Source organism: Convolutriloba macropyga, chromosome 5 (genome assembly GCF_964194025.1).
Source record: "Convolutriloba macropyga chromosome 5, txConMacr16.3, whole genome shotgun sequence".
In the NCBI taxonomy this organism is placed as follows: Eukaryota; Metazoa; Xenacoelomorpha; order Acoela; family Convolutidae; genus Convolutriloba; species Convolutriloba macropyga.
Genome location: NC_134472.1, coordinates 61,420,017 through 61,492,105, shown reverse-complemented (window position 1 = coordinate 61,492,105; position 72,089 = coordinate 61,420,017). Strand labels below are relative to the sequence as shown.

The 72,089-nt window shown below is 35.2% G+C and overlaps 1 protein-coding gene across 1 annotated transcript; it reads left to right on the top strand.

Annotated features, from left to right (window-relative positions):
* The first annotated feature begins 28,976 nt into the window (after positions 1 to 28,976).
* Positions 28,977 to 64,656, top strand: LOC142340453 (uncharacterized). The gene is made up of 3 exons (XM_075391026.1): positions 28,977 to 29,072; positions 39,296 to 39,522; positions 64,296 to 64,656. Exons 1-3 carry the CDS (start codon positions 28,980 to 28,982, stop codon positions 64,654 to 64,656), a joined length of 681 nt encoding a protein of 226 aa, XP_075247141.1. The 5' UTR covers positions 28,977 to 28,979.
* Positions 64,657 to 72,089: the final 7,433 nt, after the last annotated feature.

Sequence of the window (72,089 nt, the reverse complement as noted above, 5' to 3'; positions counted from 1 at the left end):
GTATGACAAGATAGGTGAAAGAAGTGAGCAAGATCTTCCGGTCCCCCGAACCTAACTGAGTTGACCAGAATACCGCAGAGACAGCGGTAGGACACAAAGAAACACGCAATGAGCTCAATGACAAAGATACACAAAGACTGTTGCTCCAAAGGAGAAAGAGAACCAAGACCTCTAAGGGGAGCTGGTAATATTGTTTACAGAGAACATGTGATCTTTCAGATAACAGACATAATGCCAGGATTCCCATTGAGAACTTTAGGCTAACATCTTCACGAATTTTGTTTTCGTGACAAAGATTGAAGCATTCCACAATTTGAAGTTTTGCGTTCAAAGCTTGGTTAAATCCTGGTTCCTTTAGGTACAACAAGGACATTGGAAACCCTTCGGTTGTCGGCACATAAACGCCCTGAGTTCACATTGAAATCCCTAACGATTCTGAATATGCAGGGATTGATTGAATAGCACTGGTCCTTTTCACCGTTGGTTACAGCGTTCATAAATTATATATCATAACACCTCACAAGATTGGCCGAGCTCTGAAGTATCATCATTCCCTACCGATGAACTAGTCAGATTCTTTATTGATGACGTCGGTGTTAATTGAAATGTCACTCTTGGTGATGGTTCGAGAGACACTCTGACGCCGTCGGTTATTTTAAAATTGTGGATTTGCGGACCCAATACAGAGGCAGAATTGTGCAACTGCTTTGCAGGGTGATTGAAGGCAACAAGTGATTTTGAATGAGAATTGTTGAGAATGCGGGAGGTTTTTGCGGAATCTAATTGAGTTGGAATATTTGCTGTTAAATTAGTGTTTGAGGCTGTTGGTTTTAGTTGTTTACTGAACCAAGAATATGAGGTATACGTGTCAGTTGAATACAGGCTTGTAATTGGGCTGTGAATGCGGGAAACAGTTTTTGCTAAAAATTGTTTGTCATATTTTTTAGTCACGGCTGCTTTTTGATGCAGTTGGCGTGAAATGTATGCAACCAAGTCGTTTTTTGCGAAAGGAATAAGATCTATGTGAAAGTAAAATGGTAAAAATCTGTCGATCCAACGAGTCAATCTGCTAATAAAGGATTTATCTGAACAATTTTTTTTTCATATTTTATAAAAGTGCTATATGATCAGTGATAAGAAGGAATGATTTTCCAAAAAGGTAGTATTTAAAATATTGGACTGACCAAACTACTCTTAGTAAGTCCAACTCACTGACACTAAAACGTTCTTCAGTAGAGTTAATGAAGTGTAACGTGGTTGCAATTTTTTTGCAGTCATCTACCGTTCGCTGCTCTAAAGCAGCTACGTGTTTCTAAATTGAGATTATAAGGTGCATTTTCTGTTGATTTAATTTTTTTAAAAAAAAAATTTCAAAGTGAATATCAGGTTCCGATGTCAAAATAAATTTGTTGCCTTTTAGGTAATGTTCTAGATGGATGACAATGAGAGGCAAAACTACACTTAATAATATTTATTTGATGTACAGATTTTATGAAGGAACGTAATTTCATCAGATTAGTTGGTGAACTGAGTGAAGAAAATTTCTGCTGTTTTCCCTTCGAGGGATGAAAAAAGATTGACTAAAACGATACCCCACTAATTCTATTTCTGTCGTGCCAAAATGGAATTTCGCCAGGCTGATCCTAAGATTTTTGACATCTAATTTTTATAAAAAATCGAACACTAGATGCGTACGATCTTCGGCTTCGAGATCCACGGCTCGCAATCAAATTATTATCCAGAAAACAATGCGTATTTCTCAATCTGAATAACGTACAATCTATCGCTTTGTGATAATCGGTAGGAATCTTGATGTAATTGTTAATGAAGTCACGCATGTTTAGAATTGAAATTTGAAAAATAAGCGAATAGTGATGAGTCAAGTTGTTTTAAATATGTGTGATGGAACATTCAGCATTTGATTTTATAAGCTTTCGTTTAAAACTTTGGAGCCAAGGGCAAAATTGACTGATTGATCTCGTTTGACATTTACGGCAATAAGTGAAAATATATTTTGATCCGAAAAACTGTTTTTTTTTCAATATGTCCGTTTGAAAGTTGTTTATGAATTTCGGCGTTGATTTTTGATTGCCGACTAATTGGCACAGTTTGTACTTTCTGGTGAGCAAGAGTAAAAAATTGTGAATTTTCAGCTGCACTACAAGTTCTTGGACTTGCCAATACGAGCAAAATGCGGGGAAATCGTCGTAAACCTGTCTTTTGTGCGGTCAATCATGTTGTTTAAGAAGTACGGTTTTGTTTACGTTCGATTGCTGAATTGAAAGTCCTAGTTGAGTAAACAAATCTCTCCCTATATGTTTACGCCCGTCTCTGACAACAATAACATCAACTGGATTCACTGCACAATCGTTAATCGTAATTGAAGACTTCATTTTGCACAATTTTGCTATTGGTGTGTTTGAACACGTTCGTAATTCTCGAGCATTTGCGCCGCAAGTGCAAAAGAAGAATTCGTCCCTTACAAATACATGGCCAGCTAAATTTTCATTATGATTGTACATATGCTACCCAAATCCTTATATTAATTTATTCGTTGGTTCCCATTCATTATTTTTGGTTAAAGGATTCAGTTGATTCACTGGAGTTTGTATCTACACAGTAACCACCAGGAGAGGAATAACAAGAATCAAATTCAGGGTTTTAGTTATCATGATATTCACTGACATTGTTGTCTTCAGTGGGTGTTGTTTCTTCCGATTCCACATTGTTAATTCGTTTATTTGGTCCTTTATTGGTATAAGGGTGTTGAGATTTAGATGGTCTACACATTTTTGCAAAATGGTTCTATAATGCACAATTAAACTGTTCTTTTCTAGGGTCGGACACGCTTTTTATGCTCGAAAATACAAACCTTGACCACACTTTTGGCTTGTTTGTTTCAATTTGCGATTGTCAATTGACTTAACATTGAAATTACGTGTATTCGCTGCGAACGTATGAGTCAAAAAAATTTATTGAATACGCTTTCCGTATGAGTAATAAAGGAAGACATTTTTATTTGCCATTCCAATCCCACATCATTATTGAAGGCCAATTTCATTGCATTCCTTGGTTTCACTGTCTGTCAAAGTAGTTGTCGTTCACTTTCTTCATCTGACATTTTAGCAAAAAAACATCTCTAACTAACGAATCTTTTTTATTACCAAAATCATTTATCCGCAATCTATATTAGATTTCCAAAATCTTTTCTACAGATACACTTTTTTGTTGTTTCCTCATTAGGAACTGGTAGCGGTTGAAAGTTTTGTTTTGCTGTCGTGTAAAAACGAAATTCATGGCCGTCCATAAAAATTTTGTTTTCATTTTGTCTACATTACCTCTATGATTTTTGCTGTTAATCAAGGGGCGCCCTAGCACTCCCAGACTGAGAAATGAAAGTTAAGCTGCTTTCTGGTCTGCCAATTTTCATAGCATGTCTCTACATAGAATTCTTTGCGCGGTTGCTTTCGCACATATAATCCTCCACACTACCTTCAGTTGGGCATTAAGAAGCTGTCGTGCACGTTCAGCATGAGAATTTGAGTGTTTTTTTTCTTCTTCGTAAATGGATTCCGGTAGCCACGTAGCTGTAATGGGTAGTGGTTGTCGTAGTAAAAGCTCAACGTCAATTCCTTCTTTGGCCAAAATTGCCATTTTTAGATGTATTTGCCATCTTTTCCATCCACAGTTATTTTTTCCTAATATGATTTTATGCCAAGGGGTGATTTTCCTGAATCGCGCAATGCCGGTTGCACCATATGGTGACCGGAGAGGAATAACAAGAATCAAATTCAGGGTTTTAGTTATCATGATATTCACTGACATTGTTGTCTTCAGTGGGTGTTGTTTCTTCCGATTCCACAGTGTTAATTCGTTTATTTGGTCCTTTATTGGTATAAGGGTGTTGAGATTTAGATGGTCTACACATTTTTGCAAAATGGTTCTATAATGCACAATTAAACTGTGCTTTTCTAGGGTCGGACACGCTTTTTATGCTCGAAAATAAAAACCTTGACCACACTTTTGGCTTGTTTAATTCAATTTGCGATTGTCAATTGACTTAACATTGAAATTACGTGTTTTCGCTGCAAACGTATGAGTCAAAAAAATTTATTGAATTTGCTTTGCGTATGAGTAATAAAGGAAGACATTTTTATTTGCCATTCCAACCCCACATCATTATTGAAGGCCAATTTCATTGCATTCCTTGGTTTCGCTGTCTGTCAAAGTAGTTGTCGTTCACTTTCTTCATCTGACATTTTAGCAAAAAACATCTCTAACTAACGAATCTTTTTTATTACCAAAATCATTTATCCGCAATCTATTTTAGATTTCCAAAATCTTTTCTACAGATACACTTTTTTGTTGTTTCCTCATTAGGAACTGGTAGCGGTTGAAAGTTTTGTTTTGCTGTCGTGTAAAAACGAAATTCATGGCCGTCCATAAAAATTTTGTTTTCATTTTGTCTACATTACCTCTATGATTTTTGCTGTTAACCAAGGGGCGCCCTAGCACTCCCAGGCTGAGAAATGAAAGTTAAGCTGCTTTCTGGTCTGCCACTTTTCATAGCATGTCTCTACATAGAATTCTTTGCGCGGTTGCTTTCGCACATATAGTCCTCCACACTACCTTCAGTTGGGCATTAAGAAGCTGTCGTGCACGTTCAGCATGAGCATTTGAGTGTTTTTTTCTTCTTCGTAAATGGGTTTCGGTAGTCACGTAGCTGTAATGGGTAGTGGTTGTCGTAGTAAAAGCTCAACGTCAATTCCTTCTTTGGCCAAAATTGCCAATTTTAGATGTATTTGCCATCTTTCCCATCCAAAGTTATTTTTTCCTAATATGATTTTTTGCCAAGGGGTGATTTTCCTGAATCGCGCAATGCCGGTTGCACCATATGGTGACCGCGAGAGCGAACATTGTTTTCACAGTGCAAATGTACTAAAATTTTGGAGTGTTGAAACGCGGTGCCGATTCAAGCTTGAAAATAACTTGATCTAGTATTGATGTTTCTGATCTACTGAAAACAGGACTGCTTAGCAACATTGTTTTGCGCGATTTATCACGAAGAAACAAAAGAAAAGAGTGTTTGTCTGATGAGTAATCAGGCTTGAACGAATAAACAAAATTTTTTTACAGAAAGCGGGAAAGTAATTAGTTATGGTCAAAGGGTGTATTCGCTGGGCGAATGCAATAGTACTAAATTTACTAGTGCTCAGGTCAAGGTCAGAGGACAATTGAACTAAATTAAATTTATATATTTGGTTGGCATTGTTAATTGGCATTGTTTAAAAGACATCAATGGTGATTAAAGATGGTAATAAATACGAAGTCTATTAACGAAGCGAATTTTTGTAGTGCTAATTAGAACGACGTGATATTTCCCCAGTAAGTTATGCAACAGTTGTTATGGCTACGACAGTTGACTAAATTCAATTGCTCCTTAATTTGCAGTGGTAGAGGTGTAGTTTTTACGTGAGTGGTATCGACAACAAGAACAAATAATATGCCCTAAAATGCACTGAAGTTGGGATCAATTTTAACATTTTGAATTTTGAATCTTTTAGAGGATTATCGGAGAGAGTTCGCAAGAAATTTAAGTGAATCGACATATGTTTTGTTGTAACCAAGGTTTCCAGAACTCGGAGTTCTCTGTAATTTTCAGTCAACTATCAGAGTCAGTATACTGCTGTACTCGGTTATTCTAGCAAGATAATTGCAAAAGGTGCCTAATCATAGGTATCTGATTTAAGTCGAACATGTTTTCGATCTCATAGCTTGCCGCACAGCTGTAATAGAAAAAAAAATGCCTAACCACAAACAGACAGAGTACTCGATTGTTGCTGAGCTCTTACCTGATAACGAGGGAGACAGAACTTCAGTTGCTAGGGCAACCCAAAGAAATAACTGAACAATATCTTTTTCTACAGTTAGAATCATTTTTCCTTATCTGAGAAAACAGAGGAGAGCGAACAAAAATTGAAAAAGGCTCTGGTTCTCCACGTGAGTTACGTAAAGAAACGGACTACCGATATAAGACGTTTTAACCTTCCAACTTGCTGAAATATTGAGTTGATGACAACAGCTATAATAACCGAGTTCATTGGCAATTTAGTTTTCCTGAGTAGAAAAAACTCAAATCTTACTCTATTTTTGTCAAATAGGTACTAACAAGAATAAGAAAATGATTTAACATAATCATATGAAAACGCAACATTTTTGAAGAAACCGTCAAGCTTTCCTTCGGCGGTCCCTCGAATATCACCACCGATTCAATCTCTTTCTTGATAAGTGGTTGAGCAACTACCTTACGTTTTTTGAGATAAGACAAAAGAGATTAAGTGTTTCAAAATCAGCATTGTCAACAAAAGTAGAGCTCAAGGAATCAATTTTCTCTTAAGATTCAGTTTTGACTTTTCAACTCATTGTCAAGATGGATTGAATTTCAGTAAAAGGACATGATAGAATGAATGTGACAATAGGGATGCATAGATGAAATCAAGTGCTTTATTTAAACCCTGTTGAAAAAAATAGAACAAAGTCGTATTCTGTTGGCACTAATTAGTATTGAGAATGTTGACAAGTAGTTCCAGTGAAAGTCTTTCGGAATTAAGTTTCGGAACAGAGTTTTTCGGAACTAGGGCATCCAAGGGGTGAAAATAAGGATAAAGACATTGGAAGACAATTGTTTATATGAAAGATTTTGGGATACTTTTACAGTTTGACAGCAGAAAAGATTACCAGGAATCTATTGGTTTTCAGTTAACCAGATTTCAAATCAGTGTTTGAGAGTTATTAATTTTGGCTTGCAAACAGAACTTTGAATTTGTCGCCACAAAATGTCTCTAGTATAAACCTGGTTGACTCAAAAGAACAAACGCAGAGTAATGAATCCACATAAAAATAGGTAGAAAAAAAAACAATAATTTTAGTTATGCGTATTAATTTGGACAACTTCTTCTTCAGCGGAATGGAGTCAACAACAATGCCACACAAAGCAAGAAAGCGGTGTTAGAAAATTCTGTTCACAATTTTTTTCACGTTGTTCCTCTCTGTTTCAATATGGATGGAGTGAGAGTATAGATTTTTAACTTTGAGAACAGAAAAACATTTGCAAGAACCTCAACATGAGAGCTAGAAATCAGGAAATATTTGTTTTACTTGCATTGCAGAGCTCTCGAGCTCCAGCAGCGTAAGACAAGATAGGTGAAAGAAGTGACCAAGACCTTCGGACCGAACTCAACTGACTTGACCAGAATACCACAGAGACAGCGGTAGGACACATAGAAACACGCAATGAGCTCAATGACAAAGATCCACAAGACAGTTGCTCTAAAGGAGAGAGAGAACCAAGACCTCTAAGAGGAGCTTGTAAGATTGTTAAAAGAAAAGATGGGATCTTTCAGATCAGACATGCTGCCAGGATTCCCATAGTGAAATTTAAGCTGACAACGTCACCTATTTTGTTTTTGTGACAACAATTGAAGCAGTCGTCAATTTGAAGGTTTTCGTTCATAGCTTAGGTAACCCAAACAATCAGTGATGACAAGATTCATGGTCGAATACAAACAGTTGACTTTTCAACTGCTGAGACTAATAGTTTCAGTGATGCATCACAGCTGGAAAAGGACAAACTTGTGACGAGACGAACGACACGAAAAAGAAAATGACATATTTTTTAAAAATAAAAGTCGGGAATCATCATAGTGAGTCTGAGGGCAACTATATGGAACCCAATTCAGTGTACAAAACCAAGAAACGTAATGAATTGGAACAATGGCACCGGGCAAAGAAAGACACGCCAGGATATTCCAGCAGATGTCGGATTGGATAGTTTTGAGACTACGCAAATACGGAGAAGGAAATCTGAGCCAAGGAACTTCATACTGAGACAGAGCTTAACTTGAAGCAGGAACGACAATATTTTGTTCTGAAGACGGAAAAAGTAGACATCTTTTCATCTTGCCTTTCTTGTACGACATCATATTGGCATCGAAAAGCACAACAATGATATCTGACAGAAACAACGAGATGCTATCTTTCCAATTGACAACAGAGAGATATTTCACTGCTTTGGGGCATTGAGAGGTACGAACGGATGGACAGGTATCAGTCAACAAGCGCGCTATGTGGAGACAAAGTTTGAGAGAAGGTTGTTTACGTCCATGTACTTAAATCTTGAAGAAATCCAGAAACTTGAATTAAAATTTTTCGAGACACAACGCAGAAAAAGAAGTAGAAATGAGAAAAAATAGAAAATTGATTGGCTCAATTTTTCTCATCTGAAACTACAGACGATACTAGAATTCACATTCAAAATGAAACGTTTTCTAGACACTTGAATGCAACCAAAATCAACACGCTTAGTCTGGAAAACTACTTCTACGCAATCTCCAAAGATCGAAAGGCTTACAACTTCTTTAGGCTGAAGGGGCTATTTCTTCCATAGTGATGGAAATTAATGCAGAGTGAATTACAGGAGTAAACAACAGGAGTTATTCCTTTTAGGTTAAACAAAGTGGCACAGCACCTAGCTGGAATTAAAGAAGGAGGCCACATTTGCTCTTCATCAGGAGTAAATTACCAAGGAATGACGGCAGAAGGTCATAAAAACTAAAATTTAAACAATTTTTGAGGATATTTGTATTCAACAGAAACACACAGTAGTAATTGGCGAAGCCAACCAGAGTTGTGCCTTGCTTAAGCAAAATTTTGCGAAAGAATGAAAGACTTCTTTTCACATGGTTCACACTGACAAAATTGCAGCAGATATTATTACAAAACAATGACTCCTCTTGAATGAGTCTTTGACAACAGTTATGATGGGAGCAGACTGCAAGAATCAGCACAAGTATGAACGGGTGTGTTCGAAATCGAAATCAAACTTTTTAGTTGAAAGATATCTTAAGGTGAGATTTGTCGAAATAGTTCCTTGTGCAATTGATTCAAAGTAACAAAAGTATTATAGTGAAGCAAGCAAACTTTAGAAAAAAAATTATATGTTGTTTTTGCGCTCTGATCTAGTTAAAAATTGTTAGTCATCTGATGTTGACAAAAACTACGCTAATTGACACTTCTTAAATCAAATACCGACAATACCGACAAAAATGACGGTAATCGACATTTCCTACACAAAATAACAGACGAAATTGTCAAAAATTGACAAAAAGTGACGCTTCTTGTGTCGATTTTGTCGCATTTTTCAACTCGGGGACCCAGCAAAAGTGGTTATTTCTGTAGCTCTTAAAAAAGCAGTTTCTTCATACTATTCAGTGTTTTGACATTATAACTCTCTGCTATTTTAGATTGAGCTTGAGTAGACTGTATTGACAATTGACGAGAGGCGAATTTATATTGCGTACGTCTCAGAGAGATTGAATTATATTGTGAAAGATGTGATACAAGAAAAGATTCATTGCTTACCAATTTCTATTTGTATTCTCTGATTAAGGGCTAAATAAATTTGATATGCAAAAACATCTTCCAACCAACGTTTTCTTAAATAATAGTGGGTAAAACGTTGGTAGGATCTCATATAATCGGTAATTTTGGTTTAGCAGGTAAGTATTTGGCTTTAGGATCTGGATGGGTTAAATTAAGCCCTTAAGCCCCCAACTTTAGCTCGTTAACGATCAGAAACAAGCTCGTTATTGACCAGACTTTAGGAAAATTTTAGCCAGGCCTCATACCGTGGAGACAGACTTTATTAGGTTGCTCGACTATGTAATCAAAACGCACTTCACCTCCAGTGCCTTTTTTATTGTCTGATCATTAACGCGTACCCTCAACCTGGGTTAACAAATGTTATAACACAAACACCAAAAGTCCAAATCATTTGTATAAAGTGTAAAATACAGAAAAATCAGTCTAGAGTGTCTGTGAATAGTACCCATATGACATTCCATCCCTCATATGTCTGAATAATTAACAATTTGGCTTACACTTTGCTTACTTTTTCAACGAACTCGTCCATTTCCAGTTTTCCTTTCTCATTCTTTGCTATCTTCTCATTGTCCAGTGCAGACAGTCAAATATTTGAAGAATATAGTCCTTTCTCGATGTTCATTGGCGCAATACGAGCTTTGACAGATTTTTGAAGAAGTTAATTACCTCGCAATTTTTTTTTGTTTTTTTTTAGTCTAAGAGGTAGAGTTGATTTCTTAAAACAGACAACGTTTTTGTAACGGCCAAACATGAGCAGAAATTTTAAAAATCAGTTGGAGTATAAACTAGAGCAAAAACTGAACCGTATGATAGTGATTTTTTGTTCAATTGCTTTCACTTCGATACCTTTACGTGGAAACTTGTACCAATCTGGTTAAAACCAGTTTAATCAGCCCTGTGTTCAGAATTGGAATCAAGAGCAACTTCAGATTTGTAATTACTCAATGAGACGTAAATATCACAATTTTTGCGATGATTAATTCAGTTTCGTTTTAAAATTCGTCAACAGAAGTATTTTTGAACATCATTGCACATTTGTTTTTGCAAAACTAGACTTAGACATGCAAATTCGTAATGCTGAAGAAGCACAAAAGTTGAGACGAAAATTGAAATCTAATTTTTTTTCAAATCTCCGAAATTACAAAATCTGTGTTCTTCCACAAAACTAGGTTTTTAAAAAGTTGAGGCGCCAAGCAATCAACCTCTCCCATGATTATGATAAAGAAAATTAAGTACCAAGATTTATTTAACAACTGCGGTGGCAGCAGAGCCTTTAGAAAATCAATAGCTGCCTTCAACAATAGCTTAGCTATCTTGCCTGAGAGTCTAAACAAAAGTGGTCTCATTGGTGAATATCAGATTATCTCTTTGTATTTTCTACACTGAACAGGCTATACCAATTTATTATTCTATATTTTATCATCCTCTTTTATTTCATGGAAGTTTTATACATATGTGATTTAGCTATAATTGCGCTGATTATTCAGTGCAGTAACGGGGAAGTAGAGCCATTAAAAAACAATTTGAAATCATTTCTACCGAAAAACTTCTGGAAATAGGGAAATAGTGTCTACTCTGCGTTGAAAATTGCGCTATCTTTTTTTCTAAAATGGAGAATGATATTATGCCTTGACGATAACGTTTCAGCGCTTCAAAAAATGACATACAAAATTTATAATAAATTTCACAGTCTACTTGCTTCCACAAAGATAGTATTGGCTTGTTTTCTAAAACCAACAGAAGTTGTGATTAAATGGCAATCTCTAACTCTCATTTGTTGCCAGTTCATTCAAAAGATCTCCTCCTCTTTGAAAACCAAAATTTTGAAAAACCAAAAATCAAAAATATTTCACTCAAATTAAATTAATGAAAATCAGCATTCTGTTTTACTTAACGGGATATTCGAAAACAATAATTTCATTGAGTCCGTATTTTTGCTAGATTTTGAAACTTATAACAGTTTATGCTTGAAAATGCTTGGTGTTATTTTCTTTTAAAATCATTATACCTGCTTTCCAGCGAAAACTGGAAAAAAGAACGGTATTGTATGTTGTCTCAAAGTTAGACTGTTAGACAAAAAATTAATCTTAGTCAAACTTTGTTTCCGTATCTCTAGTTTATCACAGACAAAATCTTAGTGTGTTTATATAAACGTGGAATATTGATTAATTGCCGACGCTAATTCATTTTTGAAACAACATATTCCTATTCTAATAAAAGTAATAAAATATTTAAAAATTTCCAAGAAAATATAGATTTATCCAAAAAAATCTTTCTTCCAAGATTGCAAAGAAAAATGTTTTCGTAGAAATTATGAGGGAAACAAAATTGTGAGACGAAAAACTTTCACTAACTAAATCTCCTAATGGATTAATGCTATGATAAAAAAAAATGTTTTTTGTTTTTTTCTCTCTTATTTTGAAAATTCCAGAAAGGATGCTCTTATTTTTGTCCAAAAATCACCGAACATTCTGAAGTAGTGAAAACATTTTATATAAATTTCCAATATGATTGCTTTTTCAAATTTAGTTAGAAGATATGCTTAGAAAATCTTTTTCAATCAACATTTTTCTGTCATGTTATGTCACATCTGTCAAGTCATGTAATTTTTAAACCAAGCAATAACTATAAAAACTTTTCTGCTCAAATCAATTAAAAATGCTGCCTCTTCACAAAATAATGAAAGAAAGTCTAAATTAACCCGGTCAATTTCGCGCTTTTTTTACCCTCAGAAAAGCAAAATAAATTATTTTTACTTGAACTTTTTACCCTCTATGCGCAAAATAAGTTTTTAAAAAAAGACATTGGCATAGAGTTGTCTATCAGTTATTTATCAGCATTCTTTGACTTCAAGATTTAAATTCAGCTTCCGAACAAAACAACTTGATTCAGAAAATTTCAATTTAGGTTTTTCTCCCACTTAAAGCCATGTAATTGAACATCCATCCAAAAGCAATTGTTGCATTTTGAACATGTCCCTAGAGTCGAAAATGCAACAAATAGCAGGGAGCTTTTGATTGAAAGAATTGTGTTCTGATAAACTAAGTTTTTCCGAAATGCAGAATGGAAATATCTATTACTTTATAAAATTAGAACATAATGAAAGCTTGTTTTCAACACCGAATATGAGCAAATAGATTCATTGTGCAGCAATTGTTTCTGTTCTTATATATTTATCATTTTATATTCATATATATCATTTATATATATATATATATATATATATATATATATATGAAGGTATATATATATATATATATATATATATATATATATATATATATATGAAGGTATATATATACACACACATATATCTATATATATATATATATATATATATATATATATACATAAATATATATATATATATATATATATATATATATATAGTTATATATATATATATATATATATATATAGATATAAATATAAATGATATATATGAATATAAAATGATAAATATATAAGACCAGAGACAATTGCTGCACAATGAATCTATTTGCTCATATTCGGTGATAAAACAAGCTTTTAGTATGTGGAAAAGTGAAATAGACTTTTGAAATGTGACTCATTGAGTTGTCGATCTGTTTATATTGTAACCATAATTATGTTAACAAATTGGTTGTTTTTTTAAATACATTTTATTCAGTTAGTCTGGTCGATTTCATAATATATAGCAAATGGAATATGTAGTAAACAACATCGAGTACATTTTTCAGCTAGCTATCGAACTACTATATCCTTGATTGTCACATTAGAGAGCAAAAAATATAGAACTTATGTTGTTAATTTCGAATCATATTAAAACGAAACAACGTAGCTGAATTTAATTGGAGATGCAAACATTTATTTCAATGAATTTTAGAGACCAGCAATTAAAACTGTGAAATCGAAGCACGGGTAATTAAAATTCTAAAATTAATAAAAACCAACAGTTATCTCCCTGTTTCTACAGTATGAAGGTTACAAAGAAATCGCTCTTTAATTTTTTCCAAGGGTAGATATTCAGAAAACTTTTGTTCTCACACAACCTTTTGTTAGGAAGTTTTATTTAATGGGAAGAATTAAAGTTTTCATAGCTCCTCAATCAAGTTCTTTAAGCTACTTCACATTAAGGCCTCTGATTTGAATGATTAGAAGCTGCTGTTTGCAATAATTAATACCATTTTCAAGCTTTTGAGGTTCAGCGAGTTACAAGTCTTAAAAATCTAAAATTTTAGGTGCCTGAAAATATTCATCAAGCAAGATTTTACAGGTAAGTTTTGTTTTAAATTGCGCCAGAAATGTTTTTTTATTGAACTATGGGTGTCATTCAAACCTATTAATGGCTCAAAGTTGTATACATTGATCACGTCAAGGCCTGAAGGGCCCTTAAAACAAAAGTTCAAAATTAACTGCTTAAAAAAATGTTACATTCTCAAAAATATTCTTAAAAAAATGTTACAGCTACATTCTCAAAACATTAGACATCTTATAACAACGATGCAAAATGACACATAATAATTGACGCAATAGTTGGCAAGGTTATAAACCATATATACCATTACCTGTTTTTGCAAAGTACAAACAAAACCAATGATAGTTCACTTAGTCAACAAATTTTGCTACTTGCTCATCAATCGCAATTACAAGCTAAACAAGACGAGCCTCAAGTTTTTCGGCTTTTTTTGTGCGATTACAATGTTTCCACAGCCTAACTTGCTCATAATTGGTCTTTTTGTACCATCGAAAACTGTCAAATAATTTTTCACGGATTTGTGAAAATACAAGGAGCCTCGTTAATGTGCGTTCGCACATGATGTTCCCAGCCGAGCTCATTAACATTTTTGACTTAATTGTCAAGCAAATGAGATAATCAAAAAAAGATGTTAGAGTTTAAAGAAATCGTTACACAACCAAACTTCTAAATGAATTATAAAATAATGCGCTTCATTAAAACGCTCTCGAGATCCGCCATTAAAAAGATTACGAGAAAAAAAACAAAAAATACAAAAACACAACATATTTTTCGGTAACAACTCAATATCTAAGTTTAAAAGAACTTAGTAAAACCAAATATCTTCAAATGTCTCAAATACCAGTAGTTTTTAACGAAAAATTCTAAATAAATTTACTACAACGTCACTAAAAAAACCAAAAGAACCTGTTTTTGCTTAGAGAACCATAGAAGCGGACTAAAGGTGCAGAGTAACTTAAAAACTTTAAACAGATTGCGAAAACACAAATTATTTAGGTAATTAAACAATTAGCTGAAATTTAAGTTTTTCTTTATTTCAATGGCTAATTATAATAATTCAGTTAAAATGATACAGAAAATATAAATTTGCTCACCTGGGCCTCATTTGAAAATCATTGGGATATGTTAATACGAGAATTTGCTGAAAAGAACACAAAAAGAAACACAAACATTGACCACTCACAAAACATTTATGGAAACGCAAATTGTCCAAAAAACAAAACAACACTTACGAATTATATCAATAAACACGTTAAATTTTGCATTACATGGAAAAAGATCTGACCTTTAAATGATGAGAATACTTTTTAAGTAGACAAAAACAACAGAAACTGAAAATTAAAAAAAAATGAAAAAATTTGAGAATAAGTATGAGAAAATTTAAGTCCTTTATTTTAGCACTGACTGCTTTAAATATATCGATTCAATAATCAATAGAAGATTATGAGAACTCTCAGTAATTAGCAAAAATTGGTGTCTACCTAAATAATGAGAAAACAGGTAAAAACAGCAAATACAAAAAATGTCTCGATGGGAAAGCCATGATATTTGTCATAAATCACCAATAAAATATCACAATAAGTCGAATGAATATAAAAACGACAACAAAAACAGTCGTAAACGGAAACTCAAGAGCAAGAAGAAAGTGTCGAAGCCATTGAAACCATAATTTTTCTCTGAAAAATTTATCGATGATTAATTGAATTCCTCTTTTAAGCCAATGAGAAATGACAATTTAAGGATAACATGATAAGATTTCAAACAAACCAAAATTATGAATAAAATTTTTGAAAAATAAAAAAAAATCATATAAGCTGGTGGCATCGATGTCATAAAACCAATAGTTAGAAAAAATAAAACCAGTAATCAATTTAATTTGGGATGCAGTGGAAAAGAAAGTGTTCCTGTTAATATTGGAACTGACTAACAAGTACACAGAAATGGGTTTAAGATCGGTTAATGCATAAAATTTTTTTTAAAAGTGATTATGAAGTCTTAACGACCATTTGCTGTCCACTCAAATCGATGGATAGGTTTAGTTGATTTTCACAAGGGAGATTATTGCAAATTTAGTCAACGAGACTGCATAAGACTACAAAATTTTTAAATTCACCAAGAGGAAACCAAAATATCGTTAAAATTTGCAAAAACTCAGATTTGAAGCTTTAGCGATTACTTCAAAAATATTACTTTTTTATTGGGCATCATCATATGAGTGTAAACAAGAATTGTAATTAACGAGAACTTGATATGAGAAGCGACCAGTCTCTAAGTGACATGAGAATAAATTTTGATAAGGTTTTTAGGAAAAATCTCTCAATTAGAATTCGATTTTTTAACAGTAAAATTTCGTAGGAGACAATAACTAGAGTTCTTATTGCCTCTCGTCTATTAGGAACATAAAATATTTCTTAGTTTTTTTGTTGAAATAATATTTAAATCATTATATTTGTTCTTAAAATTCCTCATACTTATGTAAAATCAACGCTTAACAACGCGAAGTTTTTGAATACTAAACGCTTTGCAAACGCCCTAATTATGCAAGAACAACGCAGTGGTTATTTATAATCTTCAGCAACTGAGATAGTACTGTATCTGTATTATTAGTTATTATCTTGAATAGTTAATTGCATTTTTGTGTTTACCAAATTGAAATTAATTAAAAATCTTTTAGCAAACTTTAAGTTTGTCTGGAAACATTTAAGATTAAGATTTTGGCACTGCTGATTATAATACTTACTGATATATGACAGTATAAAACTAGAAAGTAAATTTTTGTGTGTGAAATTATTTCGCTATGCCAGACAAAAATAACCATAACACCGCCCGCATGCAAAAATTTTCAATTGAGTTTGCTGTTAAAATAAAATAATGAAAACCAGGATGATAAAACTCACTGACAAAACTTTAAACTCAAGCAATGGTAATTGACATTCATCGTGCTTTGCATTGAGTGGAGAAGGGAACAGAACATTGTGAAAGTCAAAAAATGATCCATACATTCTCCGTTCACAGCGACCATTGAAAGAAACCTCTTCAGCTTTTCTCAATCAACCACAGTCTCAACAACGCTTGCCTTATTAACTTAGTTTTCTAAATGTCAAAAGATGATCAAAGATCAGAATGCAATTGTTTTTTTCATCTGTTCAAATATTTTTAATTCAGAAATGGAATTTTTGATAAAATCAGAAAACAACAAGGAACAGTCATAGTCAGTAAATGGTTGCCCGAGCAGTTTTTTTTGAAAATGCAACACATTCCACCATATATTAAAATATAAAATTGATAAGGTTTTTAGGAAAAATCTCTCAATTAGAATTCGATTTTTTAACAGTAAAATTTCGTAGGAGACAATAAGTAGACTTCTTATTGCCTCTCGTCTATTAGGAACATAAAATATTTCTTAGTTTTTTTGTTTAAATAATATTTAAATCATTATATTTGTTCTTAAAATTCCTCATATTTATGTAAAATCAACGCTTAACAACGCGAAGTTTTTAAATACTATACGCTTTGCAAACGCCTTAATTATGCAAGAACAACGCAGTGGTTTTTTATAATCTTCAGCAACTGAGATAGTACTGTATCTGTATTATTAGTTATTATCTTGAATAGTTAATTGCATTTTTGTGTTTACCAAATTGAAATTAATTAATAATCTTTTAGCAAACTTTAAGTTTGTCTGGAAACATTTAAGATTAAGATTTTGGCACTGCTGATTATAATACTTACTGATATATGACAGTATTAAATTAGAAAGTAAATTTTTGTGTGTAAAATTATTTCGCTATGCCAGACAAAAATAACCATAACACCACCCGCATGCAAAAGTTTTCAATTGAGGTTGCTGTTAAAATAAAATAATGAAAACCAGGATGATAAAACTCACTGACAAAACTTTAAACTCAAGCAATGGTAATTGACATTCATTGTGCTTTGCATTTAGTGGAGAAGAGAACAGAACATTGTGAAAGTCAAAAAACGATCCACACATTCTCCGTTCACAGCGACCATTGAGAGAAACCTCTTCAGCTTTTCTCAATCAACCACAGTCTCAACAACGCTTGCATTATTAACTTAGTTTTCTAAATGTCAAAAGATGATTAAAGATCAGAATGCAAATGTTTCTTTTCTTCTGATCAAATATTTTTAATTCAAGAATTGAATTTTTAATAAAATCAAAAAACAACAAGGAACAGTCATAGTCAGTAAATGGTTGCCCGAGCAGTTTTTTTTGAAAACGCAACACATTCCACCATGTTTTAAAATATAAAATTGATAATGTTTTTAGGAAAAATCTCTCAATTAGAATTCAATTTTTTAACAGTAAATCTTCGTAGGAGACAATAACTAGACTTCTTATTGCCTCTCGTCTATTAGGAACACAAAATATTTCTTAGTTTTTTTGTTTAAATAATATTTAAATCATTATATTTGTTCTTAAAATTCCTCATATTTATGTAAAATCAACGCTTAACAACGCGAAGTTTTTGGATACTATACGCTTTGCAAACGCCTTAATTATGCAAGAACAACGCAGTGGTTATTTATAATCTTCAGCAACTGAGATAGTACTGTATCTGTATTATTAGTTATTAACTTGAATAGTTAATTGCATTTTTGTGTTTACCAAATTGAAATTAATTAAAAATCTTTTTGCAAACTTTAAGTTTGTCTGGAAACATTTAAGATTAAGATTTTGGCACTGCTGATTATAATACTTACTGATATATGACAGTATAAAATTAGAAAGTAAATTTTTGTGTGTAAAATTATTTTGCTATGCCAGACAAAAATAACCATAACACCGCCCGCATGCAAAAGTTTTCAATTGAGGTTGCTGTTAAAATAAAATAATGAAAACCAGGATGATAAAACTCACTGACAAAACTTTAAACTCAAGCAATGGTAATTGACATTCATTGTGCTTTGCTTTGAGTGGAGAAGAGAACAGAACATTGTGAAAGTCAAAAAACGATCCATACCTTCTCCGTTCACAGCGACCATTGAAAGAACCTCTTCAGCTTTTCTCAATCAACCACAGTCTCAACAACGCTTGCATTTTTAACTTAGTTTTCTAAATGTCAAAAGATGATTAAAGATCAGAATGCAAATGGTTTTTTTTCCTCTGTTCAAATTTTTTTTATTCAGAATTTGAATTTTTGATAAAATCAAAAAACAACAAGGAACAGTCATAGTCAGTAAATGGTTGCCCGAGCAGTTGTTTTTGAAAACGCAAGACATTCCACCATGTATTAAAATATAAAATTGATAAGATTTTAGGAAAAATCTTTCAATTAGAATTCGATTTTTTAACAGTAAAATTTCGTAGGAGACAATAACTAGACTTCTTATTGCCTCTCGTCTATTAGGAACATAAAATATTTCTTAGTTTTTTTGTTTAAATAATTTTTAAATCATTATATTTGTTCTTAAAATTCCTCATACTTATGTAAAATCAACGCTTAACAACGCGAAGTTTTTGGATACTATACGCTTTGCAAACGCCTTAATTAGGCAAGAACAACGCAGTGGTTTTTTATAATCTTCAGCAACTGAGATAGTACTGTATCTGTATTATTAGTTATTATCTTGAATAGTTAATTGCATTTTTGTGTTTACCAAATTGAAATTAATTAATTATCTTTTAGCAAACTTTATGTTTGTCTGGAAACATTTAAGATTAAGATTTTGGCACTGCTGATTATAATACTTACTGATATATGACAGTATAAAATTAGAAAGTAAATTTTTGTGTGTAAAATTATTTGGCTATGCCAGACAAAAATAACCATAACACCGCCCGCATGCAAAAGTTTTCAATTGAGGTTGCTGTTAAAATAAAATAATGAAAACCAGGATGATAACTCTCACTGACAAAACTTTAAACTCAAGCAATGGTAACTGACATTCATTGTGCTTTGCATTGAGTGGAGAAGAGAACAGAACATTGTGAAAGTCAAAAAACGATCCATACATTCTCCGTTCACAGCGACCATTCAAAGAAACCTCTTCAGCTTTTCTCAATCAACCACAGTCTCAACAACGCTTGCATTATTAACTTAGTTTTCTAAATGTCAAAAGTTGATTAAAGATCAGAATGCAAATGTTTTTTCTCCTCTGTTCAAATATTTTTAATTCAGAAATTGAATTTTTGATAAAATCAAAAAACAACAAGGAACAGTCATAGTCGGTAAATGTTTGCCCAAGCAGGTGTTTTTGAAAACCCAACACATTCCACCATGTATTAAAATATAAATTTTGAAATTAGAAAACAAAGGCTCCGAGAACTTTTATGTACAAATTAACAAATGTCTGCTTCACCTGTACAACAAATATAGTCAGCCAGATTGGGACTGAAAGAACAAATAACATTCCAATTTGTGTTATTCTGGCGAGAGTTTTCAATTTGGTATTCAGATTAAATCCCGCTTCCGAAAAAATGACTAAAAACAAGAAAAAAATTGATCAATACAAATTAATATTAGCATTGGACCATTACTCTGAGACCAATTAAAACAAAAAGTTATGTATTGGCCTACTACCTAAGACTAAATAGGACAAAACTCAAATACAGCGCATCTAGAACTGTTGATCGAAATTGAATTGCGCTGTCAATTTTCATATGGAAACAGTTTATTTGTGGTTGCATTGCATAGAAAATAAGAGAGAAAAGAGAAGTAATTTTTGTCTTACCAAGGAAAAAGTTAACAATCAAGCGCAATGGTACCCTACTGGAAAGATGGCACGGCTATATAAGAATAGATTACACCAAATTAGAAAGAACACCCGGACACAGCTGTTGATTAATAGCAGGGCTGAATCATACGATCTTCATTCTGATTTCATAAGCTGACCATTACTCTGTTCATGTCCCAGATTTGCATGAATAGACTGAGATAAATTGAGACCATTAGCACTCTCTCCCCTCTGCCTCTCTGGTGTACAGAGCTACCTACCGACTGCTTTTCATCTGAGCAGGGCTAATTATCGAATGCCCTCCATCTGAGCAGGGCTAATTATCGAATGCCCTCCATCTGAGCAGGGCTAATTATCGAATGCCCTCCATCTGAGCAGGGCTAATTATCGAATGCCCTCCATCTGAGCAGGGCTAATTACCGAATGTCCTCTATCTGAGTAGGGCTAAATACCGAATGCCCTCTATCTGAGTAGGGCTAATTACCGAATGCCCTCTATCTGAGCATGGATAATTTTTGTTTAAAGCCTTTAGTCTCGGCGGTCTTAATTATGAAAAGCACTTGAAATAAGTAAACACTGGTGCAGTTAAACACTGGTAATTCAAAGGTTCAGGGCTGTTTGGTATTCCCATTCAATGAAACAGCGCTGAATGTCTCTGGGACCAAGCTCCGGGCACATACTTTGCTTAAAGCGGTAGATGATGCTAGACATGAGTTTCTAATAGTATCAGTTCAATTCACAATTTCATTTGGATTAGTTTTTTTGTGTAATTAAAACAAATAAAAAAAAGTTTTACTAAAACATTTTTTCCGATATAAATTATCTACAGAATTTTTTGATAGGAATCTACAGATTATCTAGAGAAATCTCTAATTACAGAAACGTTCAGGAATTTTTATGAAAGCCAAATTTTTTTCTTGTGAAATTCACTGGTTTTTCTCTGGTGTTCACGACTAGTGTAAATAATTTTTACTGGATAGGGTCTATATGGACAAATTTTGTTTTGATTAGTTGTGGTCGATCAACATGATTTAAATTTTGTTATTTCAGTCGGCCAAACCTCATTGTTTTCAAATTTTTAAGTTTGATTATCAACAAACTCACGATGAATTTGCTTACTTTTTGCCGCTTATCCAAAGTTTTCTATTGGCCTCTAAACAAAGATGGCGAACAAAAAGGTACCAAAAAGATAAAAAAGATAAAGATTATTTACAGTAGTCCTAAGCACCAAATAAATACAACAAACAATATGTGGGAAATGTTCTAGTGTTGCCTTTAAGACGTAGGAAATTATTGATATGGTAAAACTGGAGCGTAGAAAAGCTTCGTTATGCTCAGTTTTGAAAAATTGGCTAACTTCGGCTTCAAAACTTAACAAGGGTGTCACAGATCGCGTTCAAAACGTAAGTTAAAGTGAAGGAAAATGAATAGTTTATCTTAGCAAGAGAATGTCATGCGCAGTTGATTATCACAAAATTATTGATATGAATCAAGCTAATTGCATATCAAAACAAAATCTGGAACGTGTTCATACATTCCAAAGTAAAATACAAGGTGTTAAACTGCTTCAAATAGCAGAAAATAAAAAAATAGATAAGGAATCGGTGTTTCCGTCATGTGATATGGAAACTTCGCGACTGAGCACCATCATTGATTTTTCGCCACTGCAATCGTAAAACTGATGGTTCTATCGGAATTAAATAGGAATTTTAAAAAAACTGAAAAAATATCTTGATCAAATCAAAAGTTTTGGAAGCAAAGTACGTAAAATTACATAAAATTGATTTTTTCCTGCATAAAAAGTTAGCAAGATTTAAAAGAGCTGAAAATTAAAAGCAATAAAATGTTCTCTCAGTAACCTCCACATTATTTGGAAACTGTTCAATATGACACGTTTTAAACGTATGAAACAATTGATGTGTGCAATTTGGCATGGAAAAGAATCTTGTTAATTGCAATATCAAAAAATTGGTATTCTCGGCTTCACAAAGTAACAAATGTGTTAAATATCATCTTGAAGCTTACATGAGAACTATGGAAATTGTAAAGCGAATTTAGCCAAGGTTTTGTCATCCCCAGTTGACAAATTTTTTAATTTTTATTGAATTCAAACTTTTGGCTGCCTTACCAAACAATATCGAGATAGAAAGCGAGAACAAATTTTGTTGATAGGGCAAATAGAGTATCAATTAATCACAATTTGAAAAATTACTTGTGGACTAAGATGATAATAAAGATCTAATTCAAGGCCGCAAAACTCCTAATTATGAATTCCATGCGTGCATGAGGCCAACAAATTTCCGAGAAAAATGTACAAAAACAACTTCCTTATTGTTAATGAAGCAACTTTTTAAATTATTGGCATTCACTCGTTACTATTATGCAGAAAAAGTAATCAATTTTTTGACCGATGCCCGCGGTCAGCCCTTTTCATCGTGCATACATCATTATCGAATAATCATGTCAGTTGGCAAACATCACAACATCTATCAACTCTTGAAAAATCAACCAATTCAAAGTGGACATTCCAAACATTGTGGACTTTGAAAAGTTGTAAATATTAGCAATGATGAATTGATTGGTTTTACTTTTTCTACGGTTTTCATTCGATACTGAAAAAACTTAATTTTCAAAATTTTATTTTTTCTTCATACACACGAATCATAATCAGTATGCATTTTTCCGTTTCCACAAAATTTTTAAACTCTTCATAAGTTTCCACTATTCACAAAATCAGTCTGAATATGTTTTGATGAAAATTGGGCATTGTAGATAGACTTTTGTGGCTATTACTGGAATCTTGGCACCTGGTTTTTGATTAAAGTTTGTTTGTTTGTAGAATTGCTTTTCGCCAAATTGTTGTTGTTAGCAGAAGCTGGCAGTCGTCTCTGAGCCGGTTTTTTCTGCGGAACTGTTGAGCTTTGAAAACACAACCGCTCTTAGTCTTCAAATTTGTTGAAGTCCAAAACAAGAATTTGAAGGCTATATGAACACGAGGCAGAGGATAGCTCTGATTTCGATTCAAAATTTCTTTTTCTAAATTTGTTGTTTCAGTCAAAACGTGATGATGGTTATTTACTAAGTTACAATTTCTGGAATCAAAATTACCGATCATAACAATTTCCAATAAAAAATCCAGCTTTCTCTTTCACATTAAGAAGGTTTAACTGTCAATGAAATGGTCTAAAGTATTCTGGAGAACGCTTAAACACCTCTTCCACTATCGTTGTTGACAATTTTTTGTTGAATTTTTGTTTTCTTTGCTAGTAGTGGTTTTGCTGATGACTGCTGATCCTTAACTGATTTCTATATTTTGACAGCCAGGAAGACCACATTATTACTTTTGCCAAGAGTTATCAGTTTTGGAGAATAAAATATCAATCTTCCGATTTCTGTGCCATTAATTGGCGTAAAAGTCATAGTAATCAACACTTTTTCATAACTTTCATTTATGCTTATGCGTAAAATTCCAATTTAATGGAAGCGGCAACTTGGGATCAATATAGAGTCACCATATCTAAAAACTCCGAATGAAATTTGAATGCAAGCTCAAGTACGCCTATGGTGTATTTGAATCTGTCTGTTCCTCATTGTTTGCCTAATTAATTTCAGCAGTGACTTTGGATAAGATTTTGTTTGCTTTGAATTTGACACAGATTCGATCCCGTGTGTTTTAAAATGCCAACTAAAATCTGCGAAGGATTCTCATTTTATTTTAAATATGTGAGTAAAGATGTTTGGTAATATGTGTCAGTATATCGTGATTTTTTACATAAAACTTTGAACAAATGTGACCCCGGTGTGTGTTTGACGTCATTGAGGGTCAGCGGCGAGTTGTACACTATTTCCTTTTTATTTAAATTTTATGCGGGCTATTTCTTTTAGTTTTATAAATAGAACTTGGAACAGATGTGACACTGGGTGTAAAAGTGCTTTATTTAATATAATCACAAGCATGTTTGAATTTACATAACACAATGCAAAGTTACAGCAGTAAGGGTTTTCTTAGAAAAACATATACAGATGTGACTCTATTAGTGTACAAGGAAATGCGCATAATAAACTAGGTTCTAGATAAGAATTGAGCTGAGGGTTTTGCAGCTATTTACAAGCAGCATAGACAAAATCCACCCACGTATAACACAAAAATGTAGAGCATATAACAGAGCATATTTTTTCCCGACATTGAAAACAAAATATGACGGCAGAATTCAATTGTTGAATTAAACAATTTACAAAAGAATTCTAAAATTGGTTATTCATTTTCTCTAAACATTGCTTTCAGTTCATTTTGCTGTCTTTCAAGAGTTCTTTATTAGCCAAAAATTTAAATACTATTTTTGCAACCGCGCTTTTTGGTCTTCTATCAAATTGATTTTAGTTCCATTATCAAGTGTAAATTGTATGAAAAAGTATGTCCGTTCAGTAACTTGCTGAATCTGTAACCTCTGAAGCACAAATTGGTTTATCAGAAGGTGTTCGACAACTTTGCTTTGCTGATTCAACGGAACAGAAAAGCTGATGTTTGGCAAATTTACGAGCACTGTTTGATGCCTAAGCTTTTTATTATTGCAATTGCTCCTTACTAGAGAAAACAGAAACCGCAGTCCTTCTACATCAAGAAACTCTTACCGCCAAAAACGTGTCAACATTTCAGCTTTTTGAATTGGAGTGGTTACCTGACGTCGTTAATCGATTTTTGTATTGTTACCATTGCAACTGTGCGCCTCTGTTCGAAAAACATCTCGAGGCTTGTAAAGCTTGCGAAAACACAGCTAACACGTGGAGTAAAAAATCACCACTTTGCTCTCCAGGCAATAAATAGCAATTGGATTCACGCACATTTCTATTGACGCCAGCAGTAACATTTTGACAGCAACATCTAGTCCATCTCTCTTCGCGGAGAATCACAAGAAAAATTCTATAGCTCTGCTCAATAACAACCAGTTTAATACAGAATTACTTTCATCTGCACACTTTCAAATACCAGAACTAGCAGGGGGATTGTTTTTTCTGTTTCAAACACGCCAATGTTAAAAAGCGGCTACCTGAGATTTTTTAAATTGACTTAGTTGATTAATTAACTCAAAAAAACAATTTGATGAATCACCCAAAAGCTCTTTTATATACATTTTTTTAGATGTAATTTGGAAAGAAATTTCAAAATTATAATTTCAATATTTTGAAAGCTGATTATAACTTTTCAACGTCTGTTTTAATCTGCTGAGCAAAAAATATACAAATTCGCTGTTGAATCGATCCGATTTTGTTAAAAAAAGATTTCCACTGTCCTTTATGACGTGAACACAAGAATTGTTTTCCTAACAAAAACTCCAGTACTGCAACAACAAGGACGCGGTTGTTTTCCTAAATTTATATCAAGAAACTTTCTTCGGGAAGTAAGATCCCTTTGTTAACACTATGTCCTAAACAAAAAATTTAACGGATTTAGCCGTTTTTAGAAACAAATATTTCGTTGTGTTGGAGCGAATGAGATGTTAACTCTATGCCACATGAAATGAAATCCAAATATATTTCATAAGTTGCAAAAAATTTCAAAAAAGCGAAAACAATCGAAAAAATTTCCAAAAAAATGCATTTCAAATGTCAACTTATGTCTATTAACTCAGTAGATCTGGTCATCAACTTACACTAGAATCACCTCCAGTTGTCACTTAGGGATTACTAAAAAAATTTAATTTTTTTGACGCATGCCCTCTGCCGGTAGACCCCAAAAACAGGATTTTGAAAACTACTTGAATCTGATTGTTCATTAGGCCTTGATTTACTATGAAATACAAAAAATCCCATCACTCTAGTGAAATTTTTACTCATCTGTTATTGAGATAATTAGCCTAATTAACGACTAATTGAGTGTTAATAAACTCAATTGCTCATTAGCGAAGAAAACACAAATATTTGTAAAGAAATTGAGATCACTGCTAGACACCTGATAATTTTGCTCACAAGCAATATCGTCGAAAGAGGGCTACTTCACCGATTATGAAAACATCTGGAAATGATTAGCATATGAAGTGCACTAAGGATAGATCTAGGTTCGGTTTTCTTTATATTTTTGGATTTATTGAACCCTCAGTGTAAATTTCCAACATGACAGCTGTCATCAAAAGGGCCTCAGAAAAAAGGCACTTGTTTATGTCATGTTAATGTCATTTAAAAAAATTAGGATGGTTGACAGAAGGACAAACTTTTTTTAATCGTTCCGCTCCTATGTTTTTCGGCCCGAGGAGCTATTTACTCATCATACTTAACAAGATAGCTCCAACCAACATTATTTGAAATTGCATAAAATAGAGCTTTTTATTAATTTTTTTTTAAAACTGACATGTTTTTCCAGCTTCTTCAGAAATTTTTTTTGGTGCAATCTATAAACAGCAATATTCGGTATGGTTCCTCATGGTGGTGTATCTTGACATACGATTGCAAAGGAGAAATAAAAACGCATATTTATTTTCTCATAACTAACAAAACTTCCGAAAAAAGCTTCTCAAAAAAAACCAATCAATCTGATAGCAGCAATTTGAAATTTTGATTTTCGTGCTGAGAAACAGCATTCGTGCTTCATTTTTTGGTATACATTGTCCTATCCAGGTTATTTCTTTGTTATCACAGTTCCATTAGAACTCAAATTTCATCAAATCTATTAGGAATGGTCTATTATTGCAACGTTTACCACTCGTGGAAGCCGTTGAAGTTATTGAAAAAGTTCATCCAGACAAAATAGGCCTTTGTTTGTACAATTGAACCCTAGATAAGTTCAATTGAAAAAACTGTCTGAACTGGAACAAGTCAAGAGAGATTGCCACTCTAATTTCATTAACTGCTGCCGATCTTGATTCATTTGATTCAAAGATGCCTACTTGTCTGGGCGGCATATGAGCTCCTTTCACTCTCTGACTGTAGTGGGATCAAAAATCCAAATAAAAGAGGCTACAGCGGAGAGAGCCTTCAATGGAATGTTACCAAGTGATGGAATCCCTTTAATGCAGGTTGCAGAGATCTTCAGAGCTTCTTGTTCAATCAAGGATCTGTAGTTGCAACGCGAATTGAGCAACGGCTGAGCCAGGGACCACAGAAGGTATATTTTGCGGCAAAAGTGCAGTTATTGAAGTTGCATTAACAAGAAAACTTAATCGAATCGGAGAAATGCTTTGAATTTTATGCCAAGTCTCCCAAGACGCCCATTTACGTTGAGCGTCCTATATTTGAGTTGTACTGGAGCATGAGTAAAAAAATGATGGCTGTCTAGTCTAAGTTTGCTTCATCGGTAAAATTTGAGTTGTACTGGAGCATGGTTGAAAAAATGATGGCTGTCTTGTCTACCTTTGCTTCAACTTTCCTTACATATGTAGCAAACTGTAAAAGTTTTAGGCTCAAACAAAAAGCGAAGGGATAAAAAAGGAGGAAACCTAGTCCAATTTTTGACACGTTTCACCGTCAAGGATAACCCTTTATTATCCCACGTATTAAACAGAAGGATAACCTGCCTATATTGTAACCCTATTTTCTTACTACTCTCTGAGGAGCTTTAATGGGAGCACACCTTACGCAATCAACTTAGATCTTATGGAGGCTGTAAGAGCTATCTCCAAAAGAGAACCTACAATCAAAAATCTTGAAAAACAAATCTCAATTTTAACTACATTTCTACGAACATAGCGAGTTCTTACTGCTAAGGGCATATACTTTTCAAATGCTCTAATGGAGATATTTATTAAATTTTTTAAATTAACCTTACTGTTATCTTCCCCATCCCATATTAGGTGCTTATATGTTCCTATTAGCTCTGTAAATAATTTTACCTCATGAAGTTTGGAATGATCTTACCATATTTGGTAAGACGTATGACCACCAGTAAAAGTCATTTTGCTCTAGTCAACTTGACATCTTGATTTTTTGCATGGTAATGGGTATATAAAAGGGCAAAATTTGAGGGTTTCCTATCTGACAAACACAAATGACATTTCTGCTTTAATTTTAACTAATCTGCAAACAATGATTCTGTCGGGCACAAATAAAATCAGAGAGCATGAAGCCGGTGAACACAAAACAATTTATTTGAAATAATCATCTCTGAACAGCGTTTAAATTCATTAGAGCTGAAAAATGCCCATGCCCATCTTTCCTGCTTTACTTGCATTTGAAACTAAAGAAAGTTGATCATACACGTTTAAAATCAAACATACCTACAATTTCCTACCTTTTGACGCAAAACAAACCGACAATTTCTTGCATTATGACAACAAACGTACCCACGGTTACCTAAGTTTGGAACCCAACATACCACGGGAGGTTTCCTAAATTTCAAAAACTGGAGTTTACCACTTTTTCATACTTTTAGAATTGAAGATACTGACGTCTTCTATACGTTTGCAAACTAATTAAACAGACTTACTATTTTCAGTATAATGGTAAAGTTTTTGTTCCTTCGGAACTCAACGACGGATCTTATTCTGCCATCTTTGATGCTTTTCGAAGCAATCACGTTCATGTTTCAAGTTGCCAAATCTGTGCAATGCAAAATTACAACTTCTAGAATGTACCAGAAGTTCCTCTTACTTTAATCTTTCTCTTTTTTAGGATGCGAGACATGAATCTGTACCCTGCAGTCAATGCAGACTACCAAGTGATGGTCGATATGTTTACGATGCAAGTCTACCTTTCCATATTTGAGGTATTCTTTATAGACTCTTCCTACTTCCTTTGTTCTTACCAGGTCAACACCCCCGACTCAAGATAGGAATCGGGAACCAAGGGGATGTCTTGTAAATCTGAACCGAATGGCCTAGAAATAATTGGTAGTCATCAGACGTTCCAGAGAAAAAATTAGCAGCTATTAAAAATTTTGTAAACTTCTGCGTGCAACCACGGAAGACCTTCGTTACGCTAGTTGATATAATCTGTGCCATATTTTTGCCCGCTTACGATATGCCGTTTTAAATTGGCCAATCAGGGCTTCAGAATTAATCTAGTTGCGCCTTTTAATTCTCAGCTAAATTTTTCATTTTTTGGTTCTCAGATGAACACCCTGTCGGCCAATATGGCGCCCACCAACCAGAAAACAGTACCGAAATTTGCAATCAAAATCAGCCAATCAGAGATCAATGAAAGACCTTAAAATGTTTTTAAAACAATAATGAGGTAAATAGGTTTATTTTGAATCTTATTATCAAATAGTTTATAAACGTTGCACTCGTACTGCGGTCTAAGGTCTTTTACGGAAGCCATAAGCTGGCATCTTCAATCATTTTCAATCCATAAGCTGGCACCATCTCTGATTAGATAGAATCTTCGATTCATAAGCTGACATCCTTGATTCATAACTTGCATCTTCAATCCACAAGCTGGATTTTTAATAGAAAAGCTGCCATCTTTGGTCTTCCATCCTCAGTAAGCTGGCATCTCCAGTCCAGAGGGTGGTATGAGAAACTAACCTGAATTCGCGCGATGAAAGGAGCATATCATTTTCGCACCGCAGAATGCAAAACACCCACTGAAAGGACATATTCCTCGAAGCTCGCAGCTTATAATAATTATTTAAAATATATAGCTTACAATCGTAAAGGTCTTTTAAAATTGGGGTTGAAAATATGTAGCCAATAATTTAAAATACCGTGTTCATAACTCAAGGTTATATTCGATCTGGCTCATAGCCTTACCAAAGGTTAAGTCCAGTGGTTATCTTGGTCAAGCTAATTGTATGTCAAGAGTCTTTTCCCTCCCGATAATTGACTGGAATCAAACCTGCTCAGGCTGGTCAACTTTGGCGTATTGTGTGGCCTAGGACCTGTTCGGTGTAGTTGCTTGTGTTGCCACAAATTATCAGCGTATGTTGAGAGTTTGCATGTACTAACTATTTTTCTCGTCCATTTTTGATACAAAAATTCGGTGTCGTCCATTTCAAACGTCTCCAATCTAGACAGTTTGGTCAAAAGTGGGTCAATACTCTGACATATGATCTGGTAGACCGGATCAATAGTCTGGTCAGAGTTCTGGCATAAGTCTGTTTGGCCTGATCAAGGCTGTTGAACAGTAAATTCCTCTTGTGAATCAACTCATAAGGGCAAAATAGAACAAGGGAAATCTGGATCTTTTCCGTTTGTGCCCCTAGTACGTTTTGCTCCCCCCGTTTATTTACAGAGCACGTGCCATTACATGGTAAATCATTATGTGAAAATATGGCACGTGCGTCTGGTGGGTGCAAATAACATGCACCCACTAAGCTTGGGGGGGGGGGGGGGCAAAAACGGAAAATATCGGGAAATCTTAAAGAACAAAACTGCTAGGTGCCCAAATGAGCAGATTATTGTCAGAAAATGAGAACAATTACATCAATTCATTGTTTACCCGAAGTGTGAAAACTGGGCCATAATAATGACCAGCTTTTTTATTAGCAATATTTATGAAAGACTTTTAAGAGTTGGAGCTGTAATTTTTACCGGCCCATTCGAGTTATGGTAGATTTTCTTTGTAATGTTGAGATACTGAGATGAAACTCAACCAAAATAAAAAACCAGTATTTCATTTGTTTTTTGAGCCTTTTTATGCGTTTAGGGCATAAGTTTGACCAACTTGATGCGAATTTTGTAAACTTCTTTAGACTTTTAGACAAGTTGTGTCCCATGAAAAGATGAAGTGCCCTATATGCCGGCAAAGTGAAGATAAGCATCCTATTGTTGCCTGGAATTGCAATGAGTTGGTGCCCAGGCTTTACTCCAATACAAAATAATCAGATTGCGGTGATTGTGATCACGCTACTAAATTATTTTAAAACCAATTGTTGCTGTTATTTGTTTTAGCTCTTTCCTCGGTCGGATTATTGCCATAGGTTAAAAACTTTTGAACTGATTTCTTGACGTTTGAACATAACATAATTTTGACTAAAACAACGCCTTCGAAATTCTGATGTTTCAGTTTTCTTATACAACTTCTTCCGGAACTGTGTTGAAGAAATTCAAACCATTTTAGAGTGAATCGTAATGACTGCTTTACGTAATGATCGTAATGATGTGCAATATGCTTGTTCCATTTTCGACACCCAAGAAATTTTTTCAGCGAAGCGGAGAGATCATCCACGTAAGGAAGCATGAAACCGTACACGGAAAATATATATTTATTACCCGACTTCCTAAGTAAAAACGAACACACAATTTTCGGCCCATTTAAAAAATAAATCATGTAAATACAATTTTCTCAAGCTTAGCCATTTGTTTATCTAGTATAGGAGTGAATGATAAATTGTCTAAATTTAACGACATTTTTTGTGAGAAATCAGCTAACTTATTATATGTTTTCATGAAAGAATTTTTTATTTTTCACATAATTTTCCTCTGGATACCCAAGGAAAAATGTACTTTTTTCACATGACTTTTTTGGTTTTCACTTAAAAAAGTATAATTAAGCCCAAGACAAGCGCGCAAATTTTAATAATTTTTTGTAAATGGGCCCAAGAAACGTGTGTTTTCACATGAGAAATACAGGTAAAAATCCGATTAATATAGAGAAACTATTGCGGCCTTTAAATGATTGATAGTTCATTCAAAACCCAAATGTCTGATCAATATGTTTTTCTATAGAAAATTTGTTGGTGGACTTTTTGCTATATATAGGCTTATGGGAAAAAAATCAGAAAGTTGAAATATAATTATTTAGCTAATAAAAGAATAATTGATCCCCAATTTACCCGATCATGATTATTTTAGATCAGTGAATGGACGAACATTGCAATTTCTCTCATTGGTTCCAACAGTTGAGAGGTCGAGTTTATGAAAAGACTTATAAAATCGGCCTGGGGAGTATACCCATAACTTAAATACGCGGTCGACCTCCTAGTAAGGGTCGACCTAAAGTCTTTTCATAAGTCAACCAACGGTCTTTCCATACCAATTTCGGTCGACCATGGTCTTTTCATGCATCGAACAACGGTCTTCTCATATCCAATATCGGTCGACCCTTAGTCTTTTCATAAGTCGAATAAAAGTCTTTTAATATCCGGTACTGTTGACCTCAAGTCTGATCATAGGTCTTTTTTACAAAAAATGTAGAGATTCATAGCGTTCAGATTTTTGCAGCAGTAAACTTTCTTAGCCTTTGCATGAGCTTTTTCAGCTTCTTTGATGCCTGGAGCCGATGCATTACTGAGCTTCATAAAGAGCGCACCTGACTTCGCCACCAAAGAAAAAACAAAGACCCTAAATAGCTAAGAATAATGCGCCAAGGGGTCATAAACAAGGGCGGCGGGTTATCTTGCTGAAGAAAGAAACAGACCAACCTATAAATGAACATCTAAGGGCACACAAAATGGGGCAGAAAGAGGGCTGGGCTTATTGTGCTGCAAAATAAAAATTTCGTGCTGTAAATTTTCTTCAAGATTATTCTGCGAAGACTTTTTTCCACATCTTTCCACACGTTAAAATTACAGATTAAATGTTTATACCTGAGGAATATTTGGCAAAAATTAAAAAGGGGCGACGGACGAGGAAGTGATTACCAAACTAGAAGCTAGCTTGCACAAAAAAAAAACGAAAATTAATATTTTTTAAATGTTCCAGGAATGTCTTCAAAACTCAAACCAAACTCAAATTTTTTTTATTGCATAGGGAGATTGTTATTTTATGTGACCAATGTAATTTTAATAAAATGATTACTGTAAAACTTCCTGAGCTTTTTTCTAATTTTTAGCATTGTACTGCAAAAGTTTTTGTATTTTACTAAGATCTCTAAATCAATCTCAAAACCCGGTAAATGAACATTTATGTTTTTCAAGCATTCACAAATGTTAGGCAAGCATTCACCATTAAACCAACTGTATGTCATTGTAACGGTACAATAAACATCAATGGATATATCAAATAACATATTTGTTGGAAGATCCAAAAATCAATGTTTCAGGCCATTGGATGTACTAAAACAGCTTAAAATTTTCCAACTTTTAAAAATTTGACCCATTTTAAGAGTTGACTTTTCCAAAAAATATCAATTTTTTTAAATGTGTCTGAAAAAATTTGAACTGTTCCTGAGGTCGAAGGAATAGAGTCTCAAAACTATGCAAATATTTCATAGTGCTGATTTTTTATAAAAATCTTTAATTTTTCAGTTTTGAAATTAAATTACCAATGATTCCTTGCTTGTTTTGAAGAAATTGTTCTGAGCATCTCAGTTATCAGTGTTTACTTAATTTCAGATTTTTTTTGGTTTTGAAATTTTCAAAAGAATAAAATTGTTGGTTGGGCCAGACCCTTAAAAGGTTCTTCTGATCCCAGTGGGCTAGGTTTTCATTTCTCGTTACATTAAACGTCAATAATGGTAAAGTTTTTCAAAACTAAATTCAAAATTTTTTTGTATGACGTTTGGATCGCACCAAATGTCAGAGAAAAAACTTACAAATCTTGTGGTAGCTAAAACTTTAAAATTGCATTGTAGTGATTCAATTCCAGTTTGCTTTGGATGACATACACCTATGTCCAAAACCCAAAAAAAAGTTTTTTTTTGTCACTTGATTGTTTTGTTTTTCACTTAAAAAAGTTTTATTAAACTATAAAAAGCTAAAAATTCAAAATTTTTTTTGTAAATTGGCCCAAGAAATGTGTCTGTTTTCAATTGAAAAACACATTTGCAAAACCGATTTAAAAAGAGAAACTGTTGCGGGCTTCAAATAATTGATAGTTAGCGTGAACCCAAATTTCTGATGAAAATTTAGATTTATGCTGTCTATTAAAAAATTCGTTTCTAGACTTTTCGCTATATATAGGTTTATGGTAAAAACCTCGTAAAGTTAAAAAGAAATTTCTTTCTTATTAAATTTCTTTGCCAATAAAAGCTTTATTGATTCCCACTTAACCCAAACATTATTATTTTATATCAGAGAATGGGCGAACATTGCAATTTCTCTCATTGTCTTTGGTTAGCTCTTATTTCTTCCCTTTGCAGTGAGGAAAAAATTGAAAAGAAAACTTTCTTTAAGATTATTCTGAGAAGACTTCTTTCCACATTTTTCCACAAGTTGAAATTACTGATAAAATGTCTGTACCAGAGGAATGTTTGGCAAATACTAAAAAATGGATACTGATGATGAGGTGAAGACCACACTGGAAGCCAGCCTGCACAATAAAATGAAAAACATAGTTTTTTAAATGTCATGCCAGGAATTTCCTTATGACTCAAACAAACCAAAATAAAAAAGTCTTTAAATTTACGGAGATTTTTTTAACGCAACCAATGCAGGAATACCAAAAAAATTCTTTGATTCTTATAGAGTTTTACGATTTGTTTTATCAATTTTTAGCATTGTCCTGCAAAAGATTTTGTTTTTTTTAAAAAGATCTCTAAATCAATCTCAAAAACCAGTAAATGAACATTTATGTTTTTCTAGCATGCACAATTGTTTTTCAAGCATGCATTAAATAAATTGTGTGTCGTTGTAATGGTACAGTAATTATCAATGGATATATCAGCAATTAGGTTTTTTTGAAGATCCAAAAGTCAAAGTTTCAGGCCATTGGAGTGTACTAAAAGAACTTAAAGTCTTAAAAAAATTCAAAATTCTAATTGTTTGGTCCATTCTAAGAGATGATCATATACAGAAATATGATTTTTGCAGTAATATATGTAAGATAATTTAAACCGTTACTGGGCTGGAATGAATAGCATCTCGAGTCAATGCAAATTTTTCGTAGTGCTGATTTTTTGAAAAAAATCTTTAATTTCTCAGTTTTGAAGTTAAATTAGCAATGATTTCCTGCTGTTTGTGAAGAATATGTTCTGAGCATCTCAGTCATCAGTGTTTACATGATTTTACAGCCTTTTTCGGCTTGAAGTTTTTAAAAGTATAAATTGTTGGTTTGGCCGGACCCTTGAATGGCTCCTTCTGATCCCATCGAGCTAGGTTTTCATTTGTTGTTACGTTAAACATCAATAATGGTAAAGTTTTTCAAAGTTCAATTCAATTTTTTTTTGTATGAGGTTTGGATCGCACCAAATGTCAAAAAAACTGACAAATCTTGTAGTAGCTAAAATTTTAATATTGCATTGCAGTGATTCAATTCCAGATTGCTTTGGATGACCTACAACTATGTCCGAAACCCAAAGCAAATGTATTTTTTGTCACTTGATTGTTTTGTTTTTCACTTAAAAAAGTGTTATTAAACTATAAAAAGCTAAAATTTCAATATATTTTTTTGTAAATTGGCCCAAGAAATGTGTTTGTTTTCACATGAGAAACACAGGTGAAAAAACGATTTACATTGAGAAACTATTGCGGGCTTTAAGTAATAGATAGTTCGTTTGAACCCAAATTTCTGATGCAAATTTAGATTTATGCTGTCTACCAAAGTTTTGTTTGTAGACTTCTTGCTATATATAGGTTTATGGTAAAAACCTCGTAAAGTTAAAGAGAAATTTCTTTCTTTTTAAATTTCTTGGTCAATAAAAGCTTTGTTGATGCCCACTTAACCCAAACATAATTATTTTATATCAGAGAGTGGGCGAACATTGCAATTTCTCTCATTGTCTTTGGTTAGCTCTTATTTCTTCCCTTTGCAGTGAGGAAAAAATTGAAAAGAAAATTTTCTTTAAGATTATTCTGAGAAGACTTCTTTCCACATTTTTCCACTAGTTGAAATTACTGATAAAATGTCTGTACCAGAGGAATGTTTGGCAAATACTAAAAAATGGATACTGATGATGAGGTGAAGACCACACTGGAAGCCAGCCTGCACAATAAAATGAAAACATAGTTTTTTAAATGTCATGCCAGGAATTTCCTTATGACTCAAACAAACCAAAATAAAAATGTCTTTAAATTTACGGAGATTTTTTTAACGCAACCAATGCAGGAATACCAAAAAAATTCTTTGATTCTTATAAAGTTTTACGATTTGTTTTATCAATTTTTAGCATTGTCCTGCAAAAGATTTTGTTTTTTTTTAACAAAGATCTCTAAATCAATCTCAAAAACCAGTAAATGAACATTTATGTTTTTCTAGCATGCACAATTGTTTTTCAAGCATGCATTAAATAAATTGTATGTCGTTGTAATGGTACAGTAAATATCAATGGATATATCAGCAATTAGGTTTTTTTTGAAGATCCAAAAGTCAAAGTTTCAGGCCATTGGAGTGTACTAAAACAACTTAAAGTCTTAAAAAAATTCAAAATTCTAATTGTTTGGTCCATTCTAAGAGATGATCATATACAGAAATATGATTTTTGCAGTAATATATGTAAGATAATTTAAACCGTTACTGGGGTGGAATGAATAGCATCTCGAGTCAATGCAAATTTTTCGTAGTGCTGATTTTTTGAAAAAAAATCTTTAATTTCTCAGTTGTGAAGTTAAATTAACAATGATTTCCTGCTGTTTGTGAAGAATATGTTCTGAGCATCTCAGTTATCAGTGTTTACATGATTTTACAGCCTTTTTCGGCTTGAAGCTTTTAAAAGTATAGAGTTGTTGGTTTGGCCAGACCCTTGAACGGTTCCTTCTGATCCCATCGAGCTAGTATTTCATTTCTTGTTACGTTAAACATCAATAATGGTAAAGTTTTCCAAAGCTCAATTCAAACTTTTTTGTATGAGGTTTGGATCGCACCATATGTCATAGAAAAAAAACCGAACAATCTTGCGGTGACTAAAGAGTTAATATTGTATTGTTGTGATTCGAATAATGACTTACTTTTTTATCAAAAAAAGAGCAGGGGAATGATCGTATTTTTTAAACTAACTTTTTTTACGCAGAATTGCTCTGTGTGACGTACAACAATGCCGACGTAGTACTATGCCTATTATAAGAGTGCCAAAAATTTACTCAATTTTTTACCCAATAAAAATCTAAACCAACCAAATCACTTTAAATGAAATGAGAGCAACATTTCTGAACTAATCACATTGAAGTTGTGAGATTTTGAATTTTATTATATATAAGGAAAAGATAACTGGAGGGAGAAATATTAAAAACAAATAATGGTAATTAAGGATCATGGCCATGCATCAGCGGCCTGTGGGACTTAATATGAATCTATCAAAAGCGACAACTGACCAGCGTGCCTTGATTGCTTTGAGAACAACATTTGGTTAGCATTTAATTGATAATTAGTTGTTAATTACAGTTTGGGCACTTTTATAATCAATTTCAATTTCGGCATTCTTAAACGTCGGCATAGTATTACATCGGCATAGCTGTACGTAATCATTGCTTTGTATGTGTATTAAATTGAGCGACTTTAGGCGCACAACTAGTGGTGCAAAATCACGGCATACAATTAAAAATAATTCTTACATTTCAGCCGATGAGAACATCACAAATTTTCCCCACTTGATATTATACACAATCTATAAATGACTTTTCATTTATTTCAAAAGTTGAACAAAATTATAATTGCCACCCTCATATTAAAATAAAAAACAGTGCAACAAATGAGTATGCATTTCAATCTACACTTTGATTCCCTAGTAAAAAAAATAATAATACAAGATCTTTCAACATAATCTTGTGAGTATGCTATGGCACAACTTTGAGAAAAAGCAGTGTAGTATATCAACGTGCGTTTTCTGACCTTAAAAAGTATCTCTCACAGGAAGATTGACGCAAAAAAATGTCAAATAAAAACTAAACTTTTAATACTTTTGAATTACACGAAAACAATTTCCCCTTTTGAAATTTATATAATAATGTGTTTTATTACCTTGATGAACAAAAAAACCAACTGATTTACGAGTTAATATTGTTGCTAAGCAAGTTAAAATCTTTTGTGAAGATTATGATCTTGGCTGAGACGTGCGCAAGACTAACAGATGTGAAAAAAGTTGTGAAAAAGTCTAGTTCTGAATCAGAACTGATCAGACTCACGAAATGACAGCTGTTTCACATGCTTCGTTGACTGATTAGAGTGATTAGTATCTCATGCTGAGATCGAATAGGCGTTAGATCTGGAAGTCAAAATGATCCGAATTCATAAATTTATCTCAAAAATGTTTCCACAGATGCTCCAACAATTCGAGCTAAATCACATTTTTTTTAAAATCTTGAAGCGTACGAAAACAAGTAGACATTTTTTCTTTTTTTTCAATATCCCAATTGTAAATAGTAATTAGCGTTGCTTGCAGTTTAGGTCAACTGTTTTCTGAATATACAGTTTAAATGTAGAAAAATGATTATTATTTCAAGAAATGTGCTGAAAAGTGCTGGTTTTTTTCAGGTTGATTGCAGCCAAAAAATGTAAATGAATTGAGCTGAAAAATTGATAAATGAGAATGTGCTAAAATTATGTAGAAAATTCGCTGAACTTCACTGATTTTTTTTAAATAAATGAGCTGAAAAAAACATTCGTAACCTCAGTGCATTCTTATGGGAGTTTTGATCTGATTTTTTTGCAATGTACTTTTTATTAGAAGAATATGGAAAATGAATTCGATAGTCTACAGGTCTCAACTAGGGCAGTGAAGTTTCATTCCTGGGGATGAGGGTATAGTTCCATGTATGAATTTGAATTTGAATTTATGCTTGTGTGTGATTCTAGAGCTCTAAAACAATCATTCTCATTGGCAGAGTATGCTTAAGATTTTTCAATACCGGTTCCAGAAACTTTGTCCAATTCCGTCAAAATTGCCGTTCGATAGTTTCTTGTCAAAGTTAAAGCAGATTAACTTGGCAAGTATTTGAAAATATTTCTGCGAGTTTCTCCGATTAAAAAATAGGTTGATTTATCTCGATAGTTTTTTCGGCTACACCCCCCCCTTCCCCTGACCAGCTATTGGGTATATCATTTTTACGCCCCCCGAAGATCACGTGCTATTTTTTACGTATTAACGTCCTCTTTAACAACGCATGATTGTCACTGGAAGGGACAAAGAAAACCGCGGAGCCAAAACAGAATAGATCAGGTTTTTCTTGTGTTATAGATGGCAAATTTACTTACTTGCTTTGTCATCAACTTCTACTGTCTTTGTGTGGCTGTGGCTGTGAAGGAACTACATGCTTTGGATTACTATATTGTATTGCTGCAGACATTTTTCGACTGTTTCTTTGTTGGCCTCGTAGGGTTGATGTACAAAATACTGGATATTGTAGGCCGAATCTCAATGATATGCGGAATCGTTAAGTTCTCCGCGCTAAACAGAGCAGACCTGTAAGAAATCCTCAATTTTTTGCAAACTTTATTGGATGAGATTTTGCGCAAGGTCAAAAGAACACTCAACGTCATTGCTTCTTTAACAAAAACTGAAACCCAAGTCGAGGTATTGTCAAAAAATGATTGTAAGAATTGCGGTGAATACCGGTGAAAAAAAATCGTGGCAAAGTGCCCGCATCTTTTACCAAAAAAGTGTCGACAAAGGGTTGTAACCACTTTGTTTCGACTGTGCCAATTGGTACCTTCTACTAATACACTTCTACTGAATTCAATCACGCTTGCTCCATTTTATTGAGAACAGATGCGCTGAAATTTTACAAGTATCCTTTAGCGATGAAATTAATTTGCCAACAAAAAGCGGTGAAAAAAAATTCGCAACTGAAAACCGCAATTTTTACTCATCAGTGAATTGACGCAAAGCGTGTTGTTTTTAGAGCAAAAATTTTAGCAAAGAATTTTTGCATTCAGCTCTAAAAACCGCAATTCTTACAGACATTCACATCAATCACTGCAATTCCCTTTTTAGCATTTTTCAGCTTTAACACCTAAACACGGGAACCACAACTACCACGTGCCCTTACTAAGTCATTTTGAAAACGACAACCTGCTTTGTAAACAAAAGGGAAATCATGAACAAAAAAGCGTTGAAGTAGGCAATCCGTAGTAATCAAAGAAAAAAACAGTTAACCACTAAGTTTACCTTAGTTCAACTGATGGGTTAACTAATCGCTGCCTTGAAAAACAGTTGCTTTTAGGAATTAAATTGATGCCAACTATTCTTTAAAATTTTTTTGATAACCAAGAAGCGTCAAGTTAAGTGAGAAAACTCGTCCCCTCTGATGTCCTAGGGTCAAATGTAACGTCTCTTTTCTTTCTGACGAGGAATGAAAAAGTTGAACTTTTTTGTATTGTTTATGTTGCGAATGCAAAGTAAGCGTGTATATATATATATATATATATATATATATATATATATATATATATATATAAACTACGCAGCGTATGTTTGTAAGCGTGTAAGCGTATATATTTGAATTGAATAGCAAGCAATCAAGGCGGCATAGCGCAGACGGTAACGCACTGGACTCCGAATCTAAGGGTCGCTGGTTCGAGCCCCCGACTACGACCAAATTGGCAAAGCAAAATCAGTATTCTAATACATGTACCTTGAGCAACGGACTGTTAGAGAGAGGTTTTGGGCCGAACTAGCCCGATTTAGACTAAGATGACTTAGATATAAAATTATTAGAGTATCAAAACGCTTTGAATGGTTTAATTCTAAGGCCAATGCAAGGCCAAATTACGTCATACATGAACTGAATCGACCGATATTGGCTAGCAAAAGGCTAACAGGTAGCGTCTAGCCTTTTTGCCGCCAGTGTTACTGTGAATAACTTTTGTTAACGTTGTTAAGTGAACTTCTTATGTGTCGTATGTTATGTACACAAGCTGTAGTTGGCATAAAAAGCCGTTTCTTGAATCTTATTCGATTCGTAATTGTTGAATAAAGATTTCCCGTCTTCCGTTTTGTTACATCCGAGTTTATTGTCGGATACAAGGCTCGAATATTTGGTCCACCACGTGGGAAAAAACCAGGACGAGGATTTTTCGTTCTTACATCGACTTCTATCGGTCAGGGGCCGGCTCAACGTTGGTGATAGTGGTCCGTGGAGCACTGCTAGTGGTTCAGTGTCCAGTAGAGTGACTTTGGCAGTCAGAGGCCGGGTCAACGTTGGTGATAGTGTTTTGTGAAGCACTGCTAGTGGTTCAGTGTCCCGTAGAGTGACTTTGGCAGTCAGAGGCCGGGTCAACGTTGGTGATAGTGTTCCGTGGAGCACTGCTAGTGGTTCAGTGTTGCGTAGTGTGACTTTGGCAGTCAGAGGCCGGGTCAACGTTGGTGATAGTGTTCTGTGGAGCACTGCTAGTGGTTCAGTGTTGCGTAGTGTGACTTTGGCAGTCAGAGGCCGGGTCAGCGTTGGTGATAGTGTTCCGTGGAGCACTGCTAGTGGTTCAGTGTCCCGTAGAGTGACTTTGGCAGTCAGAGGCCGGGTCAACGTTGGTGTTAGTGATCTGTGGAGCACTGCTAGTGGTTCAGTGTTGCGTAGTGTGACTTTGGCAGTCAGAGGCCGGGTCAACGTTGGTGTTAGTGATCTGTGGAGCACTGCTAGTGGTTCAGTGTTGCGTAGTGTGACTTTGGCAATCAGAGGCCGGGTCAACGTTGGTGATAGTGGTCCGTGGAGCACTGCTAGTGGTTCAGTGTCCCGTAGAGTGACTTTGGCAGTCAGAGGCCGGGTCAACGTTGGTGATAGTGTTCTGTGGAGCACTGCTAGTGGTTCAGTGTTGCGTAGTGTGACTTTGGCAGTCAGAGGCCGGGTCAACGTTGGTGATAGTGTTCCGTGGAGCACTGCTAGTGGTTCAGTGTCCCATTGAGTGACTTTGGCAGTCAGAGGCCGGGTCAACGTTGGTGATAGTGGTCCGTGGAGCATTGCTAGTGGGTCAGTGTCCTCTGGAGTGACTTTGACAGTCAGAGGCGTGGTCGGGTAACTTCATAGTGACGTGAGGAGCATAGAGTTCCAAAACTGTAAGCTCAACTGTTGGGACTACTTTAGTAGTTGATCAGACGTTGTCAGACTCTTAAACTTGGTGCTAATATTTTACACTGGCGGCACATACTTAGCCTAGATATACTTTTGAACCCATAGCACTAAGCCGAAAACCTTCGGGTGCTCAGTTAGCCGAATAACTTTGAGTGCTCAATTAGCCGAATAACTTCGGGCGCTCAGTTAGCCGAATAACTTTGGGTGCTCAATTAGCCGAATAACTTTGTGTGCTGAATTAGCCGAATTACTTTGAGTGCTCAATTAGCCGAATAACTTCGGGTGCTCAGTTAGCCGAATAACTTTGGGTGCTCAATTAGCCGAATAACTTTGGGTGCTCAATTAGCCGAATAACTTTGGGAGCTCAATTAGCCGAATAACTTTGGGTGCTCAATTAGCCGAATAACTTCGGGTGCTCAATTAGCCGAATAACTTCGGTTGCTCAGTTAGCCGAATAACTTTGTGTGTTCAATTAGCCGAAAATTTTTTGGGTGTTCACTTAGCCAAAAATTTTTTTGAGTGTTCACTTAGCCGAAAAATTTTTGGGTGTTCAATTAGCCGAAAATTTTTTGGGTGTTCAATTAGCCGAAAGTTTTTTGGGTGTTCAACTAGCCGAAAAATTTTTTGGGTGTTCACTTAGCCGAAAAATTTTTGGGTGTTCAATTAGCCGAAAAATTTTTGGGTGTTCAATTAGCCGAAAAATTTTTGGTTGTTCAATTAGCCGAGAAATTTTTGGGTGTTCAATTAGCCGAAAAAATTTTGGTGTTCAATTAGCCGAAAAAATTTGGGTGTTCAGTTAGCCGAAACTTTTTGGGTGTTCAATTAGCCTAATATTTTTTGGGTGTTCAATTAGCCAAAAAATTTTGTATTCAATTAGCCGAAAAATTGGGTGTTCATTTAGCCGAAAACTTTTAGCAGTTCGCTTTGCCGAATTCAATGCTTTTTATAGTAGGTGCTAGTTCATTGAGCCGCACAATAAACAAACTACGGGACCCTCAGTATACACGACACCTCAATACATCTATAGCTGAGCCCGGACTCAGTTTTAAGGCCGTTAAACAGAGAAAGACCGTGCAATTTGAGCTCAAATACGAGTACCCACAGGCAAGTGAAGTAATAATTTGGCACGATGCTTTAAACAATAGCTTAACACCCCATCATAACAATAACCATAGTCCACTATCTGCGTCTGAACTCATTCACAAACTTTACGCAATCGAAAAAAAGATAAAAGCTAATGTTTACTGTCCACGACAGGGAGCCCCAGATATCTTCGAGGACCTGACGCAAACAATTTTCGTCGTGGTTCACGTCATAAAAGACCTCCTATCAAAGCGCAAAGCCAAGGATCCTTCGATTCTGAACGACTATTTGCAAATTCATCCGCCCTTCTGCTGTGAAATAAAATCACTCTCTATTGTGAGATTTCATAGCGCCAACCTAAATTGTCTGATAAAAAAAGACCAGATCAAAAAAGCTTAACCAGCGCCGTCGAAAAGCTCGAGCAAACAGGGCTGCCGCTCTCGAGGGGAACTCTGCTGACGAGCCGTGGCTAGCTTAAGTGCAAGGCTATAGCTTGTTTGCAGTTTTTTCCTCGTTAGTGGTTGATCTGTTCTTTTGAGCCTTTAAGAAACTAAATTCTAGTCCGTTTCCCAATTCCTCATAGTGTATTTGATTTAAGAAATTATTGCTTGTAACGATTCCCCTTTCTTATTCTTTTGCTGGTAAGAGTCATCTGAAATTCTGAATATTGTATTAAGTGTGCCTAATTCATTGAAACAAATATCTAACATTCAATATTGTTTTCAAGATGGAAGCTCAGGCCATCTAGTTGTCTGAAGCTAGATCTAAAGTTGAATTAAGTGTGAATGACTTGTACAAAAGAATCGACAAAGCAATAAATAGTAAAACACGAAAAACAAAAGTCGAGACATTAGTTAACAAAGCAAAGGAACTCTTGTCGACAGCAATTGACAAAAACGATCAACTGGTTCAGTTAGCCTCACGACATCCAAATAAAATAAAACTCACTGAGGAGCTTGAACTTTGGCTCAAAGAAGCAAGCGAAACTCATGACAATTATTTAGCAAAAGCACGACAATACATTGAGCTCAGGGATGAGACAAATGGTGAATCAACATTCCGCCTAAAAACATCAAGCTGTGGATCGAAAACTGTCTCAATCTCGTCTAGCCAGAGGAGAAGAGAACAGGAAATAGCAAGACTTCAACGAGAAGAGATTGAGAGAGAGAATGAGAACATAATCAAACTCGCTCAACAAAAGCATCAATTAGAGCTAGACACAATTAGCGAAGAGAACAGGAAAAGATTGTTTGACGCAAAAGTCAAGGAGATTCGGGCAATGGAGTCATCCGATGAGAGCCTTGATGGTGATCTCGGGGAGCAAAAAATTTTGAATAATGATAAAAACTCTGAGCGTGTAAAAGAATGGGTTGACAATTCAGTGGCAAACAATATTTTGTCTACAACTCTTCGCTCAAACCGCACAGAAAACGAAATTCAAGAAAATGGTTTCCTCCAAGCTTCGAACTCATTACCACCACATGAAACGGATAATCTCCTAACAGGCCCTTCGATGCTGCAAAATTCGGTGAACGCTCCAAACGCTGCACCAGGTCCGTTATTGCAGCAAAGCAATCATTCACCACCAAAGAACGGTAACCCGCGTGAAAACGTCGTCCGTACTCCCAAAGGAGTATCATATTTTTTGTCTTTTGGAAAGGAAGACAGACAGACCAGTCCGCAGGCAAGTAATAACGTCGCTAACTAGACCGCTGATACGGGAGCATCAGCGCCTCAAACCTCACAGTTGCCAGAACCCTCGAGCTGGGCACCAGTCCCCAGCGCAGTTTCATATTTGAATCAACCAGATCATCATTTAGCAAACATAAACAACCCCACATTGACAAACTTGCCATCTATTACTTCTGATCATCAGAACGTACAATACCCTGTCCAAAACATGCAACGTAGTTTTTATCCCATGGCTAGCCACCTCCTGCCAAACATGACTTTGTGGCATGTACCTCATCCGGCAACCGTAACTTCCTCACATCCTCAACAAGTTCAACAACAAGTTTTGCAAACAAATTTGAATAAACCTGCTGTATCCTATTCAAGTGGAGGTAAAACCTACTACAATCAAAACCCGTTTCCCGCTGCAACCTTTATCGGTCAACACAACCCCTCATCGTCATTACCGGTGCAGCACGGTTTGTATTCAAACCCAATGCTGCCCTACGCAACCATGCCAACCAATACTAATGGTCCCTCCCATTCGTATCATCCATCAACATCTGTTGCTCCCACACACGATAATTCCTTCAATGTTAAGGATCTAACGGACGCAATAACCACCAGTCAACTCAATCCATTACCAAAATGGACGCTTGCGCAATATAATGGGGATCCACTTCTTTGGCATGAGTGGATAGGGCAGTTCAAAATTGCCATAGACTCTCAAAACCTCTCTGATGCAGCAAAATTAACTTATTTGAAAACTCTTCTAACCGGAAGAGCTAAAAAATCCATTGAGCAGTTTGCGTATAGTGGTGCATTGTATAACGATGCCATGAAAGTTCTGGAACCGAAATTCGGCCAACCCCATGCCGTAGTTGGCGCTCATCTTGATAAACTTAACAATTACCCGCCCTTAAAAATGCACAATTCGGAAAATGTAATTGCTTTCGAATCAGTAATTTCAAGTTTAGTTGGAGTTTTCCAGTCATTGTCATATGACGCCGATTTGCGTAGCTCATCTTTACTGAATCAAGTGGTACAAAAGCTCCCGCCCAATCTTAAGGAATCCTGGTGTTCACATATAGTGAAAAAGCAGTGGCTAAGGCCTACCTTGTTAGAATTCAACGATTGGTTACAAGAAAAAGCGGACACACATGACCGCATGAAAGCAGTCAAATTTAAGACTAAGACAGACGAAACACCAGTTGTAAATAAAACAAAAACAACTTCAAAGGCTTTCGCGTCAAACTCAAAAGTTGCCGACGCAAAACAGAAGAACCCGTCAACAAGAAACGGGAACGAACTTGGTTGCCCGCACTGCAAGGCAAATCACCCAATTTGGAAATGCCCGAAATTCAAAAGTGAAAACCCAACTCAGAGAGCGAAAATTGTAGTCCAACATAGACTATGCTTCTCCTGTCTCAATGGTTCCCATCAATTTAGAAATTGTCCCAAACCACGAAAATGCAAACAACCTGGTTGCACTAGTACACATAATTATCTGTTACACGGTTCCGAACGCATCTTCACTAAAAACAAGGCAAAGAAACCAAGTGAAACGAAAAGCGTCACGGATCCACCGCAGTCAACATCTCTAGTTACACTCAATTCGGAAAACATCTGTACTCCCAATCAAGATGGAAACTCGTCATCTTTCCCTGCTGTGTCCGACGTTAAAGGTCTTTTACAGGTTAAGGAAGTCCAACTCAAAGGCCCCTAAGCTAAGGAAACAAAAGTGCTGGCTTTATGTGATCCTGCCTGCAGTCACTCGTGGATTGCGGCAAGTGCTGCGGCAAGACTCAATCTGAAAGGTTCACCTCTTAAACTGACTGTTTGCGGAATAAATGCAAAACAAGTTATTGATACACTTATTACAGACGTGACAGTTAAACCATTAGGTGATAACACCTGTGAAAGTTTCGACGTAAGTCCATACATAAGAGACACGCTAAATGTTGGTTCTGATATTATCAATGTACCTCAACTACAGGAAACATATCCGTACTTAAGTTTGCTAGATCCCGTTCAGTACAGTTACTCAAATGTCGAAATGATTCTAGGCCAAGACGTGTACCATGCAATCCGACCTATCGAATATTTTGAAAGCGATTCAAAATGTGCACCCGTTGCCGTCCGTCTTCTAATTGGTTGGGTTCTAAGTGGACCTCTGCCTGCCACTTCTAGTTTCAAATCCTCCTGTTTTAAAATTGTTACTGAACAGGAAACAGATCTAGCCGAACAACTGAAGTCCTGGTATGACATGGAGTCATACGGAGCTGTAAAAGAGGTTGACCCCAGGTCTTCTTCAGACCGTAGAGCAGTTGAAATACTAGAAAAGACAACTTTTAATGACGGAAAACGGTATCAAGTTGGTATGCTGTGGTCAAAAGACGACCTTCATTTACCGAATAACTACTACTCAGCACTCGTTCAACTGAAGTCCCTTGAAAAAAGACTTTTCAGGGACCAAGACCTCCGAGTGAAGTACGAAAAGAGCATTAAGGACGACGTAGACAAAGGCTATGTGGTTCAAGTGCTTAACTCTAAAGATCCCAGTGAAAGGTCTAGACGCGAATGGTACTTGCCTCATCACCCCGTCGTTAATCCCAATAAGCCAAACAAGATGAGAAGGGTGCTAAATGGTGCGGCAAAATTTCACGGAACTTCATTAAATAAATCATTGTTGACAGGTCCTGATTTACTTCAGCGTTTGATTCATACTCTTATCCGCTTCCGCCAGTATCAGTACGCAGTCTCTGCTGATATAGAAGGCATGTTCCTCCAGGTTGGGGTGCTTCCTCAGGATCAACCGTGCCTTAGATTTTTGTGGCGGGAGGATCCATCAACAGATGTGATGGTATATCAGTACACATGGCATATCTTTGGTGCGAAAGACTCGCCCACATGCGCGAAATATGCCCTCCAACGAACAGCCAAGGACAATAACCGTCAGTACCCAGATGCATCGCAAGCTGTGTTGGAAAAGTTTTATATGGTCGACTACCTCGACTCCTTAGACGAACCAGAGAAAGCACTGAAGAGAGCCAAGGAACTCGTAGAACTACTTATATTGGGAGGATTTAAATTAACAAAGTTTGTGAGCAGCGTTCCACACCTGCTCGATGAACTCGACAACAGCTTCAAAACCAATGACCAAGAAGAGCCAAAAGTAATTGGAAGTTCTGAGGAAGAAGCCTCATCACACGTATTGGGTCTGAAATGGGACCACAAAAAAGACACACTAGTTGTCAGCCGTGGAACAAAGTACGTGGACAACAAAAACATAACTCGACGCCTAGGACTTAGTTTAGTTTCAAAAGTCTTTGACTCAATTGGGTTAGTAGCCCCCTTCACAGTTACCGCCCGACTGTTGCTGAAAGATATATGGAGGTTGAGTGGTCAAGACTGGGACAAGGTGCTGCCCGATGACATGATTGATAGGTTCAGTACATGGAGTTCAGATTTACCCAAATTAGGAAACCTAACAGTCGCTAGGAATTTTTTCTCTGGCGAGTTCGACTCAACCGAGCTTCATGTTTTCGGGGATAGTTCCCAGGAAGTCTTCAGCGCTGTTGCCTTCCTGAGATCAAAAGTAAGGTCAGGACCCACTACGCATACCGAAATTGCCTTTTTTTAAGGAAAAGCAAGAGTTGCACCCATGAAATGTTTGACCGTACCCAAACTCGAACTTCAAGCAGCCCTCCTAGCAACGCGCCTAAAGGTAGACATATATAAAGCTTTAACAATACCTCTTAGTAAAACGTTCATGTGGACAGATAGCACGACTGTGCTTCAGTGGCTGAGATCCTCCGATAAACAGCCCATCTTTGTTGCCAATAGGGTTTCGGAAATGTTGGAGTCCACAACAGTCGACCAATGGTTTCATGTACCATCGACAGACAATCCCGCGGACGCTGGTACAAGGGGAATGTCAGCCGATGGCCTGTGTGCCAGTAGCTGGTTGAAAGGTCCAATTTTCCTGTTTACGTCAGATTTTCCTTTCCAGCCAAATAACGAGATATTAGGCAATTTGAAAAAACCGTTAACCAGTCCCTTGGGCGATCCGGTTCAAAAACAAGAAAGCAGTCTTGCGAGCAACGTTTCCTACGAAGAAAAACTGTTCGATTACACACAATTTAGCTCCTACTTTAAACTAGTTAGGATAACCGCTTATCTCCTCCGCATCCTCACGAAGCACGCCCATTTCCGGTCATCAGATGCTTCAATTCTTAGGCCCGATGAACTCCAGGTTGCTGAAGCAAAACTTCAGTTCCTCGTTCAATCTGAATCATTCCCGTTCGAGAAAAAACAACTTCTGGATGAAAAGCACCTTATCAGAAAAAGCCCAATCTCACCGTATACCCCTTTCATTGGTCCCAATGCTCTGATCAGATCTAGTGGCCGCATCAAACTATTAGTTGAAGCCGACTATGACATCAAACACCCCATCATACTTGATAGCCGTCATCCCGCTGTCAGGCTCTTTCTGAAAAAAGAGCATTTAGTTAACCACCACGAGGGCATTGACTTTTTGCGAGCTTGCATACAACGACGCTACGCAGTCCTGAAACTGCGTTCCGCATTACGATCTATCAAATTTAACTGCGTATTATGCCGTAAGCGTAGCAAAAAGTCCGTTCAGCCAATGATGGCCAACTTACCGGCCGAACGTCTTTCCTATGGTTCCCCTCCCTTCTTCAATACGGGAATGGATTATTTCGGCCCATTTTATGTATCAGTGAAACGCTCAAGTGAAAAGCGTTGGGGTTTCCTTTTCACGTGCCTCACAACACGCGCCTTGCATATTGAGGTTGTGCCATCGATGGACATGAATTCCTGCGTTATGGGAATTGAAAGGTTCATTGCTCGGAGAGGAAAACTCCGCGTCCTTTGGTCGGATAATGGAACCAACTTTATTGCTACCGAGAAGGAACTATCATTGTGTATACAGAGTTGGAATCAAAAATTCATTGCGAGTCAAATGTCTGAAAGGGGAATCTTGTGGCACTTCAATCCACCATCTGCCCCACATCATGGTGGCTCGTGGGAACGAATGGTGAGGAGTGTTAAACGCACTTTCTATGCAGTTCTTGGCAACCGACGTCTTACTGACGAAGTCTTACAAACGACATTCTGTTTAGTTGAATCAACTTTAAATAACAGGCCACTTACCCCTGTAAGCTCTGACCCTACGGAACTTGATGCCATAACACCTAATCACTTCGTTCTCGGAAACAGGTCAAGCATTGTGCCTTCGCTTTTGTCAGAAGAGGACTTCGACCACCGCAAGAGGTACGTGCGAGCTCAGTGCTACGCGGACTCAATTTGGAAAAGGTGGCTAGCTGAATATGTCCCAAACCTGAATCGTCGCAGTAAATGGTCCACACCGGCAAACACAGAGCTTAAATCTGGGGATCTTGTATGGGTGGCCGACGAATTGAGCCCCCGTGGACACTTCCCCATGGGTCGCATTGAAAACCTCCGTTATGGCAGCGATGGCATTGCCCGTTCGGCTGAGATAAGGACAAATGCTGGTAAGTATATCCGACGGGTTGTAAAACTAATACCTGTTTTAGAAACAACACTTTCGGGGCCGGAGGATGTTGCGAATGCAAAGTAAGCGTATATATATATATATATATATATATATATATATATATAAACTAAGCAGCGTATGTTTGTAAGCGTGTAAGCGTATATATTAGAATTGAATAGCAAGCAATCAAGGCGGCATAGCGCAGACGGTAACGCACTGGACTGCGAATCGAAGGGTCGCTGGTTCGAGCCCCCGACTACGACCAAATTGGCAAAGCAAAATCAGTATTCTAATACATGTACCTTGAGCAACGGACTGTTAGAGAGCGGTTTTGGGCCGAACCAGCCCGATTTAGACTAAGATGACTTAGATATAAAATTATTAGAGTATCAAAACGCTTTGAATGGTTTAATTCTAAGGCCAATGCAAGGCCAAATTACGTCATACATGAACTGAATCGACCGATATTGGCTAGCAAAAGGCTAACAGGTAGTGTCTAGCCTTTTTGCCGCCAGTGTTACTTTGAATAACTTTTGTTAACGTTGTTAAGTGAACTTCTTATGTGTCGTATGTTATGTACACAAGCTATAGTTGGCATAAAAAGCCGTTTCTTGAATCTTATTCGATTCGTAATTGTTGAATAAAGATTTCCCGTCTTCCGTTTTGTTACATTCGAGTTTATTGTCGGATACAAGGCTCGAATAGTTTACTTTTTGTAGCAACGACACCCAGAACAAGGACAAACAATGCAATGACCCAGATATAACCAAGAAACGGCCCGTTGAACTTAATCAGAAAACTACAAAAACCAAAGCAACAAAATAAAATTGTTACCAATAGAGAGAAAGAAAACTGAAGGAACTCAAAAAGCAAAAACTCACCGAAATGTTGCCAAAAGATTGAATAGCGAAGCAACGAGAGTTAATGAAAGAATTGGACAACATTTCTAAACACAGATACTTATAAAACACAAATTCTTATAACAGAACAACATCAAAACCAAAATCTGTGCACAGACTTTCATAAACTTGATTAACAGATAGAAGAATCAGAGGACTAAAAAACAAGTGCTTAATTTATACAAGATCAGCTTTTTGTTGCAAACTAGACAGAGTTTTGTAACCGCAAAACATAACAAGGAATACAAACGTAAAATTTCCAAGCTAGAGTTGCTAAACATCTCTAGAGCTCATATGGTTTCCCTAGTTAGGAGCGGATTCAAATCTTGCAAGTATCCTGCACTTATCCAATTTCCGTTTGGACTATTGAATGGAAAAGTGTCAAGAAAAAGGCAAATACCGGTCAACCAAAAGTTGAAGTATCTTAACACTTTGGTGAAATGAAATGCACAAGGAGATGCAAAATTCAGTATAGCTTGCAATATACTGGCCAATTGATACGATAATAAACTTTTGATATTAGTTGTCATTTTTCACATCGTATTTTCCCAGATTTTAGTGACAAGCGGAAACGCAAAGACTGTTCAAGATCTTCTAAGCACAGTGGAAGAATAAGTACACCCCAGGAATCCTGGATAAATTGTAGACAACCATCTTTGAAGAGCAAATTTTTCAACCTCCAGCTCACAGGAAGTTGAAAATTTTTTTTTTCATCGGAAAGAGACTACAGCGCTTTTTTGGAATAAAGAAATCAGAGACGGAAGTGGCACATGACTTAGACGCTGGTATACAGTCATTATAGCAGCCAGCTGTCAACAAAAAAAACCAAGAGAAACCAGCCCATTTCTGAAAATTTTCGTAAAATCCAGTTCATCTGAAACAGCCTTCTATTTTGCAAAGACAACTCAACCAGTGTGAAAAGTAGAGCTAGCAGGACAATAGATTTAACGCAATTTTAGGAACGAACAAAGCCCCATTAGCTAAAACAATGGAACTTTGCTCTAGCGAACAATGCCCTAGAGAGCAAAAGTAGAAAGGCAAAAAATAAACGTGACAAAAAAAAAACAATAGCACAAACTTGGTATTGCCCAAAGAGACAAAGAAAAACTCACGACACTACACACAGTTCTTAATTGCGGCATATCAACTCAGGCAGGGAGTTTTTTCAACATCAAGGGCGGCCAAAAAACGGAAAACGTTCACCAGCAGCACAAGGTGAAAATGCATTAATTTTACTGCTGGCTGAAATCATTCCTGTTGTTGTCAACATACAAACAAAAGTAGTAAGAGCAATTCTTGACTCTGTATTTTAAAAAGAGATTGCAGGTAAGTGTGTTGATGAAGTACAATGGGAGTTATGTATCATCACTGTAAAACAGGACGAAGCCTTTTTGAAAACTTTCAGACCTAAGAGAATCTACGAAGAGCAAAACAACTTTCACTGAAACGGCAAACGATTCAAGGGTTACAACGTCAAGTAGAGCGCAAAATATCTACATTAAAGGAAGATGTATAGATATTGAAGAAACCGAACAATAAATACAGAGGGAATGACAGTGTGCACAAGAGGGACAGATACAGTTTTGGAATATAATGTGATCAACATTCGGAAAATGTAGAGCGGGAAATTAAAATAATAGTTATAAATAGTTATGTTATCAAGTAATGCAAAGGAAGTTTATTTATTGTGAACAAAAAAATATGTACATTGAAGTTGAACAGAAGAAACAAGCCAACCATCAGGTCATCAACTGATCCGTTTTCAGGTGCCTCACAATGTATAGAATATTATTTTTTTATTACTATATTTCTTTTTCTGATTAGCTTAACGCTACTTCTAAGAGCTGATGATATAGAAACAAATCCCGGACCTCTTTTAACATACAATGAGTCTATCAAAATGACTCTAAGAAGAGAGTCGGAAAAAATTATCATCTAAATGTACAAAGCATTCTTAGCAAGAAAGAGCAACTACGCACGCTAGTGCACGATCTTGGTCCTAATTGCATTTTTTGTTTCACAGAAACATGGCTCTGTGAGTTCGATGATAAAAACGTGTTTAATCTTGACAAAGAAAGATACTGTTGTTTCAGAACTGACCGTATTTCGCCGGCCGTAACGAAAACGAAAAAAGATGGTGGAGTTATGACGCTTGCGCCAAAGGTTTTTTCTCAAAAAAAATCCTAAAGATTTGATTCTTCTTACGGGGACAATTGAGAGCGCATGGGTCTCATTGAAAACACGAACTTTTCCATCCTTACTTGTGAATGTTACCTATAACCCCAATAAACAAAATAGCGCTGAATTTTTGGATCAACTTGCAATTAACATTGATGATGCAATTACGAAAAACCAAAAGATAATACTTCTGGCTGACTATAACATTAACTATTTAGATACCTTGGAAAGATTTAGACTTGAAACAGTAATACTTCTTTATGATTTGCATATAGAGAACCAAACCATTTCAACTCGATTAAACCGTGGCAACAATATCAAAAGCCTTATTGATTGCATTAATACTGACTGTTCAACTATAAAGGACACAATAATTTGTGATAGCATAGTAAAAAGTTATCACATCGCTATTCTTAGTCTGCTAGGGCTGCGTGTTGAAATTAAAAAGGTACCAATCCAGAAAATTGATTTACATAAAAAGAACTGTAATGCACTTGATTTTAAACACTGCCTAGAACAACCAAACCGGCAAAAATTGTATGTTCAGAACAACTTGGATTCAATGCTACAAGTTTTCACTGAAAATATTACTATAGCACCTACGGAAAACGTTCCCCTGAAAAATGTTTTATCCGAAATGAAAAATTTTTTCTTATTAAAAGACAAATGGTTAACTAGAAAATCAAGCCAATTGATGGTCGATCGAGATAGGTTTCTTAATCATAAAGACTATGAAAATTTCTTTGATCTAAAAAACCAGTTTAGTATTTTAATAACAACGTTTTCAACAGCTTTCATGGAAATCATATTGAAGCAGCAGAAAATGACAAAAAAAGTGGATGCTGATAACTGAATTAAGAATTTCTCAAAAAGAAAACCCAGAATCTATAGTTTGAGAAATGTATTTGGTGATTGTGTAACCCAAACAAGAAAAATTGCTAACCTTTTCAACTATCGTTTCTCTACACATGGGAAATTCCAAGGCTCTCAGCATCCACTACAGATTTCTGGGATATGCAATCCTAAACAAAAAACTATTAATTTTCCTTATGTAACGGAAGGAGACTGTCATGATGCAATTAGGGCACTGGGGAGAAAAAAACCAATCGGACCATCAAAAAATCCTGCACGAGCTATTAAAGACTCAAGCTCTGTCATTGTTCCTCATTTAAACTTTCTTGTGAACTACTGCATCAAATTATCTTGCTTCCCCAATGAGCTTAAACAAGCGCATGTTGTTCCACTGTACATAAGAGATGACCCCGAGGAACCTAATAACTATCGCCGAATTTCCATAACCCCATGCCTGTCTAAGATCATTGAAAACTTGAGGGATGAAGTTTGTCAGTACCTTCACAACAACAAATTACTAATTAAAAATCAATACGGTTTTAGGAAAAATTATCATCTAAATGTACAAAGCATTCTTAGCAAGAAAGAGCAACTACGCACGCTAGTGCACGATCTTGGTCCTAATTGCATTTTTTGTTTCACAGAAACATGGCTCTGTGAGTTCGATGATAAAAACGTGTTTAATCTTGACAAAGAAAGATACTGTTGTTTCAGAACTGACCGTATTTCGCCGGCCGTAACGAAAACGAAAAAAGATGGTGGAGTTATGACGCTTGCGCCAAAGGTTTTTTCTCAAAAAAAATCCTAATGATTTGATTCTTCTTACGGGAACAATTGAGAGCGCATGGGTCTCATTGAAAACACGAACTTTTCCATCCTTACTTGTGAATGTTACCTATAACCCCAATAAACAAAATAGCGCTGAATTTTTGGATCAACTTGCAATTAACATTGATGATGCAATTACGAAAAACCAAAAGATAATACTTCTGGCTGACTATAACATTAACTATTTAGATACCTTGGAAAGATTTAGACTTGAAACAGTAATACTTCTTTATGATTTGCATATAGAGAACCAAACCATTTCAACTCGATTAAACCGTGGCAACAATATCAAAAGCCTTATTGATTGCATTAATACTGACTGTTCAACTATAAAGGACACAATAATTTGTGATAGCATAGTAAAAAGTTATCACATCGCTATTCTTAGTCTGCTAGGGCTGCGTGTTGAAATTAAAAAGGTACCATTCCAGAAAATTGCTTTACATAAAAAGAACTGTAATGCACTTGATTTTAAACACTGCCTAGAACAAAAAAACTGGCAAAAATCGTATGTTCAGAACAACTTGGATTCAATGCTACAAGTTTTCACTGAAAATATTACTATAGCACCTACGGAAAACGTTCCCCTGAAAAATGTTTTATCCGAAATGAAAAAATTTTTTCTTATTAAAAGACAAATGGTTAACTAGAAAATCAAGCCAATTGATGGTCGATCGAGATAGGTTTCTTAATCATAAAGACTATGAAAATTTCTTTGATCTAAAAAACCAGTTTAGTATTTTAATAACAACGTTTTCAACAGCTTTTATGGAAATCATATTGAAGCAGCAGAAAATGACAGAAAAAAGTGGATGCTGATAACTGAATTAAGAATTTCTCAAAAAGAAAACCCAGAATCTATAGTTTGAGAAATGTATTTGGTGATTGTGTAACCCAAACAAGAAAAATTGCTAACCTTTTCAACTATCGTTTCTCTACACATGGGAAAATCCAAGGCTCTCAGCATCCACTACAGATTTCTGGGATATGCAATCCTAAACAAAAAAACTATTAATTTTCCTTATATAACGGAAGGAGACTGTCATGATGCAATTAGGGCACTGGGGAGAAAAAAAACTAATCGGACCATCAAAAAATCCTGCATGAGCTATTAAAGACTCAAGCTCTGTCATTGTTCCTCATTTAAACTTTCTTGTGAACTACTGCATCAAATTATCTTGCTTCCCCAATGAGCTTAAACAAGCGCATGTTGTTCCACTGTACATAAGAGATGACCCCGAGGAACCTAATAACTATCGCCGAATTTCAATAACCCCATGCCTGTCTAAGATCATTGAAAACATCTTGAGGGATAAAGTTTGTCAGTACCTTCACAACAACAAATTACTAATTGAAAATCAATACGGTTTTAGGAAAAAAATTTCAACCATCGATTCCTTATTTTTTTGCCCAAATTTCATCAAAAACAAAACTGACATTAACAATTTTCGCACAGCAGCATTTCTTGACCTATCAAAAGTTTTTGATTCTATCAATTAAGACATTTTGGATATCAAATTAGGCAACTTAGGTTTTGATGAGAGCTCAAAAATTTTCTTACGAAGGTTTGTTACAAACCGCCGCCAAACTGTCATCCTACCAGATTGCATATCTGAGGTAAACTGATGCTTCATAGGGGTGTACCACAAGGAAAAGTACTTGGCCCAATCTTGTTTATTCTGTACATTAATGACATGGCAACAAGAGTTGACAATGAAACTGAATTTATACAATAAGCTGACGATACCGTTATTTTAACTTTTGATACCTCCATTGACAAAAGCAAGATCAAGTTAGAGCAAAATGAAAACAAACTTATTAGATATTTTCTGAAACATCACCTCACAGTTAATACTTCTAAAACTGAATTCACGATTTTCGATACGACCAAAATTAAAGACATCAATGCACCGATAATTATAGATTCAATTCCACTAGACAAGAAACCTGAAGTAAAATATTTAGGGGTTCACATAGACACCAATTTAACGTTTCAGGATGAAGTGAAACATATCCTATGAAAAATGGTCGGAGGAATAAAACAAATTTATGCTAATAGAAAATCAATTCAACAAAAATTATTGATGTTTCTCTTGAATGCCCTGGTATTAAGTCACTTGATCTACTCAGCAGTTATCATTCACGCTATTGAGCGAAATTTTGTAGTGTCTCTTGCTCTTGAAAAACAGCTTAACTGGTCGTTAATAGCAACCTTTTTCAACAAAAACTTGAATTTGTTCAAGATATCGAATCCAGTCAGAATATACTCCCCGTAAAACTCTTTCTAAAAACAAAAAAATACAATACTTTTGTAAAATAAAAAAACAGTTATGACCTGCTTTCTCACCAACATCGGGACGTCTTTTAATCACCTGGAATCTTCGTGAATCTATAAGGACCAAAAAATTGTCCTAGGACAAAAACCTTTCCTCTACCAAAAAGAAAAACAGATTAGAGGTACTAGATTGTAATGAACTACCAAGTGAAATTAAAGTAAAAAAAAACAAAAAAAGAAGTTTCCCCAAGCAACCCAAAACTTTCTTCTGCTGAGCTTACAAAATGAACCTTTTTTTGTGGAAGGTTACTTGTTCGACATCGCGTGACTTTAAGTTTACAAAAATGAATTAGAACTACTGTTTACTGGTTGGGTTGACTTTATAAGTGTAATTATTTAGTTTTATTTTGAGATATGCGACATAATATTATTTAACTTAAGTTTTCTGTTGCAAAATGTAAATAATAAATCAGTTTAAATATTTACACTGCCGGACTAGCATCGATTGTATACTCGTTGATATGGCTCGGAATTCAGTTTTTTGTTTATATCCAAGAAAAGTTAGCTAATCTAGTGCAGGGTGCTCAAAAATTTAGTCTTACTGAAAAAACATCTTGATAAGTTGTCATTAGCCAAAATGTCATTTTTAAATCCGTATTTAACACGAAAAGTTCAAGAGAGGCAAACAGATTCAACATTTTGCGAACCTTAAACCTTAATCTGTTTGTCGCATTTTTCGATCACCTCAATTCAGAAAAATAGTTGTTTTTTCTTATTTGTTTAACCTATTTAAATCAGTATCAGTCAAGAAAATTTTCGCCTGGATATCTACACATATTTTTGTCAACAGCTCTAGTACTTCATACAAGTGAAATCTTTTTTCTCAAAGAAGATATATTTTCTCTTTAGATCGCTTGCTGTGTTCAATATTCAACAATTAAAAACTATTCATGTTAGATAATTTATTTTTGGGCCTACCAATAAAATATCTGACACGAGAGATTTTCCAAAAATCAGTACAACATATTGCACTACCGGCTAAACTAACGTATGAAAAAAGCTAACGAATCTCATGGTTGAATTAGGCCGTAGAATTTTATATAAAAAAATTACAGTTTTTTAACATAGATATAGCAACATGCCAAAAAAATTAATAATTAAGTTGACGCGTTAATCGGAAAACCAGATCTAAAAAGTAAACAAAAATGACCTCACCAGAGTTGCCTTCTTAATTAGCCGATTGCTGAACGGAACACCGCAGTACAAAAACAACTGTAACCTACCACAGTGGCGACTGTGCGCATGCAAAAATTATCCGCAAAAGTTTGAGAGCAATTTAAAACGAATAAAAGTTAGTGAGTTGTAAGAAAAATACCTGTTCAGAAAAATAAAAACCTTTTAAAATGCTCTGGTTTTGCTGTATGGCATGAAATCTTGAGGACACTATATAAAGACATTTAGGGAAAATTTGTCGTGTCAGATATTTTAGGTTTGGTAGACCCAAAAATAAATTATCTAAAATGAATAGTTTTTAATTGCTGAAAATTGAACACAGTGAACAATCTATGGAGAAAATATAATTTTTCTGAAAAAAAGAATTACACTTGTATGAAGTACTCAAACTGTTGACAAAAATACTTCGAGGTAGTTTGTTGAAAACAGCTTTGCAATACTGCCAAACAGACAAATTTTTTACGCAAAACTCAATGTTAATGAACGTTGCTTGAGTTCTGGGGTTTCATACTTTCAGAAGCACTGTTCACTTTGGATATTTCGAAAATTAAGGATACAGTTAGAAATAAATTACTTGAAACCTTAAACATTCATTTCTCAGAAGTGAGGCCTGAAGGAGAAGGCTTTGAAGACTAAAATTTGTTGTTAACAAGTTTATTTACAGCAAATAATAGTTTTCAAAACCTTCTCTCTAAGGCCTAACTTCTGAAAAATGTATGCTTACGGTTTCAAGAATTTTATTACTAACTGTGCCAATAATCTCCAAAACACCCAAAATGAACAGTGCCTCTGAATATAATGAGTGAAAAATTAACCACCATAACAGGCATTTTGTTATCAATATGCCTGCTATGATGATTCATTCTAACAATAACTTACAATAGATAGGTTTTGTTGTTCCACAGGGTTCGGTGTTGGGACCTCTTTTTTTGCTTGCATGAACTGTTTGCTGAACTATGTCCTTTATTTCAATTTGCTTGAACTGCCAATTCATATCAAGATCACCTTTTTGTCAAAAATACCATTATCCTCGGAAATTTCGAGCCTTGCTTTTACCAAAATTATTCCAAAATAAATGCCTAAAAGGATGTTTGTCGCCGAGCTGATTTAAAATGAGTCGAAAACACAATTTATGAGATTATCAAAATTGAGTGTGCAGAATTGAAAGACTTACAGAAAATTGTCCATATCACATTTGTTTAGTCAAAATGAGCAATACTTCCCATATTTTTAACTGACAATCCTTTGGTTAAAACTATAAGCAGTAAATGCAACCAGTATACCATAATATGGAGTCTTACAAAAATTTTGTAAATTTATTTTAAAATGTCAGTTTTACAGATATCAACTAATAAAAATAGAGATGAAGTGGTCTTCTTGTGTTCGACAGTTTTTCAAAGTTCCCATGAAAATTGAATACAAATTATTTTGATCAATTTGATGCGTCAGAGTTAAAAGAAGACGAATTAGATAATTTTTGAACACTACTTTAGCGACTACTAACTGATAGACTCTGACTCCTTTAGTTCTCTTTTTTAGATCTCCCTGATAACAGTACCAAAAAAGTTGGGAATAAACAAAAGTGTTGCTTGTTTAATCTCCATTGTATATACATCTACATACATCACGTATGTATAGTATTTATATATATATTTATATATATATATATATAATAAAACAAAACTGACATTAACAATTTTCGCACAGCAGCATTTCTTGACCTATCAAAAGTTTTTGATTCTATCAATTCAGACATTTTGGATATCAAATTAGGCAACTTAGGTTTTGATGAGAACTCAAAAACTTTCTTACGAAGGTTTGTTACAAACCGCCGCCAAACTGTCATCCTACCAGATTGCATATCTGAGGTAAACTGATGCTTCATAGGGGTGTACCACAAGGAAAAGTACTTGGCCCAATCTTGTTTATTCTGTACATTAATGACATGGCAACAAGAGTTGACAATGAAACTGAATTCATACAATAAGCTGACGATACCTTTATTTTAACTTTTGATACCTCCATTGACAAAAGCAAGATCAAGTTAGAGCAAAATGAAAACAAACTTATTAGATATTTTCTTAAACATCACCTCACAGTTAATACTTCTAAAACTGAATTCACAATTTTCGATACGACCAAAATTAAAGACATCAATGCACCGATAATTATAGATTCAATTCCAATAGACGAGAAACCTGAAGTAAAATTTTTAGGGGGTTCACATAGACACCAATTTAACGTTTCAGGATGAAGTGAAACATATCCTATGAAAAATGGTCGGAGGAATAAAACAAATTTATGCTAATAGAAAATCAATTCCACAAAAATTATTGATGTTTCTCTTGAATGCCCTGGTATTAAGTCACTTGATCTACTCAGCAGTTATCATTCACGCTATTGAGCGAAATTTTGTAGTGTCTGTTGCTCTTGAAAAACAGCTTAACTGGTCGTTAATAGCAACCTTTTTCGACAAAAACTTGAATTTGTTCAAGATATCGAATCCAGTCAGAATATACTCCCCGTAAAACTCTTTCTAAAAACAAAAAATTAAAATACTTTTGGAAAATAAAAAAACAGTTATGACCTGCTTTCTCACCAACATCGGGACGTCTTTTAATCACCTGGAATCTTCGTGAATCCATAAGGACCAAAAAATTGTCCTAGGACAAAAACCTTTCCTCTACCAAAAAGAAAAACAGATTAGAGATACTAGATTGTAATGAACTACCAAGTGAAATTAAAGTAAAAAAAACAAAAAAAGAAGTTTCCCCAAGCAACCCAAAACTTTCTTCTGCTGAGCTTACAAAATGAACCTTTTTTTTGTGGAAGGTTACTTGTTCGACATCGCGTGACTTTAAGTTTACAAAAATGAATTAGAACTACTGTTTACTGGTTGGGTTGACTTTATAAGTTTAATTATTTAGTTTTATTTTGAGATATGCGACATAATATTAATTAACTTAAGTTTTCTGTTGCAAAATGTAAATAATAAATCAGTTTAAATATTTACACTGCCGGACTAGCATCGATTGTATACTCGTTGATATGGCTCGGAATTCAGCTTTTTGTTTATATCCAAGAAAAGTTAGCTAATCTAGTGCGGGGTGCTCAAAAATTTAGTCTTACTGAAAAAACATCTTGATAAGTTGTCATTAGCCAAAATGTCATTTTTAAATCCGTATTTAACACGAAAAGTTCAAGAGAGGCAAACAGATTCAACATTTTGCGAACCTTAAACCTTAATCTGTTTGTCGCATTTTTCGATCACCTCAATTCAGAAAAATAGTTGTTTTTTCTTATTTGTTTAACCTATTTAAATCAGTATCAGTCAAGAAAATTTTCGCCTGGATATCTACACATATTTTTGTCAACAGCTCTAGTACTTCATACAAGTGAAATCTTTTTTCTCAAAGAAGATATATTTTCTCTTTAGATCGCTTGCTGTGTTCAATATTCAACAATTAAAAACTATTCATGTTAGATAATTTATTTTTGGGCCTACCAATAAAATATCTGACACGACAGATTTTCCAAAAATCAGTACAACATATTGCACTACCGGCTAAACTAACGTATGAACAAAGCTAACGGATCACATGGTAGAATTAGGCCGTAGAATTTTATATAAAAAAATTACAGTTTTTTAACATAGATATAGCAACATGCCAAAAAAATTAATAATTAAGTTGACGCGTTAATCGGAAAACCAGATCTAAAAAGTAAACAAAAATGACCTCACCAGAGTTGCCTTCTTAATTAGCCGATTGCTGAACGGAACACCGCAGTACAAAAACAACTGTAACCTACCACAGTGGCGACTGTGCGCATGCAAAAATTATCCGCAAAAGTTTGAGAGCAATTTAAAACGAATAAAAGTTAGTGAGTTGTAAGAAAAATACCTGTTCAGAAAAATAAAAACCTTTTAAAATGCTCTGGTTTTGCTGTATGGCATGAAATCTTGAGGACACTATATAAAGACATTTAGGGAAAATTTGTCGTGTCAGATATTTTAGGTTTGGTAGACCCAAAAATAAATTATCTAAAATGAATAGTTTTTAATTGCTGAAAATTGAACACAGTGAACAATCTATGGAGAAAATATAATTTTTCTGAAAAAAAGAATTACACTTGTATGAAGTACTCAAACTGTTGACAAAAATACTTCGAGGTAGTTTGTTGAAAACAGCTTTGCAATACTGCCAAACAGACAAATTTTTTACGCAAAACTCAATGTTAATGAACGTTGCTTGAGTTCTGGGGTTTCATACTTTCAGAAGCACTGTTCACTTTGGATATTTCGAAAATTAAGGATACAGTTAGAAATAAATTACTTGAAACCTTAAACATTCATTTCTCAGAAGTGAGGCCTGAAGGAGAAGGCTTTGAAGACTAAAATTTGTTGTTAACAAGTTTATTTACAGCAAATAATAGTTTTCAAAACCTTCTCTCTAAGGCCTAACTTCTGAAAAATGTATGCTTACGGTTTCAAGAATTTTATTACTAACTGTGCCAATAATCTCCAAAACACCCAAAATGAACAGTGCCTCTGAATATAATGAGTGAAAAATTAACCACCATAACAGGCATTTTGTTATCAATATGCCTGCTATGATGATTCATTCTAACAATAACTTACAATAGATAGGTTTTGTTGTTCCACAGGGTTCGGTGTTGGGACCTCTTTTTTTGCTTGCATGAACTGTTTGCTGAACTATGTCCTTTATTTCAATTTGCTTGAACTGCCAATTCATATCAAGATCACCTTTTTGTCAAAAATACCATTATCCTCGGAAATTTCGAGCCTTGCTTTTACCAAAATTATTCCAAAATAAATGCCTAAAAGGATGTTTGTCGCCGAGCTGATTTAAAATGAGTCGAAAACACAATTTATGAGATTATCAAAATTGAGTGTGCAGAATTGAAAGACTTACAGAAAATTGTCCATATCACATTTGTTTAGTCAAAATGAGCAATACTTCCCATATTTTTAACTGACAATCCTTTGGTTAAAACTATAAGCAGTAAATGCAACCAGTATACCATAATATGGAGTCTTACAAAAATTTTGTAAATTTATTTTAAAATGTCAGTTTTACAGATATCAACTAATAAAAATAGAGATGAAGTGGTCTTCTTGTGTTCGACAGTTTTTCAAAGTTCCCATGAAAATTGAATACAAATTATTTTGATCAATTTGATGCGTCAGAGTTAAAAGAAGACGAATTAGATAATTTTTGAACACTACTTTAGCGACTACTAACTGATAGACTCTGACTCCTTTAGTTCTCTTTTTTAGATCTCCCTGATAACAGTACCAAAAAAGTTGGGAATAAACAAAAGTGTTGCTTGTTTAATCTCCATTGTATATACATCTACATACATCACGCATGTATAGTATTTATATATATATATATATATATATATATATATATATATATATATATAATATGTATATCATGTTAGTTCTACATCATTATATCTACTAAAATTGTTTGAAACACTCTATATAGTTTTCGTTTTAGTTCATATTAAAAAGAGTTATAATTCCGCAGTACCGTTAAAATGATTTGAGAAAGTGTTTTAAGATGGATTTTAAGACGTATTTTAAGATCGGCGCCAGTGTTTGCGGAGTGTGGACCATCATCGGATCTCAGCCGTGAAGACTCCCTTCTTGTTGTTCTTCACAATCGATATCATTATCTTCTGTCACAGATATTTAAAGGGTTCATATACTCTGCTTCGATGACAATTCTGGCACTGACTATTGAAAGATATCTTCTAATTGTTCACCCTCAATTGTCTGATAAGATCAAAGAAAGACATAACAGATTGAGATTTTACTTTTTGGTCACGTGCTGTACCTTGGTGATGCCAGCTGCCAGAGTGTCAGATTTCATATCCAGACACAATAGCGAGACAATGGTGCATAAATGGAATTATTTTGGGGGTTTAAATATCGATTCCACATAAATTATTCTGCTCACTAGAATACAACAAGCCCAAATTTATAGAAACAGCAATTGTTCCTAAATTTTACTCAGTTGAACAATCGCAACCAACTTATTGAATACCTAAAGTGCAGGTTTTAGGGCGTTTTCAGCGCGTAATTTGATTAGAAGTGCTTTTTATTGACAGATGTTTCGCTAGAAGTGCAGTATGATGCACTGAAATAAGGGCTCTATTCTGTTATTGCCCCCCCCCCCCGCCTTATATAGCGTCTATTTGCACCCCCAAGTATGTTCTTTTTGGTCCTTAGAGATCCTTTATTTTAGTCATAATAAATTGCCGGTACCGGTAGACGAATGGATGAATTTTTGTTTCCGGTTGTCAAAAAAATAAGCAAAAGAAAAGCGAAAAAATATTAAAAACACGATTATTCTTTGTCTGCATACGTTATAAACAAAGTTTGATTAGATAACAGAAAAGAGCCGAAATAAGCTGATTAGCCTTCGATCCTCATGTGTGATAAAATTTGGCCTATTTCTAGTGCAATTTCTTATCACTTCAGCTTATCTTATGCATCAATGAAGCTATTACCAGCTCATTTCTAAACATTTAATCAATTTAGCACATTTTAAACTTCTGATGTTCCCAAATTGGATTATCAATCGCACGCGCCAATAGTTCAAATAAATGACTTTTTTCAAATAAATAAAACCGGAATGCCCCTGAGCGCAAAGAAAAATAATAGAACCTGGTTTCTTCCACTCCAGGCATTAATTGAAAAGATGACTAGCAAAACTTAATACAAGGTATAAAAGGAAATCACCGCTTAAAGTTTTTTGCTTCCTGTTTTCCACTCTAAGCAGTTTATTCTTAACTCAATGACAAAAATTCCACTGAACCTCTGGAGCACAAGACAAAGACTGTACAAACACCAGACAAAATTTAACCGACTGCTGGTCTTTGAACTGCACCGGTAGCTGTCTGATTACCAAAGCTCCTGGCCATGATGCTTGATTCTTTATGTGCTCTTGACTGGTACCAACTGTATCTTGGATTGAGTTGTGGAAACACTTTTTTTCAGAATTCTGATTCAGCAGCTCTCAATGACAGCTGGTGTTGACTTCTCAATTTCACGTTAGCGAACCCCTGGTTCAAGCTCAAAAATAGTTCATTTTGAAATGTAATGTAAAATGATTTGGCATCAATGACTACTTGTTTGAGATAATGGTACCCACATGTGTTAGTAACCCTGTCTTAAAGATTTCTCCTCCCATTGTCAAAGTCGTCCATTGAACCAGAATAGTTAGCCTTCTGTTCCCGAGAACAATCAAATTGCAACGTTTCGCTTCTGGATCAATACTTCCAAGCCGCCTACAAACTGTGTTGATTGAGCGGATTGAAAAACGATTGGATGTCTTGCTGAGATAGTTTTAATCTGAAGTCGCATTGTCGTGTTGATGATTTCTTCGGAATCGCAGTTCCACTTAACGGTCAGCTCCAATGAAGTTCTTTACTTTTCTGCTCGCAATGTGTCAGCCTACCGAAACAAACCTACCGATAGTCATTAGGAGGGCATCAGTTTAGGCACGATCAGACACTTCTAAGTGAAGGACTTGGATCATACGAGATGTAAACAGGCAAAAATCTCTTGCATTTAAGCATGTTGATTGATCTGAATATAAAATTGGCTCAACACTCACATTTCAATATTTCCAAACGTAAATCGTTTAGATGCCGTCGGCAATTGGTACTTCTGCCATCTTCGGTCTCAAATTATCTGTCCTCTAGGCTAGGGTCTCGGCTAGGGTCTCTCTCTAAATGAAGCGTTACTTGCAGAGCCACTCAGCACTTTTCGTACCCCAATTGTCAGTAATATTTTTGCCAGAGAGCTTTTATAGGTTCCATCTTTTCAGGTGAGCAGTCCAGAGAGTCGTTTTCGATCGGAGGTTTTGCGTGAGTTTGCTTTGGCTGTGCACATTTAGAGGGTCATTTCAGTTGTACGACAGGGATGCTTTTCCAAGTCTTTCGTCAACTCTAAAGTGTGCACCTTGTTTGAGAAAATGGGAGACAATCATAAGTTTGTTAGTCTAGTCCAGAGTTTTGCCTTTCATCAGGTGTGATGTTTTTTCTTGCGGGAACTAAGCTTCGTGGGACATTCTGATGTGAATTCTTGACATTCTTGAATTCATCTGAAGCAATGTCCACGAGAACTTTTAAAAGTTTCCTTTTCTGCTAAGAGAATTGAGTTCTTGTGAGAACCTATGCAGTTGAACCCATCCCGTAACGGTTATTTTGTTGCTCGTGCAAATCCCGTGCTTCAGGTTGAGAAGTTCTTCAGATCCGTAAGAGGATGATGTAATTCATTTTTTGGAGCTGGGCATCACTAACATGAGAAAATTTTCTTCCAGAATACTTCAAGGTTCTTGTGATGTCATAAAAAACAAGGAAGGAAAGAATAAGTTGTTCCAGTTCGGTTCAGCTCTCTGGTGACATGATCTACTTGATTCTGTTTTCTTGCAACGTGTTTCCAGTTATCAAAATATGAGTTTCCATTGGATTTTGCCGACCGATTAGCTCTGTTATTTTTGGTGCTTATTTGTAATGCATCCCTAAGAAGGTTGCAGTACTGTCTGCCCAGAATTGTTTCCTCGCCCTCAAGTGTTAGCAGCTGAGTTGTTTGATGAACACAATTTTAATTTCTCTCATGACAAATTAGGATGTGGGTGTTTCGTCTAGATAAGTTATTCTGATGTAAACAATTGCAACAATGGCGATTAGGAGGGCGTCCTTAAAGGTTTGTAGCTAATATCTACCATTGACATAGTGGTCAAAAAATTTTGGATGTGGGTTCTCAGCATACAATAAACCCCCGCAAACAAAGTTCCCACCTTCTTGTTGGTAGCTGTCAGTCAATGGTTGACTCTATTCTAATCTGTCTTTCAAAATCTCCTGAAGAACAAAGCTTATTTCGATTGTGAAGAATGAAATCAAATTAGTATATGTCTGCAAATATTATCCGTTTAAAATTACTGCACAAGTTAAGAGTGCAGAAGTCTTTATTTTTTGTCTTTTTGGTTCGCTCTTCTCACCTCTGAGGAACATAGACTGCACAATATGGGTGAGCATGTTTCCTCAAATTTCACGCAAAAGTAGTTGACAATTTTCTTTGAGCCACCTTTGTTCTGTTATGTGTCATGTTAATGTCATGTTATGAAGTGTAACTTGTATGGCTTGCTATTGTAATTTTGGCCCTATTCAATTTTTGGGGTACTACATTTGTAGATCCGCTATGGGCTGACTGTTGAGGGGGATAAACTGTTGAGAGCTCACCTTCTGATGAAGGTCTGATTATTGTCTGCTGATCTATTTTGTTGGGACGATGAGTTCTGCGGGAACAAGCCTGATTTCAGGTTTTTCCAGTTTGGGCTTCAGTTGGAATAAACTTGACGTGCAGTGACTGTGTGACCATCGCTTTCGGATCCTCGGGTATACTTAAGCTGTTATTGGCAATAATTTTGCGGACGATGATGTTGGATATCAATACATTGATTGAAAATGCATACAGTTTATGGTGAGCTAAAACCTTTGCAAAAAGGCTTCCAATATCCAAGGACGAGGTTGTGCCTCCTCACACATCCCTGATGGTCATAATGTGATTTTTTTTTAAATAGCCTGGGCGGTTATAACAACATTTTTGGACTAGAAACCCAGTTGGCTAGAGAGCTTGGATGCCCTCCTTGTGTTGCTACTGCTACTAGTCCTGTGAGTGCGTAAGGATGAGAAATCTTCGAAAGTTTCTTAGTATGCATTAATTCAGTCTGTAGAATGTGTGAGGTTTGTTATTATCTACCAAAGAAAATTACACCTGATTACACTGTTTGAGCTCATGATGCAATTATTCCGATGCAAATACAAGACAGCTAATGAACTCGGATTTGCTTTAATGATTTTAAATAAAAAGAGGAAACAAGCATGGCTGATTAAAAAAAGAAAGCTTATCACTTCGAGGTCACGGCTATTTACCGAGTGGGCATACTGATTTACAAAGATGGGGTCTAGCAGATCTCCAACTAAGCTCCTTTAGAGTTTCTTGCACGTAGTCACATTTGCAGTAGTACCCACTTATGCAGTCCCTTCAATTGTGTGTCAGGTTTTTGCAAATAGGTCAACTTTGTTTCATTGGAGTGTACACTGTTGCTCTGTAATTTTGCGTTACAAATCTGAACGTGGTTCGCCATTTGAGATGGCTCTGCGTGGATTGATTGAACAAAAATGAATCGCTGACTCATTTCATCTTAATACATGATTGCTGGACGTTGCATCCAGGGACAGACAGACTGTTATATGGGAGTTTGATAAGTCTTTTAATCTGGGAGTTTAATGGAATATTTTCTGTGAGTTTACTTCAGCGACAATTGAGCGCTTTTGATGTGTTCTAGCGTTCTTCTCATCAGTGTGCGTGTTGTTTGTTCTCGTTTTGAAGTTAGAAGTTCTTTTCTATGCTCATGTTTGTTTTGTGTCTTCATTCTTGTATGCTAATCTCAATTGAAATTGACATATTAAAATTATTCAGGAGTTCCTACTTACTCGAATCGTTTTTGAGACGATCCAACAACAACAGAACGCTTACTGAAAAATCTGATTTTAAAAGTGATTCCACAATTTTTTGAGAGGCCAGACCGCCTGTTATGATTGAAGCCGGAGAAATCTTTCTCAAGAGATTTCTCAGATCGAGAGATGTCTCTTAGCCATAAATAAGAATAAAGAACAAAATCAAAAGTTGCATTTTTAAAGATGACAGAAAGTGTTTGATTTTTCAAATAAAAGAAAGCAAGTTGGTCGTGAGGGAGAAAATTTTGATTTTTTTTACAGATCACGGTTTGCAGTTATTGTGAAACGTAGCACTTTCTATAGTTGAGTACAGATATCTCAATGAAGATTTGAGAGATTTATTATTGTTTGCTATTGATTCCTTTAAAAAATGAGAAAAAAACTGTATAGTGGGCTCACAGGTCCAGGTGTCCATACTTTTGAGCAGACCAGCTTCGTGCAATCGGTTCTGATCATATTCAATTCGGAGCGCATTTTTCTATAGTTTTTTGTAATTTTTATTGAGTTTTAAGTAGTGCGATGGCTCTAATCAGAACCAAAGGGTCGAGTTTGTCCCCTATAGAAGTAATTTGAATAACTGTAGACCAAATTTTTTTTTTGGAAATCTAACCAATTTTACCCAATGAGTTAGAAAAATGCTGCCGAGGCACACCGAATAAATTATTTTCCCAACACTTGCGTTTTCATTTCATTCCATTTTTTTTTAAATTTGGCTCTTTCTTAGTTGACGATAATAGTTGGAACATCATTTTTTTAAGAAATGAGTACTTTATATCGATATTATGAGTTGGTTTGTGTTTAAAACCATTCTGGGATCAAACTATTATGTCTTATTAATTTTTATCAAACTATTAACTTATGTCTGATCTGAGACAGTTTTGGAGGTATTTGAGTCTGATCAGAGGCTAATTCGAGCGCATTTGAATGTGCTTAGATATGGATTCGATAGCATACTAGTCTGCTCAGAGGCGATTTCGAGGATACACAAGTCTAATAAGGAGTGACTTTTGAGCGCACGGTAGTCTGATCAGAACTCACTTCACTTTAGTCGAGGTCGGTCTGATGCGAGGTTTCTTTTTTTTCGGGCCTCAACCTGGGGATTAGAACATATCCACAGGAATCTTGATCAGAGGTTTGTAGGCATAATCGTTATGGGATTAAAAAAATAATAAACGACGAACTGATAACCACGAAAAAAGTATGAAACTTGTGGTGAGTGGTGTCAATTCTTTCCAACCGGCTCTTTCTGAGTTATAAGGTAGTGAATAAAAAACAAAAAAAAGAGCTGGCACGGTACCCAATTCTCTAGGCTTTTGCTGTTTCCCGACAAAAAGCCAACAAGTTGATTTTTTTTTCCAAATGACTCAACGCTCGAGGGTCAGTTTTCTTCTCTCAATGCAAATATGTTCAAAAGAAGACATTTTTTAAAGCAAAGAAGTTAGAGAATTACTGTCTCGTCTAAAAGAGTAACTTAAAAAAGTTGTTACTTTCTGCAAATTATCAGCCCCACAGACGCTTTGTATTTTTCCTAAACGTGATTGTCGGGGGTCAAGTAGTTTGGCTTGTTAAAATTGTTTTCAAAAAATTTTCAAAGGGTCACAGTTCTGCCATAGAATAAAGTGTTTTGAAGTTTTGTCAATTTTTTTTTCTAAAAATACAAAATTTTTTAAAAATTATTTAAACTTTTTTTGTAAAATGCAGTTATTGTCACTGTTGAATAATTTTGTTAGGCAGTTTTATATTTTGTATCAGCGTAAACAAAGTATCTTTTGCACTGCTAACTGTACAAAGAATGTCTTTAAATGTTTGCAATGAAAGAAAAGTGCCGAAATACAGTTTTAGAAATTTGTTTTTCCAGTTTTGGTTTTTCCCATTTGTTTACATCACATCAAATACTAACAATTTTTGTTCTCTCGACTACGTAAATATAGAAATTTTTGGCCACTACAGAGTAATTCTGTTCACGATTGTTACTATTTCCGAAACAATTTTTTCTCGTGTGATCAATAGTCACACAATATTTCGTGTGAAAAATGCGTCTCACGTAATTTCACACAAAAAACTTTTCCTCGTGTAATAAAAAATTACACGATTTTCGTGAGAATGAGCGTTTGAGGAGAATTAACAATTTTTAGAGGAACGTTTTTCGCAAGCTGTTTTTTAGTTTGTGGTATTGAAAGTCACAAAATTAACACGAAAAAAATTTATGAAAGCTTAGACTGGTTTAAGTTTTGAAACCCAGAACAAATAAACCTAGATTAAACCTGACCAGTTTCCTTACATTTGCCTTTTGTTTATCAGTACTGCTTTTGGGTGCCAAAAATAAGTTTCTGACGGCGATGTGGAAAAAAATGTACTCAAAAACTCGTTTGAATGGCCGGCAATTTTTCGGGAGAAAAAGTGACACACGAGAAATTGACCAGTTACTTGATAAATCTTGTATGATAAATAGTGTATACACGATTCTTTTGCCTTTAATCTCGTGGTTTTTTCTTGTGGTTTACACGAAATATAGTGTGAAAAAAGCCCATTTTTCGTGTAAAAAAATCCAATTCCTTGCGTAAGACTCATGTTGACACACATGATAAATACTGTAAAACTCATGAGAAACAACCTGGATTTCACCTCATTCTGTTTGTATGTCCACATGAGAATATCGTGTGCATTTTAAGCAAAAAATTGCTTCTACTACACAAAAAAAAAACAGATTTTTCACACGTTTCTTTTGTGTAAATCACTCAAAAAATCATGAGATTAAGGCCGAGACAATCGTGTAAAAATACTCGAGTTATCATGTAACTGGGATTTTGCTCGTGTGTCAGCCTTCCCCCGAAAAATCGTGTAGC

Excerpts from the sequence above, each read along its gene's own strand:
- LOC142340453 (XM_075391026.1), top strand. The coding sequence starts at position 28,980 with ATGCGAGACATGAATCTGTACCCTGCAGTCAATGCAGACTACCAAGTG. Across the intron at positions 29,073-39,295 it reads TCTACCTTTCCATATTTGAG|ATGGCAAATTTACTTACTTG; the intron begins GTATTCTTTATA and ends CTTGTGTTATAG. Across the intron at positions 39,523-64,295 it reads GCGCTAAACAGAGCAGACCT|ATCGGCGCCAGTGTTTGCGG; the intron begins GTAAGAAATCCT and ends ACGTATTTTAAG.